This window comes from Eschscholzia californica, unplaced genomic scaffold, assembly GCF_041429995.1.
Source record: "Eschscholzia californica isolate CP2 unplaced genomic scaffold, dmEscCali1.0.p SCAF_5, whole genome shotgun sequence".
Taxonomy (NCBI): Eukaryota; Viridiplantae; Streptophyta; class Magnoliopsida; order Ranunculales; family Papaveraceae; genus Eschscholzia; species Eschscholzia californica.
In genome coordinates, this window is record NW_028238472.1 from 49943930 (window position 1) to 50012657 (window position 68728).

Here is a 68728-nt window from a genome sequence, read left to right on the forward strand (position 1 = left end):
TGGAGCGTAAAGACTTTGATCAACTAGATTTTGGCCTAGGGGATATTCATTTCGAGTCTAAAAATCGACTATTTTGATTTTTGCCACCTAATCTCATCCGTCTCCTTCTCTCTCTAACTCTCTATCTCTCTCATGCTTCTTCCCCTCTCTTATCTCCATCTCTTTTTTTTTTATGATTCTCTCTCTATCTCTTTTTTGTTGCCCATTCCTTCTATCTCTCTCTCTCACTATTTCTCTTTCTCTAACACAGTTCCGGGAAAGGGAACGCTTCTCTTGGTCGGAACTGTGTGTTAGAGAGAGAAAAATAATGCGAGTGAGGGAGGTTGATAGAGCTGGATTCATCGACGAAGAAAGAGATAAGGAACAACAAAGAGTGAGATGAAAATGACATGAGAGGGGACGGAGAGAGAACGAGCAGAAGAGGTAGAGAGAAGAAGAAAGGAAAGAGAACAGGCGGCAATGGTGGTTGGATTGGTGGTAGTAAAAAATATTAGCGGTCAAAAGTTGTTGTGGTGAAGGTGATGAGAAGATGAAGAGGCAAAATTCAACCAAATGAATTTTTCGGCTGAACAGTAAACCTGCCCTTAAGTCAATGTTGATTGACTTATTCTTTATTCTCCGGAGATTTTTCTACCGCGGACTAAAAATAATGCAACCAATCAATATATCCAGAACTTCGAACCAAAGACTTCATTGCGGACTGGTTTAGTTGAGACAATCGATCACCTAAAACTTTCAGATAAAATTCATCCTGTTTTCGTATTTTTCTTTCACCAAAAGAACCCATTGAAAAATAGAAGTCATTTCTTCTTTTACAAAAGTAGTTTAGAAAGAAATAAGAGACCGGACAAATATATTACATTATTACTTTCTCGAATTAGTTTCTCTACTCTTATTGTCATCAATTTTGAACAGCACAATCACATTATATTACACAGCAATAAAGAAAATACCTCGTTGATTTGAGTTTCCTGATTAGTAAACCATGACGACCGTATCAACCAAAATATTTTTGGAAGAGTTGTTTGGCGATGGCGAGGGCATCTCCTTTGGCCTTCACTGGATACAACTCTGTTCCTGTTTGCCATTTGTTTGAAAACTTTATCCACTCTATTCTCCAATCTACTAAATTAAAACTCTGATTCGATCTCAGACTTGTTATTAAATGACGAAAATATGTGGAAGCTCTTGGTAGATAGTACCCTTCTAATAGCCCACTCCAGTACTTGTTTGCTGATCAAGGAAAAAAACATTAGTAAGAAAATTTTGATAACTTGATAGATTAAGGTGGTGTTTGTTATTCTCTATTGTTTGAATCTGACTCGTCTGGGTCTCATTTGTCTGAATCTGACTTGTTTTAGTCAAGGCCTCAAAGGTACCATAGCAATTTCAGGTTATTCCAGAATCTAGATAATGAACTCTCAATTCAGATATATTTTATGTCTAACTCAAAAGACCAAAATTAGTCTGATTCATCCATTCAGACGATTTCGACAAAAAAAAGTATCCTGAAGTCAGCCTGACATCCGGACCATTCAGACGATTCAGATCTGAATTAGAAAAACAAAAACAAACACCACCTAACATCAGCATCATCATTAGTGATAGTAACAAATAATATAATTACCATAGTCATGAAGATTACTCTGCTTTTCTTTCGTGTTATCATACCACATAGTCACTTGAGTTCTAGCATTCCATTCATACTGAAACCAAATTGACTTTTAAGTTTTCGAGATCAAATCAATTTTATGATAGAAAACAAGAGGGACTTGCTTGGTTCTTACCTTTCTTATCTCATTTGAAGTTACTGCAAGCTTTTTGGCACTCTCCAGCCAAGTTCCAAGAAGAAAATTATCGTCAGAAGCTAGAAGGGTGTCAATGTCCTTGATGAGTTGTATGAACTTTTCACTTTGTGATATTAATGCTTTGGTGTCCTTCAGCAGAAAAGCTGTTACTGCATCTAAATACACTTGGTTTGCTAGTTTCCCAAGTACTTGCCGAGTTAGGTCGACCAAATCATATCTGGCCATTACAGAGAATAGACTCGGTAAGTCAAAAAATGAACATGTTAAATCATGCAGGGTCGGCGCAGGCCAAAAGCAACAAAAGCGGATACTTTGGGCCCCAACGCTATTCGGGACCCACAATCTGGGTCATACAGATCAATATGAGCTAGTAAGAAAAGGAATCGACATTAAGCATTTTGAGTTGCCGAAGGTGGTCCCTTTACCTAAATGTGAGTGTTCCTCCAAAATCACTTCCTGCATCAAGGAAGAGTTGTAAAGCACCAATAACCAGATCGGTAGAATACCATAAATGTGGCTTCTGATCCAAGTAAAGGCTTTTTTCTATCAAGGAGAATCTTCGGATTCTGTGTTCGAATATATGTCTTGTGGATAAATTAGAGACAGAACCAAAGTTCCATGATGGTTCCCAATCAGGAAGTTTAACTATGTAATCTCTGTTATGGTTCTGAAACAAACAAAAGTTTGTGTAGTGAGTATCCCTCGGGCTTTTGCTATTTAAAAAAGAAAAATTGAGTAATGAACATACAGCTATTCCATCTGTGCAGTTGTAAATAGTTCGATACAGAATCTCCCAGGCTGCCTCAATTTTTTGAACTGCTTTACCATAACGTCGACGAGAATATGATTTTACCCATTCCTACAAGAGCAATGAGTAGATTAAGCATCAAATGTAAAACTACCGAAATTCGAATTCTATTCTGCTCTTGGTGTAGAGTTGGAGGTCAATGGATGGTGGTATACGATGACATGATTCACATGAAGTAGCCCGACTGCAAGTATCGAAATGATATTGACGTGCCAATGAAGGATATGGAGGCCCATTAAAGCAGCCCAACCAAAAGTATATACCGATCAGATCCAACATATTGATGATCGAGATCAATGTCAATATTCAAGACATTTCAGATAAGGCAATTGAACTGCAAGAGGTTACCTTCATTTCGACCTTATCACTGCGAAATGCCATCTCAGACATCAGCTCAAAGGCAACTGGATTATGTTCTATTCCTTCCATGCACATGCCCACACCCACCTGAGGGAACAAAGAATAGCATGAGATTTGCTGCGACTATAGTTGGAGTCTTGGAGATAATATTATGTTTAGTGCAATAGCTCAATCAAACCTTACATGGTATGAAAGATGAAATGAAATAGATTGAGCTCTCGTTTTATTAATTCTTAATCTTCATATAAGCAAACACTTACTATGGAGATGCATAAATTTGAACCAACAACCTTGTACAAGAAGTATAATTTGCAAAGAAATTACGAATTCAACTTCGTATAAGATCTTATTCAATATGTATATACATAAACCGACGACGCATATGCTGTTTTTGAAAGAAATATTCATTAGATTATACCATGGTTGAGTTTTGGCTGACACGAGCATCAACTGGACCAGAAGAAATTGCATCTAGTATACCGTACATCTCAATATTTCCACCAAAGTTATGTAACATACACCTGAGTAGTTAATGCGTAATGGAATTAGTAAATCTTTTCAATCACGTAGATAGTTGATGTTAGTAAAATAATAAAAAACAAGTACTTAAAATTGAGAATTACCAGACATACGGAGTACCATAAAATTGAGAGGAAACATTCCATATGGGTTTAACATCCGCAAATAAATCGAGAACAATCATCTTTCCGAGTGGAACTGAATGAAGAAGGGCCTGAAGGAAATGAATGCAGAATATTCAACAAAATCAAACTACCCATTCACTTCGAACCAGGAGAACTGAAAAATTCATATCCAACTCTAAAATGAGTTACCCATTCGCATGCCCTTCATGTGGGCAACTGGGCAGTGGGCACATATTGAAACTGAAGTTAAGAGTTTTTATTGATACAAATACGTACTTTCATTTGTGGTGGTTCCCAGAAGGCAGAGTCAGATGAGAATAACCACCCCTGCACATTGATAACTGTTAAAACGAAATCGACACCCTAAATAACAAGATTAAGATAAACTTATGACCGAATGATGAATATAAAACAAGTAAGCTGGGTATTGGGGAACAACTTTAGCCATTAATGAAAACAAGTGTAGCAGAGAGTGTATTTAGACAGTTTCATTTCACCAACTTTAAATGCATTCCTTATTGACACAAAAGTTCATGAGAAAATATTGAGACATACTTGCATTAGCCAAACGGCATCTGGGTCTCCCTTGAACATTGCCTTGTAAACAGCAGCTCCAAGCTGTGAGATATATTTTGGGTCATTTGTAGGTGGCAAGTTTTCATTGAATGTATCACTGGATTGAACATTACGAGCCATAATAAGAAACTACAAATAATCAATACAAAATCAGTCGTGAATCGTGACCGTCATTATTAATATTTTAGGAAGGAAAGATATACATATAGTATCACACTCTCACGTTTACCTTAGCTGAAATGTCAATGATGTCATGTTTACTAGGTACAAAAGTTAAGTCTAGGCAGAAGGAGACTATTAATACCCTAATCATGAAAAAGTGGCCAATTCACATAAAATGTGATTTTCTACATCGTCACTTTCCAGTACTACCAAGTACCAACGTTATACATAAATTTAAAATTGTGGTAATATACTAATATCATATATAATTAGAAGAAATAAGTGTCGAAGTAGAGATAAAATATCAAATTACCAGTTGTAGATGTCAGTTACATCTCCATATTCTGCAATAAAAGAAACAGACTTAACAGAAAATCAAGGAAAGAGGTAGTAGAACTTGTTTGGGATAAATTGTGGATTATAACTTCAGTTCCCCCAAGTATATGTTCGTAAATAAAAACAGTACCAATCTCCAAGATTAAACTGTAGTGTTATCATTCATTAGAGTATGACAAATATACACTTCAGCACCCAGAGAGTGTACTGTAGTCACACTAAATTTACATCTAACACCCCCCCCCCCCCCCCCCCCCCCCTCCTCACCCCCCGACACATCGGCTTTATAGTCCCCATTTCTCTTTATTTCTTATCAATGTACATTAGAATACATAATATACAATATAAGTGTGCGTATATAATGTACACTATATGTATGTTATATAGATCAATTGAATCAAGACCGAATCTGAGCCCAAGTACATAGTGTGGAAGTGGAAATGATAATTTGGACACAGCAGATCTTTTGATGTAGTCAGTGGAAACTAACAGCACTTTTCTATTGTAAACAGGCAACAAACCACAAGGAGACAATGGAAGAAAAAGGAAGAAGTGTTGAAGTCACGAGCATGTTGATGATCAAAGCAACGAAAGGGGTTCACACAATGAAAGGTTAGATACTAGACAAAATAAGGAATTAAAACTCCAGAAATGGTCATGATTTCTATTAGATAAAGGTGTTATGGATAGTGGAATCACCCCTTTATCTGTAGAGCTGAAGGAGATTGGCCTACCTCCCCCACATCTACATACAAGTACTTTCCTTGATTTTGACCAAAGACGACAGAATTAGTAACTACGATAATAAAACAAATTCGAGATTATCAATTAAATTATTTAAAAAAAAAAACTGATGTAATGATGTTAGAATAGTTACAGCTGCAAACCTTTGATTTGTTGCTTAATAAATGCCTCTCCAATATCAAGAAATAGAGGATCCGAAGGATCAAGCAGAAATGTACAACACCATCGAGGATTGCTAGAAATAGTGTTCCTATCAGGAAAAACCATCAATAACCAAAGCTTTAGTGACTAAAATAGAGAAAATTGTATTTAGGCATGAATTTTTGTATTAAGACTAAGAAAGACTTACACACATGACACATCACATAAACCGAACATTGGAAGAAAACAAGAAATCAGCAAATTGATAATGACTTTCCACTTTTCCGTAAATACCACTTCACAACTTCATTCTTTTGGACGATCTAGAGACATCTTTTCTACTGCTTTTAGAATAATAGTTAATTTGTTTTTTTTTTCAGCAGCATGTAACTTAAACCTTGAAATGAGAAGCTCAAACGCCATTTTAATGTCTCTTTTCCTCTAGTGGGTGTGCAACTCAATAGAATAAATTAGACTATGGGATTATATATTACACAATTGGAATAAGACCTCATCATGTGCTTAAGGAAGAACTTCTTGACATGATTTTCTTTTGGCGGATATTAAAACATAACCTAATCATATTGGAATGCATCCTTATCACATTCGGTTTTTATCAAAATTACTTTATTCTCAGACTTCTACGCATTTGTACAAGATTTAAATTTATGAATTGCTCGCAAATGAACCGACTTTGATGGGCTTAGAGGTTTTAAAATGATGTGATCTTTGGCAAGTATAATCTAAACGGTGATTACATCGTCCCATCAAGAAATCAACATTTGTACCATCTCCTACTAGTCCTAATAAAGTTCTTATAAACTAATAGATGTCCCTGAATGTTCCCCTATAAAATGTGCATTGGACATCATGAAAAATGAGAATCTTTAAGCTAAAAACATTTGATGGATTTTAGATCGATATAGAAGTATGGATCACATCATATACCAGTTCCCAAGTCTAGTTATATTGGCTGAAGGAAATATTCTTTTTAGTGCCGCGGGAACATTCCCTGCAAATGATGGCAGTACTGCAGAAATCACAAGAATTTTACGTCAGACAGTATATGATAGAATATGCTTATAAATGTGGATAAACTATATGCATGTAACATCTCCTAACCATTGCTATTTTACAAAATAAAAATAATATCCAGTGCCACATTTATCTCCTTGTATAGACTGATATTCTATTTTCTCTAAATTGTTTAGTTCACTCTGCATATATTTAAACAACTATAATCATGAAATTAGGAGTCAATATATATTATTTTTGGATTTACAAACACAACTTGATGCCGGAAGCAGAAAAGGCGAAGTTCCAGGAAAAAGCGATATGAAACACATACCAGGAGTCATGCCAAGTTCTCCCATCCTCGATAATATACGTTTCTGGAGAGTCAACTGTTGGTCTAACCAACTCTGGGGAAGAGGTCCACCCCACCTGTAATAAGAGAAATGTTGGATTCTTTATAAATGAAAAACAGACGTTGGGATGGTAATACGCCTGATGTGAATCAAGATCTCTTAGGGGAACTCCCCTTAAGGCCCAAAACTTGGGATGAAAAGTTCATTTATTAATTTACTATACAGTCTCTACTTTTAGTTAACATTTTGTCTTTCCACTTCAATATAATTTTCGTAAGTATTGTTGGATGGTAACTAAAAGGACCACAACTTACTATTTTTGGTTAACTTATGTATGAAAGAGCCCTAAGGGTATTAGGTACGTTACTGCTCAGTTAGCAAGTTGTATTAGATTTCAGAGTCATGATGGCGTTATCTATAAAAAAGAACTCGTAGTGTGAATATGTAATTAGCCATTGATCAAAATCTACTTTCTATTCTTTCTTTGAAGGTCATATTTCATTTTCATTATTTGATGGGGAATCCTCGAAGATTTACAAGTGTTGAGCTCCTTTGCCTCCACCTACGAATTTAGTAGAGAAATTTTGTAGAGAGTTTCTAAGAGAATTTTTGAAGTTTACTAGTGAAGTATTAATATTAGTTGGACTACTTCAATTTTAGTTAAAAATGCAGATAATTTATTACACGTAAACATCTGTATAAGCTGTTTCGTACGTTTGCATCAGTGTTACTTACCACTAACCCTTTCTAGTATTAGTTTTTAGATTTCCTTCGCAATATCGTGACTTTCTTAATGGGATCCATCAAATTTGTTGTCGAACTTCATTCACATGTATAACGGTATATGGGAGACTGGGCAAGAAATCCCTCTTTAAGCATAAGTGCGTTGGGTGGAAGGTTATGATGTTGGAGTAGAATGCTTATAAACCGTACACATCAAGATCAATCGAGTTCATGTGTCCAACTCCGTATGAAAGCTCAAGCAAGAAATTTCTCAAATGACTTGGGCAGAAAGGTTATGATGTTGCACTAACTTTATAAGGCAGAGACATCCAAATCTATAAATGAATAGTTTTATGCTTCTGCTGTCTTCCAGAGTTTCAAAAGGATGCGCAAGCAAGGGGTGCAATATTAAATAGCGTAATTTGGTCATTCAGTTTATGGAATTTACCTACCCATGTAAATTAGCCATGCGAGCCCATGCTAGGAAAGCTGGTCCACCGAAAAAGTCATTTAAGTCTTCATTGCTAATGTTAAATTTCTGTAATCAAAATCAGGGAAACTATTCAAACTTCAAATTCGATTGAATTAATAGGTCCTGAGTACGTAATTGGTTTCCTTCTACCTGACTACACCTTTATAGCATGACAATAGAATACAAACATTACATTAGGATTACGAAGCTACAATCAGATATTTTTAGCTCCTTTTCGTCTAATATTAAACGAAAAAGAACTTTATCTGCTGGAGGTACAGTAACTTTTAATGTTTAACGGCTACTTGATGAAAAAACAACTTTTCAGAATGTTCAAGTAACTAGATAAAACAGGATTTCGGGCCTTCCTCATTAAATTATTTTTCATAAATTGCAAAGAAGGGAAGGATGGAAGATTATTCAAAAAAAATCTAGGAAGTGGAAGGCATGTTATCAGGAAAAGCAGAGTGAACGAAACAACACCTTGAAAACTTTTTGCCAGATAGCCTCTTGGCCTGTAAACGCCAAAGGCAGGTTAATTCCTTGAAGAGCCATCCAATCTATCTCTTTCTCCCATCTTTTCCAATCCCACCAAACATAAGAATCTGTGGATGAGTACGACATTAAGTTTGATGCTTATGGTATATTTAATGTTTTTAACCTTTTTCGAGAAAAGGCGATTTTGGACAAAATTCACCCGTAGTGGAAAATGAACCTTAATTTAAAATTTACCATATGAGATAAATTACTACCATCATTATTCTGTACATATGCAAATAACTACCGTTGATAAGTAATGAATATTTGCAAATATTTGGGGCTCAAAGTTATGCTTTGGTATTTTCTATACAGGCACAGTTAAATAACTGCAGTTGCATCAAGTCTAACTGAATTTGGCTCAAGCAAGTGAACATTTGTAGATGTAAAATGACCACAAGTATCACACCTGCTTTAACCAAATTCATGGGGCTAAGAGCATCTCCAATGCAAAACTCGAAAAAGAAAAAAAACTAACTTATGTGTCAAGTTTTGACATAGGATCTATAATTGGTTTTATCATATGTGGCAAAATAGAGATCCTCTAAATACTTTGTTTCTCCAATGCGAATCTCTAAAGTAACTTTATTTACTAATGTAGCATGATTTAAATGTCGGTTTATATATTAAAAATGTTGAGTTGCACAAGTACAGATATCTTAAGAAGAAATTATAGAAATAGTGTCCTCTTGATCTCTAAGATTAACAAACGCCAAATCATTTTAGAGACCCAAATCGAGTTTCGCATTGGATAGAGTTTTAAGAAAAAAAACTCTTAAAAATCTTATGTGGCATTCAGAGGTTCTAATATGGAGTGTTGCACACTTGCACTAGAGATGCTCTAACTACAAAAAAGTTCTCATAGGTGCGCTTAATTAGGGAATGCAAAGGCATAACTTGCCACGTGACTAAATGTATATATTCACATACTCCCATAAGATGCCAAAACGTAGCTATATCAGGTTCCTTTTTACCCGCAAAAATATTTTTAACTAAGGAAAGAATAAGTTCGTTAACAAATGATAGATATAATTTTACCTGCAAGATTTTGGACGGGAGTTGGTTCCATAACTAAAGGCTAAAGACCCTTAACAAGAATATGCAACAAAAGTACAGAACTGATTTTTAAAATGAAAAAAGGAACAAAGACTTACAACTTGAAGTAACAACGTTTTGGTAATAATTCCAAGGAACTGGACGTTTAACCATCACCCCCTCATCTTTTACAGATGGAAGGGACCCTGGTCTAGGAATGGTAGTTAGCTGAGCACCGCCGGTCTTGTCCCACGAAATATGAGCACCACACCAGTACTTTAGATACCAATGAAGACCAGAAGTCATCTCAACAGCGGTGGTTCCTTCTATACTGGGTCGAAAACAAAAATATCAAACATCACACAATAACAAATTAACAAACATTAGAGTGAAGTTTCCATGGCATTTACTTATTCCATTCATCTTTTAACATTGAATTCCATCAAAGAGCAGCAGATAACAGGAAAACCCCATAGTATATGTCGAAACGGCTGACATATTGATTTTATACGCAATTATGGATCTATGTGATTTGATTCATCTGTTTCTTGCTCGAATAGTAGTAGCAATGCAGTAAATTAGCAATTCCTAAATATGATACTTGTAGATTTTTGGTCAAAGAATGGCCAAAAAATATAACTAACGAGATTTGTATTACTGAGGAGTTTCTTTAGTTGTAATGTTGTTGGCCACACTTTGGCTTCTCAGGCCTTGCCTTGAAACCGGCTCTGCTCACTGGTATGGCCACCTTCTTAACCCTTTGCATCCACTCTTCCCATCTAAGACGTCTTCAAGACTTCCACTCTTCATCAATGAATTTGTTTTGTAAGGACAATATCTGACTAATGCATTATTACTATGTAAGAATCAACAGCCCAGCTTGTACTAAGTTTAGAATTTCCACATAGAAAATTCTAGCTTGTTAAAGTATAGAGGCATTGACGTAATCCATGAATAGGACACCAACCCGGTGAAACTGGTCCATTAATTCATTTTGATGTGAGCACCAACACAGAGATGAGATGGAAGCTACCTATTAGCATATAAAGTAAATAAAAGCCTTGTCCATTGTCTGGCTCCTTAAAGGTGACAAATGTATCTCGTTCACAGTCAAACTTGGCAAGTTTTGTTAGGTGATTGTTAGAATACATATGAAGAGCTTACATGGTCATGCAGTTTTAGTACTTATTTAAATTATTACTTTGACTTGAGATAAGTACATACATTATCTCCGCTCCTTTCCCACTATAGACATTGGAATTCCTTATGTAGAAGCAACTATATCCGCCACATACATCCTGAAAATCAAACAAAAAACAATGTAAGCTCGCCACTCTGGTTTCGAAACCAGGTCGTTAACAATGGTATAGTTCTACAATTCACAATAACTTCAAAAATTTTGCAACAAATACTCCTTTGTTTAATTCTTTGACTAAAAATGATTCTTATACCTTAACTGAAAACAGGTTGTATTTGTTTATCTTTTTTGCCTGACTATGATTAATCTAAATCTGAGTTGTCTGAGTCTCACTTGTTTTGGATAGGGACTTAATAGTCACTTCAGATGAATTTAGACAAGTACTTATTAATTCAAACAAGGGCTTTTGATGTTTTAGGACTTATAAGTGCTACCGGTGCAATTACTTGTAAGTGCAATAACGTTTGTTTTCCGTCACTTCTAAGTGCATGGTGTTTGTTTTTATATCATTTCTAAGTGCTATTGAAAATGAGCAATTACCTATTTTGACCGTACGTTAAATGTTGTTAGCATTTCACACTAATTCATTAAGTGAATGATTCTAGTTTAAAAAGAATTAGAATTTACGAATACTTTGTATAGAAAATATACATCATGAAAGATTAAGATTTACGATGGAGAAAGGGATAAAGTTGCATCATAGAGTCAGGGTGATTCCGTGATTACTGAAGTAAGGGAGAAGGGAAGAGCTTAGGAGAAAGGCTTAGGTAGATGAGTGATGAACGAGAAGAGTCTTCGCTAAAGCCATTTGGAATTCGTATTTATCAATGATTTAAGGTTTTAGTTTTTAGTTAGGACCATAGTAGTCATTGTTAAATTAGGTGAAGGACTATTATCTCTTTTCTAGCACTGTTGGAGCTTTTTGTTTTGCACTAACTTTCCCACCCTTAGAAGTGATTTTCACTTATTAAGTGCAAAAACAGAAGTCCTATAATTGTCTGCCCACACTTAATAAAAATCACTTTTTTTTTTTATGAGATAATAAAAATCACTTAATAAGTGCAAACATCAAACTCCTTCATGTCTAGTTTGAATAGACCCACAGTCTAACTCAACTCAGTCATCTAGACCACTACTCAGATAAATAGAAACATTCTGAAATCCAACTCAAGTCAATTCAGATCCTAAGACATATTTCAGATTTGAATTTGAATAGAAAATTACAAAACCCACCTTAGTTTCTTCCAACACAAAGAGTAAATGGAGTGGATCAAAAGACCCCAAATTGAAACAATAAACAATGCAATAACAAATGCTCTCAAAAGAAACTCATAAATGAAAGCCAAAGTACTATTCATCAAATTGTGTACTCTACCAATTCAAATGTATAGAAAATTATAATTGAAACCCACCATAAATTTGACAAAATTGGGTTTTATAGTGAAGTACCTTGTTAATTAACTTGAAATCAAAGCTTGATATATGAAGGGGAAGCAATCTTTGAAGAACACCCTTAGCTGCTGCTTCTTGTACAGAAGAAGATGGTTTCTTAAGTTCTAGCTTTCTTAGTAAAAGCTCAGTTGGTTCTTGAATTTGAGAAGATGAAGTAGTAAAAATGGGTATTGATAAGAAGAGAAAAACAAAAAGTAGGGGTTGGGGAATCCCCATTTTAGAGAGAGATGAAGAAGAAAGTCTTGATTTAGTAGAGGAAGAGAGATCAGTCCTTCAATAATTGTCTTCCTTCTTCTTCTTCTTATATATTTGGGTTAATTCACAGTTAACCCCCATATGTAACCAACTTATACGGTTAGTCCTCCAAATTGTTTGATATGCTACATTGTCTCCTAACCAGTTATCCTCTTAAGAAAACGTTCACTTTAATATTTTATTTTCCAAATTTACCCTTACTCTCTCTCTCTCTCTCCCTCTCTCCCTCTCTCCATCGATCAAGGTACTCAACGAGATAGTATAACGTCCAAGAAAGAGGATTTCTTTTCCGAATCGTTTGGCGGACGACTATTTCTTAGAACAAAAGTGGAACCCTTCAGTTTGGGGATGAAAAAACTCTTTCTAGTACGAGGAAGGGGAAATATAATTACTTCATATGATCAAACCTAAGACTAGTTTGGAATGGTTAATTTTCATTTTTCTTTCTCAAACTTACCATGCCTCTCTCCCTCTCTGTCGCTCCATTGATTAAGGTTTTCTTGAGGTCCTCGTCAAGATAGTGTAATCTCTACTGAAGGTGAAGAAAAGATTGCATAATCTCTAGCGAGAGGGATTTTTTCTCCAGACCCTTTCTCTGACGATTCACTCGTCAAACCAAGCATGGAGCCCCTTCTATTTGGGGGATGAAAAACCCCTTCGCAGTTTGCAAATGGCAATTATAGTCGTTGTATATGATCAAACATAAAGCTCGCCAAAGATTGAATGGAAGTAATAAGTACATAAGATGAATAACACACAAACACATACACAGAGTTTCCCGAAATGATTTTGTTCCGCAAACAAAAACGACAACGACTCCATGCTTAAGCATACTACTAAATATTACATATATGACCGACAAGAGTTACAAGACAACACCATCTCTGGTTAGCAAGATCACAAATATACCACATAAGAACATAATAGGGTCTCACAGGTAGAAACACAAACCACTTGTTTATTACATCAAGCTGGGAACCTAAGCACATTTCCAAAAACTAACTTAATATGCTTCATTGCCAAGAAGATCAAGAAGGAAAGAAAGCTCTATGGTCTCCTTATTTTCTCGATGGTGAGTTTGTCAATCTTTTTCTAATAAATTCGTTAATTCCACTATCATGTGAATTGTTTGTTTAGCTAAAAGGTCCCGCGATCTTGTAACCCACTAACATGTATACGCGATATGAGTTTGATTTAATCAAAATCAATGTTTAAGAATCTAGATTTGACACTGTAACGGCTATTAATTAGTGGTGTTTGATCCAATACTAAAACCATTTAAAACTTTATAAATACATAGGTCCCATCCTCATACAAAATGACAGGTTGAGACGGACCTGCTTTGTTTTGTAGCTAATTTTGTTCAGTTGATTTGTTTGTTGATTGATTCCATTGATATCACTTTCTTATTGAGAGAAAATAGAAGTGTCTTATCGTCCTATGCAAGATGAATAGGAAAAACTAGAAATTAGGTGCCAAGCCAAATTTCTTGATTTTGTTAACCCAAAAGACAAAAAATATTTTATTGCCTTTGGGTACTACAAAATTTTATAAAATAGTTTCTTGTCTTTGTAGTCGGGTTCCTTTTCGTTTTCCTTTTTCCAAACTTACCAATTACCATGTCTCTCTCTCTTCATCGATCAAGGTCATCGTCAAGATAACATAATCTCTACCAAAAGAGAAGAAAATGTAGCTTAATCTCTAGCCAAGGGGATTTTTTTCGCCACTTCCATCTCGGGGGTGAAAACTTCGAACCAGGGATTGAGCCACTTTCTTTTGGGGGATGAAGACCCCCTCCGCAGTTTGCGGAGGGCAAATATTATTGTTGAATATGATCAGACATAAAGGCCGCCAGAGATTGAATAGAAGTAATAAACACATAAGACAATATAACCCACAAACTCATACGCTAGCTTTTCGAAATGATATTGTTCCGCAAACCAAAGCGAAAACCACTCCATGCTTAAGCATACTACTTAACATCACATACATGACCAACAAGACAACATCCTCTCTGAAAGCAAGATCACAAATAAAGCAGATAACACCATAATAGGGTCTCACGGACAGAACACAAACCACTAGACCACCAGAAGCTTATTACATCAAGGGAACCTAAGCACATTTCCAAAAACAAACCTAATATGCTTCATTGCCAAGAAGATGAAGAAGGAAAGCTTCATAGTCTCCTGAAGTTTCCTTTGCCACTGCATTTTCAAGGGTTACATTGTTCCTCAAGTAGTACTTCTCCTTGATCTCCTTCAAATCCTTTTCCGCTCGCCTCACGATTATACGGGTAAGAGTGTCTTCGTCAGTTCCTCGGTTATTAATTGCAGTTCGCAAGGCCTACACCAAAACAAAATCGCCCCAAATAGTCATTTCATGTTCTTTCGAAAAATGGGCTCTTGATACAAATTTAGTTTACTACGTTTGACTCGAATAGATCCAAAATCAATCTGAGTCTACCATTCAAACGACTCGGACATGACAACTAGGCCAAAACAGACATTCTGAAATCTAATTCAAATTTTGAGTCAGATTTAGAATATGAGTTAGAGAGGAAAACAAAGACAGTCTAAATTGTTCATACCTTTTCAAAATAATTAGTAGGTTTAACGATGCAACGGACTGCAGTGCGTAATGCTGCTAAGAACTCATCTGCAGGATCTCCGACTAAACTCTACAAAACCGATGATTAATTTGTTAGGTTCGATAAAATTTAAAATCGTCTCAAGAAGCTGTTTTGAATTTCAATACCTTTGTAACTGAAACTTTGTGTTCATCTTTGTAGCAATTGAAAGTTGCATTAAGCTGTGCTCTGCTCCTTGTAGTTAAAATTCGGATAATTTCATCATGATGGAACTCCTTGCCTTGAATGAGCTCATGAAGAATATCCGCTTCAGTTTTTGCAAGTCGTGTGTTTATCTCACAACCATCGTACTTATATGTACTTACTAGAGCAAACAAGAGCTACAAAATAAAAGACATAACATATGAAGTTCGGTCCACTTAATACAGTTTGAATGAAATCATCGATCATGAAAACTTAGAACTTGCCTTACGAAAATCTCCTGTGGTGTGAAAAGCGATATCTTCTTCCAAAGAACGCTTGTGATGCCATTGATAAGCACGTTTCACGGCCAAAAATTCATCAGGAGAAGGTACACATGCAATTTCTATGATCACACGATAATCGGGTAATGGTCCATTCTTCAATGCAACATTAACTAATACAACATCCCTTTCGACTGGGTCCAACATCCACCGGTATACCACTTTCTAAGCACATTTAGGAAATTAAGTTACAAATTGTATCGAAAATTACAAAAAAAATATATATTAAAACAAGAAAAGGGTAAGTGTTGAACCTCAAGGTTACCGGAGAGTTCATGTTCAAGTCGTTTGATGAGATCTTCTTGATAAAGTTCTTCATAAGCTTGTCTAATTGCTCCTCTTTGAGCCGCATTTCTATGTGCCAGTACTGAGATTAACCTTTTCTCATCCGTTCCCCACCCTAGAACAAAAGTAATAATTTTGTTTTAGATATTTTGCAAAAGGATCATGGAAAAGCTTGCCTAAGGTACAAACATTTTAGTTAAGTCTAAAGTGTCTCGTGATTTTGTGTCAGATACAAATATTTTTGTAAGATACATAACGTTTCAACTAGACCTCTAAAGATATGTTACAGCCGACCTAAATTACTATCTAATATGTAATAAATGTGTTCGAAGTTGTATCATAAAGCTTAACTTGTCAAATGGCTTAGGGTTGGTTTATCTTGTAACTTTTAACGGGTTTGGACAGGCATTAGGCTTTAATTTTTTAGACCAATCGATGAAGAATTTAGACATGGCAATACTTTCTTTGGACAGGCAATGGAGGCCGAGGCTATTGCAGCTTGATTGGCGGTTCAACTAGCGCTTAATTTGCCGGAATATGGTTGTCTATTAGAGGGGGGTGCAGTGACTATTATAAAGGTGTGCTCGAAAGAGAAGGACAACATCCCACGGAGAATCCGACCACTTATCATGGATATTACAGAAGAAGCTTCCAGACTACAAAATAATGACTTCTTTTTTTTGTAATCGTGAAGCTAATAATGTAGTTCACACTCTTGCTAAACGTGCTTATAATAGCTATCTAAATCAGACTACGGGAATCTATCAGATTCCAAGTTATCTTGTAAGTCAGTCGGAGACAGATTTGTCCAACATGAATTCAGGTTCTAATAGCTAGTAAATTGAGGTATTAACCTCCTTTCACCAAAAAAAAAAAGTTTGAGCTAGAGAGCAAATCCGCACTCCAAAATTAAAGGTACAAAATATGTGAATTTTTTCGAAGTGGAAACCAAAAAAAAAGATTTGTTGGATCATTTTGGAGGATATAAGTTTTGACCTAGAGAGCTCTAACCAATTTTTTCATAAAAAAATGACCCATTAGACTTACAAAGGGTTTTAGAAAAGATTAGATATTTGGACATGGCAATCAACTTGATTAATGGGAAAAACCCAAAAATCAAAATCCCCTGATCATAATTAGGAACTAAACAAAAAAATTCAAACACATGCATATATATATAGAGAGTAAAAATAAAATGAAATTAAACCTTTTACAGCTTTTCTAATGAGTTCAGCATCTTCAGCAGGAGATGGAACTTGGTCTGGTACAACAATGGTTGCCATCCTCTCTTTCTTTTTCTCTTTCTAGATTTCTTTCTCTCTCTGGAATTCAAAACTTGAAGATGTTTTTTTCTCTTGTTTTTGTTTCCAAATTTATAATGGGTTTATCAATATTATTGAAATTAACGCCTATTTGTCTTCTTCCGTTTAAAAATTATTAATTGTGCCAAGTGTCCCATTAACTTATTCAAAATTTGGATTATGTTATCACTTGTTTTTCTTCTTTAATTAAATTAATTAAACACATATTTAAAGTCAGTTTTTGACAAAGTTATAGACTAAATTTTCTAGGCTAAATTTTTTGACAAAGTTACCCAAAATATTCCTAGTTTTTTGACAAAGTTTTGGAACATTCTAGCAAGAAAATTGTGAAATTTTCTAGGCTAAATTTTCTTTTAAACAAAATATTTAATTTTTTGGGAGTTCAATTGTTTAAATCTAAGTTACATGGATGCCTCCGATCAAGATTTTGTAAAAAATTCTACATATTTTACATAGAGAGATAAAACTCAAAAAATGTTGACACATTTGTTTGATCTTTATTTGTTTGATCTTTAGCAGTATAAAATTATGTCTTCGATTGACTGCTATCAATATATTTATTCGGGATCATATCTTCCCTTTATTTTCTTGTTTGTGAATTTGTCAATGTTTTCCTAATAAATTCGTTAATTCCCCTCTCATGTGATATTTCTTTTGCTAAAAGGTCCCACAATCACTTAACCCACTAAGTCTAACTTGTGTATTCAATATATTTTTGGATCTTGTTCAGAAAGAGATAATATATTGATTATTGTGTCAACACAATATTTAAAATGTCGATATGTTTTTAGATGAATCACGCAATGTTTAAGAACCGAATCTTGTCATTGTGACAACTATTAATCAAGGCTTTTAGATGTCCAATAGTGAAAATGTTATATATAGGTCTAACACTAATGCAAATAGACAGGTTGAGACTAACCCGCTTTATGTTTGTAGCTATTTTGTTCAATTTACTTGTTTTGTCATTTGATTCTATTGACATTACTTCCTTATGGGGGAAAACAAGAAATGACTTGTTATCTTATGCAAAATCGATAGGCAAAAGTGACAAAAATATATTTCAGTGGATACCATTCTCAATATCTTTTTCAGTAAAGCTATAATTAAAAAATATTTATTTTAATAAAATTTAAAGTACCCTGAGAAGGATTTGAATCTTGAGCTTTTGAGTGTGAATGAAGAAAATGTCATAAAGTTTGTTTAATGTTGCAGACTAAAAGAAGTTATGATGGGGACTTAGAAACTTCTTATATATAGACTAATAGACCTAACTTGTGACCCATCTTTTGTTTTATTAGTGTCAAATAACATGAAAATATCACTAGTTTCTTTTAGTCAGAATTGCTAAAAGTATATGTAGTAGTTCAACAACTTTTTAATTTCTTTTTTATGAAATTGTCAATACCTCAAGTGAATTGAATGAATTTTCTTTTTTTTTTTGCTTTTTTTTTGTTGAGAAATGAATTGAAAGAAATTAAGTTAGGAACATTTCTTCTTTGGTAATCAAAAGTAAGAGGTTCTCACATTTATTCCAACAAAAAAAAAAGAGGTTCTCACATTTCACTAAATAATTTCTTAGTTTGCGTCGTCTTCCTTAAGTGTTTGTAGTAAGTTATGACGGTTGCTAATACCCCTTACCAATTATAAACAGAGATATAACCAAGAGAAATTAAAATCTGAATCTTAAGTGTTTGTGGTAAGTTATGACGGCCGGTGATCCCTACTGGTGAAGACGATGATGTGGTGTGCTGAAATGATGTGGCAGAGAGAGAAAATGAGATGGAGGAACGACACAATATTGTATAGGCCTTAAGTTTGTAACACAACAAACACATTATTTTACTTCGACTGACTATCAACCACAACTTTTCAATTTACCAGAATTCTGAGACCAAAAAAGGAAGCGGGGCACGGACCAAACACAGAAATTTTCCCATCTTTGAATTGTGAGGTTCTTTTAAATTGCCGTCCACGTGTATAATCGAAATAAATCAAACAGTTAACTAATTTACTTTTCTTATCTCGGAATAATATTCATTTTAGAGAGATAGAGAGATTTGGAGAGAGAGAGAGAGAGAGAGAGAGAATGAGCAGCATCATCGGGAGTGGGATGGGTAAGGTAGTCGGAGTAACCGGAGCTTCAGGGTACATAGCTTCATGGCTGGTGAAGCTTTTGCTTGAGAAAGGTTACACCGTCAAGGCTTCCGTTCGCGATCCAAGTATTATGACTCTAATCTCTCATTCCCTTAATCTTCTTTGATTTTACTATCATGATTTCAAGGATGAATTACTTCTTGTTTGATTCAATTGTTGTTCTAATCTTTAATGTAATCCATAATTCCATATATTTAAAAGTTTTTGTAAAATCATGTTTGCTCAATTCAGTAGTTTTCTTAAGAAATCCTAATATTTGATATGAAATGTATAGCGAAAAATTCTTCGAAGTACCCCTAAATGATAATATTAATGGAGCTTGATTGTGGGTTTTTCACGAGAAACCCTAATTTCCTCTGTAATTGGTTTTCACGTTTGTGGAACTAGTAAGTAGCTTTGATGATGTAAACTAAAGGGTATTAAGTCTCCTTCAATCTTGAAAATTACTTGTTTTTTAAACAACTTTAAGACTCAACCATAAAAATCTAATACTATAATAATATCAATTGGACGTTATTTTTTTTTGTTGTGAAGCCAACTTTTGTTTGGTAGTATTAGGAAAATCCAACTGGATCTACTACGCGACCCGGCTAGAAGACCCGACTAGGACTCGGCCACCCGAGATCGCTCACCCCAACCGTGTAGATCTAGAATTCCTTAGGTAAGTTCGATTTTATCTAAGGTATCCTAGATTTACACTGTTGGGTGAGCAACGGATCTAGGGTGTCCGAATCCGAGTTTCGGGTCTTCTAGCTGGGTTGGGTAGATCCAGTTGGGTTTCCCTAATATGTAGTAACATATGCTAGAGAGACCAGAGTTTGAATCTTACTGTTTCTGCAAAGTTGGAGATGTTTTTCGGAAACAACACCTCTAGTCTGAAAGAGAAATAATTTCTTGATGCTCTAACTCTTTTTTTAAGAGTTTTTAATCAATTACTACATTTGAGAAGTCATTTGTCAAGTCAAAGAATTATAGTTATGTTCTTTGAAGCGTGTATATTAGCAAATGCATGAAATGGGAATCCACTCTCCTTTTTGAGGTTGATAAGTTGAAGTATCATATAGTGTTACTTGATGACATTATTAATTTGACGGACTAAAATTGCTATTTTCTTGAAAATTGTAGACGATCCAAAGAAGACCGAACACTTACGTGCACTCCATGGAGCTAAAGAAAGACTTCATTTGTTTAAAGCAAATTTATTAGAAGAAGGATCCTTTGATACAGTTGTTGATGGTTGCGAAGGTGTATTTCATACAGCTTCTCCATTTTATCATGCGGTCACAGACCCACAGGTTAGCCCCTATACTGCTTCGTTGAAGATTTATGTATCTTTGTTGCTTACTTCATCGTACGATTGTACTTCTGTTAAATTCTTAAAGCTTTTTTACCTTTCAAGAATGTTTAAAAATTGAAACGACTACAAGTTGAAAAACTGTCGACTTTCCAGGTTGAATTACTTGATCCCGCGGTGAAAGGAACGCTTAATGTTCTTGCTTCTTGCAAAAAGTACCCTTCTATTAAACGAGTCGTTATAACGTCCTCTATGGCTGCGGTTGCATATACTGGAAAACCACGGACTCCTGAAGTTGTAGTTGATGATACATGGTTTTCTGATCCAGAGTTATGTAGGCAATCAAAGGTATCTTATGACCATCTTATGGTTTTTCTACTCTTATCTGAATGCTTATTAAAATCAACGAACACGGTGATTCGGCCCCGCCCCCGTGGTTGAAATTTTCATATATTTTTGTTTTAGTTTCAGTAATATGCGTACAAGAACGAGCCCTTTTTTTAGTTATGGATTTCAAAGGTACTGTTTCGGCAAACACAAATGACATATTTGTAATGTTAACAAAAGATTTTCTGCTGTAAATTTAAATAATATGTCCTATGTTAAACGGACACTGGGATCAAGTATCTTCACCAACCCAAGTCCAAAGTGTCGTTGCTGTTGCTGGTGGTAGGACGGGCGAAACTAGGTGTGGTCAAAATGCCATCACCTGGGTGATCATCACATAAACTGCTTGTGTTAAGTTTCTGAAGAAAGCACATTTAGTTTATGATTTTGATTCAGAACATAATCATTTTAAAGAATATGCATTTCTAATTTATTAAAAAACATGGATTGTACATTCATATTCACATGCGGAAGTTATAAACAGTGATCATCCTTGTAATTTATTACCGTAGTTTGAATGAACAGGAAGTTCTTATTCATGCCTTTAACGTCTTGTTTGGTTTTTTACCAGCTTTGGTATTTACTTTCGAAAACATTAGCTGAAGAGGTTGCTTGGAAATATGCAAAAGAGAATGGGCTTGATATTGTTACCATAAATCCAGCAATGGTGATCGGTCCTCTGTTACAACCAACACTTAATACAAGTGCTGAGGCTGTTCTTAAGTTAATTAAAGGTACGCTCGGTTCACTCGAAGGTTAACCTATTCAATTTTTTTCTACATGTTTGTCATAATTACTGTTTGTCTGAAATTCTCAAATGCAACTTATTCTCCATAGAGACTTCAATATGTCACCACCAAGAAGTTTCTCGAGTAAGAAATTGAAAATCCACCTTCATTTTTTGAGCGAAAACTTTCACGAGCTTTACCTTCAATAGTTATTAAATAAAATCAGCTATATTTCAAATAAGCTTGTATAATTTCTTAACCAAATTTTGTTGCTAGCCTATCTATAGGCATTACGTAGGAAACGGGAGTCGGTGACACTAATTAAATTGTGCCTTTGCCCCTTAAATATGATAAGAAAAAGAAATACGAGGAGGTGTTTGGTAGCAATGAAATATATTCCACGGGATTGTATTCATTCCTACGAGTTCTACGATTGACTATGTGGGAGAGGAGGCACAAATTCCATGAGATTGCTTCAAACTACATTTTTTTCATGGTTTTGCATTAACGCGCCCACGGAGACATGGAAATTAAATCGCAAAATTGCAACCAAACAATAGAAACTAATTTCTTTAAAACCCACCCATTTCCATGAAACTAAAGGTGCTATCAAACAGAACCTAAGGATATGGACCAGTTTTTGCCTTCTTGTTTGTGCATTTTTGCCTTCTTGCATATGTCGTTTATATATATGATGATGTGCACGAACTTTTATCCTGTGCAGGACCACCAACATACCCTAACGCGTCTTTCGGATGGGTTCACGTTAAAGATGTTGCGAATGCACATATCCTAGCATTTGAAACTCCTTCAGCTAGTGGAAGATACTTGTTAGTTGAACGAGTTGTTCACTTCTCTGTGCTTGTACAGATTTTACGTGAACTTTACCCTGACATTCAGCTTCCTGAGAAGTAAGCTTTTCTAAACTGTTTACGAGTTTTCGCAAACAGAAGTGATGTATAATAGAATTATGACCATGGTTGTTGTTTTTTCGTTATTGGCAGGTGTGCAGACGAGAATCCTTTCGTACCGACGTATCAAGTGAACACGGAGAGGACAAAAGGGTTGGGAATTAACTTCATTTCTCTGGAGGAAAGCATCAAGGAAACTGTTGAAAGCCTCAAACAGAAATCTTTTATCAGTTCACTATAAGTGGCGAGGAGGAGGAGGAGGAGAAGGCTGTCTACTAATAAATATAATAATAAGAGGAGAAACTGTTGAGGCTAAATGATATACAGATTAGGTTTGTTGGTTGCCTTATTTCTCTGAACATTGGAATAACATTTTTAGACCCAAAGTGCAGTCTTTGGATATTCAATTATTTTTTCGATTTTGAAATTTGGTTGTGGATTCTGTGGGTAAAGGGCATTTGTTGCCCAGATAGTGTAAAGTGAAAATAGTCAACCATAAGCTGGCAGGAATTCACAGTCATCACTTGGGATACGGCTTTCTATGTACCATGCTTCAACGTGTCACTGAAGTACCCAAGTGAAGTATCTGCGTGCCCTAATGTCTCCTACTAACAACATGCATAAACTAGTAGCCAAAACACATTTAATAACCAGACAACCGCCTTTTCCCTCCCTCATAGCTAGGGTTTCTTTTAATTTTAATTAATATATATATAAGACACATCAATTATTATCCATACCTTAGACTAAGGAAAGAGAGAAATGGAGGAGGAGAAGAAGAGTAATGGTGTTAGTCCTATTAAAACTAAACCACCAGCACCACCACCACCACAAGAGGGAAAAAGGGAGGATGATAAAGATGAGGTGGAGGTGGCGCCACCACTAATGGCACTGAATCATGTGTCAAGATTGTGTAGATCAGTTGAAAAATCAATAGAATTTTATGTGGGTGTACTTGGGTTTGTTGAGATAAAACGTCCACCTACCCTTAAATTTGAAGGAGCATGGTTATTCAATTATGGAGTTGGGATACATCTTGTTCAATCTAAGAAAGAAGATAGATTACCAGATGCCACTGAGGATTTAGATCCCATGGACAATCACATATCATTTCAGGTACTAGTATACACGCATTTCATATAATAGTATTAGTATATATATGAATGTAATTTCTTCACTTAATTTTTTTGTTGAGATAAGCACGATAACTGCCTTATTTAAACCATGAATAAACGAATGAAAGAGATTTGAAGTCACAAAAAGGAGGTCTAAAGTCCAACAACATGAAAGAGGCGTAAAGGCCGATAAATCTTGATGGTAAGCAGATTCGATCCCACGATCTCATGGACTTTAGAAGGGTGTAGATCCCACGACCTCATGACTTAAGAAGGGTGTCCAAGTGCTGGTGGACTAAACAAACATGTCCTGTAATCTGAATGTTTATTTGGCAGTGTGCAGATATCAAAGCAATGGAGGAGAAGTTAAAGGACATGAACATAAAATACATGAAAAGAACGGTGAAAGGCGATGAAGAGGGTAAGAGTAGCATAGATCAACTATTCTTTAAAGATCCAGACGGGTTCATGATCGAGATATGCAATTGCGAAAATCTCAAACTGCAACCTGCAAATTCTTGCGGGGGTCGTATTCGACTACCTTATGACAGACATAATCCACCATTGAACTTGGATCATGAGGATGATAAAGACAATGCTGTAGATGCAAACCAATAAACAAGAATTAGTAAAGGAAGTTTTTAGAGCGATGGTCCATTTCAAGATTGAGTAGTGAACTTTTGTTGTTGTGGATGTCTCTGATATAAGCCCTATTTAATTTCTAGTTTGATATTTTAGTACTATTGTTAGAAATTCATCTATTTAACTTTAGGGGGGTAGTGGAGCAAGACTTTCGCGGACTCTTGAGAGTCCGCGAAAGTCTGAGGCATTCAAATCTAGACATTTGAGAGTCCACGAAAGTCTGAGGCATTCAAATCCAGACATTTGAGAGTCCACGAAAGTCCGAGGCATTCAAATCCAGACATTTGAGAGTCTATGAAAGTCCGAGGCATTCGATTGTAGACAAAATATGTCCCAGATTTTGGTGGACTTCATAGTTTGATGAATTTGTGAAGGATTTGGGATAAATTTGGAAGCCAAAATGTCTTTCAAAAAACAGGAGACATTTGAAGTCCATCATGTGATCAAACAACAATAATAATATTAAAATAATAAATGTCTACCAAATGTCCATCAATGTCCACAAATATTCACAGATGTTTACGAAAGTCGAAAAATATATTTTTGAAATGTTAGTATAAATATATTATTTCATGTGATTAAACAATAATAATAATATTAAAATAATAAATGTCTACCAAATGTCCATCAATGTCCACAAATATTCACAGATGTCTACGAAAATCGAAAAATATATTTTTGAAATGTTAGTATAAACATATTATTTCATGTGATTAAACAATAATAATAATATTAAAATAGTAAATGTCTACCAAATGTCCATCAATGTCCACAATATTTACAGATGTCTACGAAAGTCGAAAAATATATTTTTGAAATGTTAGTATAAATATATTATTTCATGTAATTAAAAAATAATAATAATATTAAAATAATAAATATGTACCAAATGTCCATCAATGTCCACAAATATTCACAGATGTTTAAGAAAGTCGAAAAATATATTTTTGAAATGTTAGTATTAATATATTATTTCATGTGATTAAATAATAATAATAATATTAAAATAATAAATGTCTACCAAATGTCCATCAATGTCCACAAATATTCACAGACGTCTACAAAAGTCGAAAAATATATTTTTGATTAGCACAAATATAATATGCATTACACATTTTGTCAATAGACTCAAGATCTTAAAATGTCCCCAGGACATTTTGTCTATGGATCAAATGTCTTGAAATGTCTATAAAGACATTTTGTCTCCAAACTCTCAATGTCTTGAAAATGTCTATGAACACATGTTGTCTATAATAACTCATCCGAAATGTCCTTTTTCCATGGTTGTGTCCTTTTTCCAAGTTGAAGTCAAAATTAACATAAAAGAACCACCCTCGTGAAAAAGGTAGATGGTAGATAACTAGATATAGTAGTACAAAAGTTGTATATTTAGTAACCGAATCAGACCAAAAGTTGTACATTTAGTATCCGAATAGACAAAACCAGTTTGACTCAAAAATGATTTGTACATTTAGTATCTGAACCGACTAAACATTTCAAATTTCAAACCAAACCAGTTCGACTTGGCGGCCGAAGTCAGGTTTACCCTGATGATTAGCTGGGATTCTAAAAGTCTATAACTGAAAGAAATCGATCAGATTATGTTTAAGTCAGTACATTCATAAACATTACAATTTCGTATTAAAAAATATCATAAAATAAGAAAAGAAACAAAAAAAAAAGAACCATCTTAAGCAGCACTTCTTTCTTTTCTCCACTTCCTCATTCTTGAATTTGAGGATTTCTCTTTTTTCTCCATATGACTCTTCCTCCAGTCAGTCACTTAGTCCTCATAAGCAAGAAGCCATTCTTGAGCAAAAACTATCTTGCATAAGAAAATGTAAGCAAAACGGGACTCACTTGAATTTCCATAGCCTGATGAAGTTACTATTGTGTGTTGTCACAACCTTCTTCATTCCAACAGCTAAACATGTAATGGGAGGTCGTCGAGAATGTTTTGGTATTCTATCGATATCCGCATCTTCTGAGAGCTTTCTTGCCTTCTTCTTTTCGATGATAATACTTCTGTTTTTTGACGAACTTCTTCCAATTAGACCTTCATCCATTACGTACCTAGAAACAACCTCACCCGTATCTTGATCTAGTATACGCAGCACCCCGTCTATTCCACCAACAACTAACGATGAAGTGTCATTTCTCAGGTGTTGCATAGAATAGATGACATTTGGACTAATTCTCTTTTCCCATAGACGTTTCATCATCCTGAAAAGGAACCGGAAAACATTAGCTCAAATGTCTGTAACGAAGTAGGCTATCAGTGTACATAAAGATCTTATACTTGCTGCAAGCTAGTGGTATACCACTATCCGAACGATCAAATGCGCAAGCACATACATACGCAAATACAACTCCGCAGATGTGTGTTAACGAGACCAATTGTACGCATTTTATCTGGTGGCAATTGCTCGATTTGTAGAGGAGAGCGGAGAGCCTACCCGACTTCGTTCCTTCTCGCAAGTTGTCCAGGCGTCCCAAAAGTGCCTAGCTTTTCTACTCCAATGTAAATAAAAAAAAAAAAAAAAAAGATTTCCCTTCGTGTTTCCCGTTGCATGCCAAAAACGCATTTGAAATCATCTTACTTCGTATTTTATCCGAAGTTCTGGATTCTCTTGGGTAGAGTACGTAGCCAAACTTTTGAAGTAAAAAAAGAGCATAAGGTCGAGGCAATTGCTTGATTATTGATTAAATGACCTAAACTGGACTAATGTTTGAAAAAGCGATCGAAGCGGATGCATCGAGGCGCGCTTCGCTTCGATGTGTAACCCAACCGAATCGAGTCGCACGCTTTGGCCATCAATTTCTTGCTCTTACACTTGTATCTTTATATCATGGTAAATTGGTAGTAAAACTATGCGTAACCCAACCGAATTGAGACTTCGTATCATGGTAAAACTATGTCATGTTAGGTTTTTACACTCTTTGAAATTATTTTTCTATATATATATAAAACTACGTATTTTACGCATCGAGGCACCGCTTCGCTTTTTGAGAGCCCACCGCCTCGAGGCTTAAAGCCGTATTTTCGAACATTGACTGGACTTTCCATTTAAACTAAGCCGAGCAAACACAGACAGAGTTCCAAGATATTCGAACAGTATGTATAACGAAAATTTCATGTGTAAGGCACTAGATTCGACATTGTTTTGTCAGATTCTAAACATGGGTTATGATAACAATACCTTATCTTACATATTGGCTAAGGGCTTTGGCACCTAGATTGTTTAAGCCACTTGATGGTCTACGTACGCCTATGGCACGGAAATTTTTTGTAGTAGGAACTGTGCAAGACGGCCAATGGGTCTAAAACTCGAAGACAAATACGGCTTGTGCTGAGACATGGTGTACCATTGTCACTTACAAAATTGAAAACCACTTTACAAGAAGTGATGATTATCGCTGTTATATGATAATGTCAAATCCGCAAACACAAACTGCACGGCACTCCAAAATTTCAACATATGCAGCGTCTAGTTATAATAAAGCTATAGGGCGCACCTTAAGTCCCAGCAATATGAATATCCTGAAGTTGATCCAGCGAATACTAAATGGGAGCATGAGTTGTAACACAAGCTCTTTATCCCTGACATGAAAAATTATAAAGAAATTCTCATGTTCAGAAAGCAAAATATGTGGCGAAAACTATTACACAGATATTAGTTGTGTACTAGACAAGTAGACATAAGATGATTACCTGTGGAATCAGAAGGCTTCAATGAAGCGACGCGTTGATGAGATGAAAGACTTGCTACTGAGATTGAGCCGAGTGAGGAGCCACTTAAAATAAGTTGATCATCAGTTAAAGCCAAACATGTCAATGGTCCAACATCCATTCTGAAATTACGAAGTAACATTAAAACTCGACAATAAGGTTTGTAACATCCATTTTCTAAAATACCTAATTAAGAAAATACAATACATGAAAGAGTATAAAAACAAATATTAGATTCTTATTTTGAATAGTAATTAGTAACTAAAAGAAAAGGGATTCCATAATTTCCAGCAGAGAGTTGATAACTTGAAGTTGGAAACATGTCATTTGCGACAAATATATTATGGAATATCTATCCATTAATAGTTATGACAAGTTCGAAATTCCAAACTAGGAACAAGATCATATAATAGTGTTGGTGTCGTGGCCACCTGAGCCACCATGAGTAGGGAATATGAAGAATGCAACCGTGATCAACTCCAATAAACTGGTAAATAAATATGTAATAGTATTGGTATCATGGCCACAGAAATGAAACCCTAACTTACATAATTTATTTGAAATGGGCCAGAATTTCGAAATACTAAAAAAAACATACACCTTAGTACAAATGTGAAAGAGATGAGGGGGTTCATGGCTGTTTTAAGAGTCTCCCATAAAAAGAAAGAACGAGGGAAAAAAGATGAGAACTGTGCACAACTAGCAGGAGTCTAGAAACAAATGAAAAATCAGTCCTCTTACGCACTTGATAATAGAAGAACACTTCTTGCTATACATATCAAAGATTCGAGCTGTCCCATCTCCACATCCAACCACAGCCTCAGGATCTATGTAGCTGCAACAAAATGCAGCAAATTCAAGAAAACTGATAACACACTCCTGATCCTTTTCGCTGAAAAAAGGGTACTCTAAAAGATCATCGAGCAGACTTCACCAATCAATAATGAATGAAGGGAATCAGTATCTGCAGGTTCAAGTTTAAAAGTAGCGACAAAAATCAACCCTTGTCATAAAGTGGAATCTTTAGTCATTCCGATGCATAATTCATGGGAAAGCTCATGCCCCGGGAATGATCTGACTTTAAAGTGGGACACTCGAAGTTTCAGCACAAGCGACGATTCTGGACAAACCTATCTTGTAAGTGGGGGCAGCTGATGTAGCTGAAAGCCGCATTTGAGGGCCAACTCTATTAGGTTGTACTTCAGTCAGGCATCATCATACCTCATTGTGTTTTCAGTGATTACTCTGATCCTCTTATCATTCAATTGACCTATCTTGTAAGTGGGGGCAGCTGATGTAGCTGAAAGCCGCATTTGAGGGCCAACTCTATTAGGTTGTACTTCAGTCAGGCATCATCATACCTCATTGTGTTTTCAATGATTACTCTGATCCTCTTATCATTCAATTCACCCATACCATCATATGTATTTTCCAAATTGTTTTGTCTCAGAACACATTATCTGGTCAACATCGAAAGGAGTTGATATTGACAACTACTCCACCTTCAGTACGAAATGTATTTTCCTATATTTTCTTTCACGTGACAAATGTAAGCATTGAGCTTCAATGATCCATACCGCATGCATAAGCCCCTTGAAAATGTCCCTTCACGTGAAGGGAAAATGCTTCTTTGCCCATGACGCTTCCAAATGCAAATACGAGTTCCAACAAGAGCAACAACCTACAAGGAGTTAACAAAGGAATATTAGGAAGTTATGAAGCATATGTATTTTTGTAGTTAAACTAGAATTCATGCACATAAAAAAGAAGTAGATCATCTTATAGTTCACTCCATTTATTCAGTCAACAGAAAAACTATGAGAAGCGAATGATGTCATGTGAGCACATAAGTTGCAGCCCTTTCCTCTTGCTTTCTCACGAAAGGCCTTCTTTCTTGTCTAGTTATCTGTCAACATATAATATTCTTACCTTGTCCAACATCTATTAACTAAGCAGTCGGAAGTGGAAAAGGCTCAAGAACGAACAGAGATCCCAATCGCCACCGATTCGAGCCGAGTAACTCGGCTAAGTTTTCACTAACTCCTTTAGGTGAGTGTTTATATGTATAAAGACTATATATCCATGTATACCAAATTAAATATAAACTACATATCCTGCAAAGTCTAACTCTACTCATTCAGAGAGCTCCCAACAATAGAACAATTATGAAAATACACATAATTGGATGCTCTTTGGAACTAATAAAAGAAAATATAAAACTAAGCTTCAGTACCTTGCTCTCATCAAAATCAAAATCAGCTAAAGCAGCTACATCTGGTACAGAAAATTGTTCCAAGCATTTGTAGCTATCCAACGACCAGATTCGCATAACCTAGCATCCAGTAATTGAATGAGAGGTTAAGTGGTTAACATTCTGAATTAGTTCATTTTCTAATTTCTAAAAGCTTAAAGAACCCAATTAAATGTGAAAATGAATCAGAATTCCTCATATACTAATAATAGAGGACGAGAAAGACGAAGGGACAAACAAAACTGACCGCCTTAGTTTTCTTTCAAACAAATCCTTCTTAGATAAGGAAAAGAAAATTAGTGGTTTCTTTCCTCGACATCAAAATTAGTCAAGTCCTCAAAATAAAATCCAAAACCTCCAAAAGAGTCCATTTGCATACTGGCAGAATGTGGGGAACAAAAATGGAACTTTCTCCCAGATTCAGTTATAACTTTTGACAAATTGTTCAATAATATATTAATGTATTTGTGGAGATAAGATAAAATTCTCTAATAGCTTACCAGTGGAAACTCTTTCGAAAAATAAACTCAACATCGAAACATATGCGTGCAAAGAGTTAGAACAATATAAGGTTATACAAAAGATTACCTTATCTCCCAAACCTGTAAGAACCGTACCCATCCTCATACGGCACTGATCAACCCTAAAGTGAAATCGAGTAAGCAAAAAGGCTAGAAAATAATGATATATAAATATATGTATATATTACATTTCATGTCTGGAAAACCCAATTGAATGAATTTGCAGATTATATATGTAAGCTTGCTATAACTCCGGTTAGATATTAATTAGTTATGCAACCACCATCAAATCGACCACCATCGAATCGTTGACTGCAATGGAATTTGATACATATATTTAAAACGGGAACACGATTAGGAAAAACACAAATTATCATAATAAGTGAACCGTATGAGTAAATTGAGATACATAGTGAAATCCACGACACAATAAATGATCTGAGATTCGAAAATAACTTTTAAGTGGTCGCAACCTTGAATGTCGTGAAACAAACTCCATTAAAGGTGAAACACTAAGTAAAAACCTAATCCAAACAAGTTACGATAAAATAGACAATATAAATATCAAAAACGCAAAACCCGAATTTCTCTTATATGGAAGATAAATTTGATTGTACCAGCAGAGAGCTGTAAATTTAAGTGATCACATTTATACTTTTTGAACATCATCTGTAGAGGCAGCATAACAACACTCAAGAAAATAACCTATGCTACAAGACAACGGAGAACATGAAGCAAGAATAGTAAATAAAAAAGATTGAAGTAATGGCCACGAGGAGAATATCAAGCAACAAGGTAGAAAATGGGTAAGGTAGAAACTAATGTTTGGACAACATTAAACGTTCTTTGACATATAGAGGAAATTATATTTTCTAGAGAAATTGCGAAAGTTGGTCATTTCATTTAGCCATATATACTAGAAAGTGGAACACCGAAACTCCAAATAGTCCATTTCTGCAGGCAAGTTAATAACCTCTTAGGCTAGAGGAATGTGTACCTGACAGGGAAGCAAAAAAAATTACCTTTATGTATTCAAAAGAACAATTAAAACTTTCTGAGTGTGAGAAACAACATCTCACAAATATTTAAGCAACAGAGACCTATGGAAGTTAGATTAAACTAGTAACAAAACAAATAGGTTAGGACGGTATTATGTCGAACAAACTTTTTAGAAGGACATACGAGGAGAGCCACATTCGAATTTAAAGTGAAGAAAGTGAACAGAAGTACCCGGAAGAGTGACCCTTCCATTGATAAATATCTACAGTCTTGTTCTGTAAAGACAATCTATGTTGCTCCATAGCAATCTCCTCTAAATACATATTCAGTGACGACACTGAACTAGTATCTACACTAGAAAGCCTTCGAGTAGCTTGTTGCAGCTTCTGGTATTGCATTCTCAATAAATCTGATGTATGGATGACATTATGCCTGTTAAGAAGGACATGAAAATGTTTAAAAGAAAAAGAATCACTGCTCTTGCTGTTGTTTCCCTATTAAGTGAAGTTCCATTTTAAGTAACAAAATGAAATTCAGTACCACATTCCCCACGTGAAGCCCACTTCAACTGATGTGTTCAGTCTACTGGAAAGATCAAAGTTTGAATCCTACCGTTTCAAAAACAACCACAATATAGTAGGTAAATTTGACCGAAGGAGTTCAGGTTGATTTTGTGAGCAAAACACATACCCCGTGTCACGATTCGTTCATGTTGTCTTGGGGCAACAAGATCGAACTCACTAGTGATAAGTACAGAAATACTGAAAAACGGGGAAACTGACCAAACCTCTTTACGGCCAAATTTTATTTTGCCAAAAAAGATCCATCAATATTTTTTAAGGCTTCAACTCTCAATGTGAGGTTTGCTCGGGCAAGATTTGCACAAATTCACTAACGTAATGTACATAGTCTGCACGGGTTTACATAGGTTTGCACCAGGATCCCAAGCTTACGAAACGACGAGCAATGCTATAAAATGCTACAAGTCAAAACCTACCCTGACCTAAACGAAATCAACTATCCTCAGTTCTGAGTGAACTCTTTCTATCTCATGATGAACTTTTTCACTCTTTTGATGGACAGTTGATTCCTACTTAGCTCTGGAGTAGGTCTACTTTTGTAGTCTCTTCTGTCATTTTTCAAAAACTATTGACATGTCTTTTCAACCAACTAGGTCTTCTGACCAATTTCATGAAAGAAAAAACTCCAGCTTTCTTTCCAATACTTAATTTACCAACAAGCTTCATGAAGACTAACCTCCTAAAGGTAATCTTATCCATGACATTAATGGTAGTGACAATTCTACTTGTTTAATGGGGGGAAAACAATGAGAACGAATTTCAATATCAAAAGTCAGAATCAGTAAAAAAAGAAAAAAAAGAGAATTTCTGTTTTGAATTTAATAAGTTAGGGTTTGTTTCTACTGAAGTAATGGTACCAGGATTTGCAGACGGATGAGGAGCGGATGAGATCGAAATGATCAAGAGAAGAAGAAGAGAATATGATTGAAAGAATGTCAGAATCAAGAGATTTAATTGCTGTCGGAGTTGTTCTTGAGCTCTTCATCTTCTTCTTTCCGTTTCAACAGTGACCGGCAAATGTTGTCTGGTTCTTGTTCAAAGGAGAAGATTGTGGACTGTGTCACCGTCTCCCCCTTGTTTGGTTGACTACCAGTTCGGGACCTTCGGGTTGTGTTTTAATCCAACCCAGTAGTATATTGTTTCTCTTTTCTTTTTTTTTTTCTCTTTTGAGAATCGACTACGATCTACGTTTGTCGTTACAAGACATAGATACATTGAGACAATGTGATGAACACAAATACTGTCGAAATGCTACTAGGTCTAAAGCCCGACGAATAAAAGGCCTATGGGCCGACGAAGTAAATGGTTTAAATGGCCTATAACCTATATAAATTACTTTATTTATATCCAAGTTCAACAATCCTGAATTCGCACTTTCATGGAATCGAACTTGGGACTAGAGTATATGCATCGACCAACTAGGGTACTACTGGTAACCAACTAGTATTGTTGTTATTTGATACAGTATGTTTTAAAAATGTGAAAAAATGTCCTCAACCGCTACCACTCATGTAAGTCTGAAATGCATTTGGTGCATACAAATGCATCAGAACCAAGATACTATTCTTCGAAGAAAATCTCAAATCTAAAAAGTGAGTGGATTTATGATTATATTTTTCAAATAAGCAACATACAAAAGTAATATCTTTTTTTTTTTGTTGAACATACAAAAGTAATATTTGCCAATCATATTCCTGACTAAACCTGTGATTACTAAAAATAACGTTAGTATTTTTTTATAATCACATTATTCTTTTATACAACGGAACTGCAGAAGACGTTTTCGATGTCTTGTGAGTTGGTTTTAACCTTTGATTATCTTAAGATGAAATTTAAAGCCTATCTTTTCACAATAAAGGTCTCATTGAGGAACATAGAGTATAAGAGAAGTTTTTGTTTTTGGCGCCCATCTCTCATCTCTCTTGTCGAAAGACCCTTCAATACTTATAAGAAATAGTCAAGACTCTTTATGGTGTGATAAGATTATAAATATCAACTGATATATTAACTAAATTAAAGATTACGAAATAAGTTGTTTTTGCAGTATTTATAAGTCACTGCTAAAGCACATAGTTGGGGGGCAGTTCTTACAGGGTGGCGTACAAGATTGTGGTGGTCAGAAGTGGTGGTGGTAGTAAAGAGAGATGCAAATAACCAAATAAAACACTTAAAACTTCAAATGGAGAGTTGGAGAATACAACTTAAGTAGCAAATAAGCAAAAACAAGTACTTTAATATTAGGCTAACCACATAACATAATAATACTAATCTATTTCTAAACCCAAAAGCTATCACCATACTAAATTATTATTAACTAAAATCTAAACACTAAAGCCTAGGCCCTAGGATTAAAGACTACTGCTCAAATTTAAACAGCTTGAATTTCACCTTCTTCCATCTCAATTTTCTTCTCGTCCTCTGTTTCATGACTAATGTACTTGTACCACTTAGCACATAGCACATAAGCTATGAAATTTATTGCAGAAAGCACGACGAGTAAGAAGTAAAACCTGTCCACATGCCCTAAGTTGAGATCTTCAGGAATCCAACCAGGCTCACTATTTCGACCCGTAATCCCCATCACTATGTTGATAATGAAGCTGCTAAGGAAGTTCCCTAGAGAGATAGATGCCATACACAATGAGCTTCCAAAACTTTTGATCCCGTCCGGAGCTTGACTATTGAAGAACTCTAGTTGACCGACATACATAAACACCTCAGATGCCCCAACCAATGCATATTGCGGAGATTGCCAAAGTATGCTAAGCGAACTAGACTTGGATGCAGAGGTAACCCATTTTAGTCTTGCAATCTCCGTTAGACCAGCCGCTAACATAGATAGTAACCCAACTATAAGTCCTACTCCCATTCGCTGAAGCTCACTAAGCCCTTTGGGGTTTCCGGTTAATTTTCCAGAAACGGGCACGAGTAAATACCGATATAGAAATGTGCATACTAGAACGCTAATAATATCAACTACAGACATACTTGCTGCAGGAATCTTAAAATCTCCGATCTTTGTGTTCATTACTTCTCCTTGCTCAACGAATAGTGAGGCCATTTGGGTAAAAACAACTGAATAGATAATGGTGCACAACCAAATCGGTAACATCTTAATCACAGCTTTAACCTCTTCTACTTGTGTTACTGTGCAAAGTCTCCATCTGTTTTGCATATCACTTTCCGATGAGTCCTTTCTTGTTATAGTTGCTGCCTTATCGAGGAACCTACCAAATCAACATGAAAAAAAAGTAAAGCATTCAAATCTAGAAGGATTGAAACAACATGAACTTTAAAAACAAATTTATCGTTCTTACATATTTACCTTAACTCGTGACTGTGGGCAATCTTTCTACTACCTTTTATTGCTGACTCTGTACCTTCCACCTCATACAACTCATCACCACGAGAAGGTATGGAAACCTTCCATTTTTTGAATGTCGCAACAATCACTTGAGCGACACGTGTCAGCGGATTACCACATGGCTTATAGTACTTGTACCCACGTGATCCTGCCAAGAAGAGAAGTAAACCTAGAACAGCTGAACCAGTTGATGCCAAGAACCCAAGTGTCCACGAACCTTTATCTTCAAAGTACACAAGGATGGTATTTGAGAAGAAAGAACCCACATTTAGTGCAAAATAAAAGTAAGAGAAAAAGATTGATCTCGAGTGTCTCCCAACAGGATCATTCTCGTCAAATTGGTCAGCTCCAAAAGTAGCTATTGTTGGTTGGTAACCACCATATCCCAAAGCAACCATGTAAATCGATATGTAAAACATTGCAACTCCTACTGAAGATGGAGGGTTACACTTGGTAATCGGATCTCCACAACCTGACGGCTTGATTAAGTACAACCACGAAGCAACTGATAACAATCCAGCACCCTATATAATTTAAACATCAAACCATCAATAAAAAGAAGAATGGCATCGAAGAACCAAATTAAGTGAAGTAGTACTCACCGCTACAAGGATGACTTGAAAAATTGCACATGTCAAATATCGACCCCAGTAAGAATCACTAAGGAAAGCTCCAACAAGTGAGAACATATAAACCGTTCCAGTCCACTTGCTAACACTGTTTGCAGCCGTAGCATTGTCATATTCAAGAACTCTTGTTAAGAACAAAACCAAATTCACTCCGACACCGAAGAACGTAAGTGTTGCTAGACCTTGATTCACTGTCAATTATTTAACACAAACATAGATCGTATATATAAATCACATTGAATTATACACAAGAAAGACTAAAAAAAATTTGGTGTTTATAAAATTACCCAGTAAAAGTATAGCTGACTTCCACCCTTTTGAGTTTGCCTTGTTTTTCTTGCCGCTTGGTTTCTCAGTAATTTCGGCATCATCAGTAGTTGTAAGAGAATTCATCCTTTCAGTTTGTTCATTTTCAGTAGAAGCATGGGTGTTTAAAGAAATTGGCTCTGGTCCATTTGAAACCTGAACAAAAGATATATGTTCTAAACTTCTTCTCTGTGGAGCATGCAAGTCGTTTCTATTTTTTTCGAATGAAGCTTTTGATGATACATTACTCCGTATCAACTATATCAAACATTCGAAGTTTGCGTTTATCTCTTACATAAAGGTATTTGTCATTGTCCCCGTTTGCGTATTTGTATGATTTTTAGTCTAATTCTAGTTCACTAGCAAGAGATATGCATACTAGCTAAAAGTGTACTAGTTAGGTATCAGAGATTAGGACTGTTACAGCCAAAGCTTTGAGTTTGTGTCTATGTTATATGCTAAACAATATCCTGCTCAATTAACAAGATGTCTAAGAGTATACTAGGTTAAAAATGGGCTCTCTCTTGATCGTTGACGAATCTGATTATGTACCATCCTCAAAAAAAACCATATATGGGTCATTTCAATTCTAAATTTAGATTCAAAATTTGATCCACCATTTTACTCAATCATTTAACATTTCACTCGTTCATCTAACTCGTCTGAATGACTAATTCAATTTTTTATTTTGGGCCAGGGCTTTGGGGAAAGCTAAATAGTTTACAATGACACATGGAACGACTATTTTACCATGACACCAAAAAAGAAGAATTTCGATGAAAACCCACCAAGCGACTTAAAAGATACTATAAACAAACATTCAATTTATTAATAAAATAAAGAAAAATAACCTGAGCAAGAGGTGCATTGTCAAGATTCACATCAATCACAGAGGCCATTAATTATTTCTTGTCAATCTGCAATATTTTCAAAATCCAAACATTATTGTATTTTCAGTGACAACTCCATTTAATTCTTTCATAAAAAAAAAAAACCCAAACATTATTAAAAATTTTAGATCATTTCAAATCATCTTAAAATATTAAAATTTCATGCAAACATCACAAACCAACATTACTAAAGTCTGTAGAAATATTTAACCTAATCTGTTTTTAATTTTAAGAAAAAGAAGAAAAACTTACTACTAGTACTTTTTGCGAGATTTGGTAACAGAGAGAGTAACGTGTTCCCAAATTCTTCCAGATTCAGGTGAAGAAGAAGGATCAATATCAATCACAATACTACTTCTTGTTCTTGTCCAACTAGCTCTATTCAAGAAATCACTACTACCCGAACACTTTATTGTCATATATTATTGGAATTTTAACTGATACCCACTAATACAAGAAATATATTTTCCTTTTACTGTGAATGAATGAATGAATGAAGAAAGAAGAGTTTTTGGAAGAGAAAAAAGAATGAAGAAAGTAGAGATAGAGAGAGAGAAAGAAAGGGTTAAGTGTATGATGATGAAGGGAGGATATGAAGAGTTCTGACTGAGTTTATAATATAAATCAGATCACAACTAACTACCCTATTTACATGGCACAGTCAAAGATGTTATTCTTATCCACGTGAACTTAGCTTTTTTTGGGATGACCCCTTCATTCATTAATATCTGTTAAATGCTCATTTTTCTTTTTTTAATGAAATGTGAAATATTATTAAGTCAAAAGAGTGTTATTAAAATAGATATTCACTAAAAAGTAAGGTATATTTTTTCAAGTCTTCGATCTATTCTTCTGTGAGCCCGTTTAGCTAGCTTTTCCGCTCGAATATTGAGAATCTTCTTTGTATGATCAGATTTGACGCTGTCAAGTTTATTACTGATCTCTTTGATTTTCCGGATGTGGATCATCGATTGTTATTGGATCTTGTGTCTCGGGTTTTTCAGGCAATGGATTAGGTTTATATTGTCCTTTCTACTATGATTGCCTTGTCATTATTTTCCTCTGCCCAAGTGAGCCCATGAAGTATAGCAATTGCCTCACTCTCTTCGTTGTTTCGTGTTCGGATCATATTTACTTTCGCTTCCACAAAAGTTGATTTTGCATTCTAAACTGTCAGGCTGGTGCCAATATTAGTATCAATATTAGTAAATGAAGCATCCATATTTATTTTTAAGTAGGGTGACATAGGAGGTTGCCATTTTTCCAAACAAGTAGGATCTGGTTTAGTTAGGACTCTGCTGGTTTTAGGGAAGGCCAAAATCAAGTTTATAACTGAGCTAATTATTTATTCTACGCTGGAAGCAATGGTCGCATCGAGTTTTCCATATGTGCCATAGTATGGTCACAAAATGTATATCGTTCGATGTGTAGCTGATTTAGTTCGGATTCTGCCAAGAAAAAATCCGATATTTTGAAGATTCAATGTTAGTCGATATGATGTTAAAGTGAAACCAGATATTTTACGCTAAAGGACAGTGTAAAAGAGCATGTTCAATGGTTTCTATTTCCGTACAATTCGGGCATGCATAAATGTTTCCTATATACTTACCTATTCGATCCCGGACTGGGAGGGACTCCGTATAAAATTTCCATATAAAAAGATGGATACGAGGGATTGTAGGGATAGCCAAATAAAGTTCCAGTTGATAGAAGGAGGGGCTTGCATATTATTGTTGATACTGAGATGTGGATACATAGATTAAACTGAGAAGTTACCAGATTCGGTGAGAGTCCATTTCATTTGGTCGGTACCTTAGTTTTGGAGATGAATTGCTTTAATAAGATTTTGCGTGGGTGCATCAAAGTTAGCGCTGAGGATAGCATCATTCCACCAATCATTTTTAATCTCTTTTTGTCTCATACATCATACTAGTCTTTTTTCTATTCACTATAGATTTTTCTCCGAACCAATTTTAAGAGATATCAGAAATTAAGATAGGTGAAAAATGATCATTTTGAGAGTTTAATAAACATAAAATATAGGGGAGAAATTTATAACAATATGTAAATTTGGGGAGGAGAATTTTAAAACTTCGGAAGTCAGACATTAGTCCAATTGAAGTTCCTTCATACGAAGATCCGTTCTTAGAATTTTGCGAATCTCTAATTGTTTCACATGGATTGATAAGTAGTTTTATTAGAAGGTCTTCATCGAAGTTCGTAATTTTCAATCACTATAGTCATGATCTATACAAGTTTATTTTTAGAGTGAAAAGGGAGTTTGAATCACATCACAATTATAGTCAGAAAATTTTCTGTGACTTAATAAAGTCTCCCGTCCAATCTGATAGTTTGGTGATTCCCATGCACAATTCACGACAAAGTTTTCTCATGGGTGTACCATTCAAGACAACCTTCCAATCAATCAGTAAACTCGAGGCGAGTTTCTTTGAAGTGGAGGAGACTGATGCAGGGAGATTTTCATGAGATATTCCAAGTATCTTGGATATCTTAAAATCTAGTTATTTTAGTAGTATAATATTTTTGTTCGTAGAGAATTATTATTTTTAGCAGTTTTATATTTTTAGGAAACCTTTTAGGTTTTAGATTCTAGTATTTTATTTATTTAGAAGTTGTTATTAGAATTTGATTAGGTTTAGAAAAGTAGTATTTTATTTATTAGAAATTGTTATTTGAGTTTGATTAGGTTTAGGAATTTTCCGCTGCGTCGCCTAGTTGAGATATGCACATAGGTGTAGGGAGCAGTGGCGCATTGAGGCACAGGTCGTCGAGAGAAGGGGCGACATTACAAAGTTCAAGTGACATACACTCAAGGGTAAAAGCTAGATACTCAGGTACTAGAGTGCACTTGAAGATGACAGTGATCTGAGAGAGTGTCTCAATGAACAATTAACCCCAAGGAGGCAAAACGTGGAGTCCAGAGGTGACGGGTTTGATCCGGTGGGAGTGACATTGGAGACGAGTTGCTTTGCAGTAGCAACATTGCAAGCATATGACAAGACGTACCGTAATAAGGCATGTTGCGTGTCGTAGCGTCGAGATGCTAACTCGGGGTGCAAGTAGTGGATGTTGAGGTACCAGAGTAAATGAGTTATGTCGCGCTACCTGTAACGTGATACACATTGCAAGATTGGTCACGAAAGCAGAGGTGACAATCGAGATGTGATCTTGTGGTGAAGTCGAGGAGGTGAGGTACCAGAGAGGCGAAATAGTAGGAACCAACATTTGAGGCACGATGGAAATAATGAGGGTGGATGAATGGTGGAGAAAAACCATTATCCTAACACGTTAGAGGACGCAGAAGATTGAGTTAATCCTGAGTGACACCTGCACAACGAGACTGTGTAGTTGAGTTTCTACCCGACGAGACGGAATAGTTTGCAAGGAGCTGTTATGATGGGAAGACGAAGTGTTGGAGTAACACTAGAGTTCAGGATGTTTGTCAATAGTGAAATAATGACACTCGACTGAGAAATCGGTTAATGTGCTTAATATGTTGGCATTGTCGAAGAAGAAATAACCTCAAACAAGTTTATGTATTTAATTTTGATATTACGTAGCTAAATTGATGCTTCAATCTCTTCCTTTTGCTCTCTCTCTAGAAAGTAACCGTTTTTTAGAGTAAAGCTTCCTATATTCGTCGCTTCTCCGACGAAGGGTCCTCCCTTCGCCGGATTTCTTTCTTTTCTTGTTCTAATAAATATTTATTATCTTTGTTGGTCTTTTAGGGCATGTTTTTGTTGATCTATAGGATTTTTTTTTGTTGTTTTCGTGTTTCTTCCGGTTCAAGTGTTTGGTCATGGAAAACTTTTTGAAACTTCTTCAACAACTCAAAACTCTCTTCATTTACAGAGGTGTGTTGAATCTCCCATATCCATATAAATTTACAGAGGACGCATATATTCAATTCCTTGCAAATCTAGAAACCTCAGGAAAAGTGGATTTAGTCACATGTAAAGTCCCAGGGATCGTTAGGGAGGATACAATCTTGGCCAAAAGATGTGAAGCAGACAAATCTACGATTGAACATGATTTTGATTCGATATGGTCCTTTGATCATGTTCAAACCCATCATGTTTAAACTCATCATGTTCAAACTCAAACTTCTGGTTTCATGGAGGAAGATGCTGGACTAACAATGGGAGAAGGATCCCGACCGACGGCCGATGGAAGTTTTCCGATCACTCTAGCCCGCGGTGGAGAAACGGTTACAAACTTTGACCCACTCAAAGTTAGTTACTCAACCAAGAGAACCGTATGGTGATAACAGGTCATGAACTCATGATAGTGGTGGAACCACTAAAGTCACATAGAAACTAAAATGCCTCCTCCAAAGGTAGTGGGCATAGGGTTACTTCTTTGTGCTTTGTTCTTTCTTTTAACTTCTTATTGTTCCATCTTGGCAAAATCAATGAAGTTATCAGATTCCAAAAAAAAAAAATCTCTTCATCTCGAGCTTTACGGGCAAAGTCATTCGCTTTTTAAGGGCGTTCAAATATATTTAAGATGTTTTAAAGCTTCAAACACGTAAAATGTTTCGAGAATCTACGCCACCAGTTATCACCTAGTAACCAAATAAAACACTTAAAACTTCAAAGAAGAGTTGGAGAATACAACTCAAGTAGCAAATAAACACAAAACAACTACTTTAATATTAGGCTAACCATATAACATAATAATACTAATCTATTTCTAAACCCAAAAGCTATCACCATACTAAATTATTATTAACTAAAATCTAAACACTAGAAGCCTAAGCCCTAGGATTAAAGACTACTTAGACTACTGCTCAAGTTTAAACAGCTTGGATTTCACCTTCAATCTCAATTTTCTTTTCATCCTCTGCTTCATGACTAATGTACTTGTACCACTTAGCACATAGCACATAAGCTACGAAGTTTATAGCAGAAAGCACGACAAGTAAGAAGTAAAACCTGTCCACATGCCCTAAGTTGAGATCTTCAGGAATCCAACCAGGCTCACAATTTCCACTTGTAATCCCCATCACTATGTTGATAATGAAGCTGCTAAGAAAGTTTCCTAGAGAGATGGATGCCATGCACAATGAGCTTCCAAAACTTTTGATCCCGTCCGGAGCTTGACTATTGAAGAACTCTAGTTGACCGACATACATAAACACCTCAGATGCTCCGAGCAGTGCATATTGTGGCGATTGCCAAAGTATGCTAAGCGAACTAGACTTGGATGCAGTGGTAACCCATTTTAGTCTTGCAATCTCCGTTAGACCAGCAGCTAACATCGATAGTAGTCCGACTATAAGTCCTACTCCCATTCGTTGAAGCTCGCTAAGCCCTTTGGGGTTTCCGGTTAATTTTCCAGAAACGGGCACGAGTAAATACCGATATAGAAATGTGCATATTAGAACACTAATAATATCAACTACAGACATACTTGCTGCAGGAATCTTGAAGTCTCCGATCTTTGTGTTCATCACTTCTCCTTGCTCGACGAATAGTGAGGCCATTTGGGTAAAAACAACTGAATAGATAATGGTGCACAACCAAATCGGTAACATCTTAATCACAGCTTTAACCTCTTCTACTTGTGTTACCGTGCAAAGTCTCCATCTGTTGTGCATATCACTTTCCGATGAGTCCTTTCTTGTTATCGTTGCTGCTTTATCAAGGAACCTACCAAATCAACAGAAAAAAAGGAAAACATTCAAAATGTAGAAGGATCGAAACAACATAAAGTTTAAAATCAAATTTATTGTTCTTATATGTTTACCTTAACTCGTGACTATGGGCAATCTTTCTACTACCTTTAATGGCTGACTCGGTACCTTCCACCTCATACAACTCATCTCCACGAGAAGGTATGGCAACCTTCCATTTTTTGAATGTCGCAACAATCACTTGAGCGACGCGTGTGAGAGGATTACCACATGGCTTGTAGTACTTGTACCCACGTGACCCCGCCACGAAGAGAAGTAAACCTAGAACAGCTGAACCAGTTGATGCCAAGAACCCAAGTGTCCACGAACCTTTATCTTCAAAGTACACAAGGATGGTATTTGAGAAGAAAGAACCCACATTTAGTGCAAAATAAAAGTAAGAGAAAAAGATTGATCTCGAGTGTCTCCCAACAGGATCAGTCTCGTCAAATTGGTCAGCTCCAAAAGTAGCTATTGTTGGTTGGTAACCACCATATCCCAAAGCAACCATGTAAATCGATATGTAAAACATTGCAACACCTACTGAAGATGGAGGGTTACACTTGGTAACCGGATCTCCACAACCAAATGGCTTGATTAAGTACAACCACGAAGAAACCGATAACAATCCAGCACCCTATATAATTTAAACATCAAACCCATCAATAAAGAAGAAGAATGGCATCGAAGAACCAAACTAAGTTAAGTAGCACTCACCGCTACAAGGATGATTTGAAAAATTGCACATGTCAAATATCGGCCCCAGTAAGAATCACTAAGGAAAGCTCCAACAAGTGAGAACATATAAACCGTTCCAGTCCACTTGCTAACACTGTTTGCAGCCGTAGCATTGTCATATTCAAGAATTCTTGTTAAGAACAAAACCAAATTCACTCCGACACCGAAGAACGTAAGTGTTGCTAGACCTTGATTCACTGTCAATTATTTAACACAAACATAGATCATATAAATCACATTGAATTATACATAAGAAAGACTAAAAAAGATTGGTGTTTATAAAATTACCCAGTAAAAGTATAGCTGACTTCCACCCTTTTGAGTTTGCCTTGTTTTTCTTGACGCTTGGTTTCTCAGTAATTTCGGCATCATCAGTAGTTGTAAGAGAATTCATCCTTTCAGTTTGTTCATTTCCAGTAGAAGCATGGGTGTTTACAGAATTCAGTCCATTTGGAACCTGTTTGTTCTGGTTTTTAGTATTGGAACCGTATAACAAAAGATATATATGTTCTCAAACTTCATCTATTTGAATTGTCCTACTTGATTGGGGCCTTGATATAAGTATGGGTATTTCAATTCTAAGATATTAAGGTGGTGTTGTTGGTTTCATTTCAAATTCAGACACGAAATCTGAATAGAGATCATATTTCATAACTTTTGTTTTTTTCGCTGACTTTCATCTAACTAGTCTGAATGACTAATTTAGTTTGTTATTTTGGGTCTATCAAAGCTATATATATATATAAAGGCCAGCGCTTTGGGGAAAGCTAAATAGTTTCCGGGGTGTGAAATTTTAAGGGGAATATGTAAAATTTTAGAAATTTTCCGGAGAAATAAAAAAAAAAAACACTCCACCTCACCTCACTCTTTCTCCACCTCACCTCTCTATCTGTCTTCTTCGACACGGTCGCCGGCCGGAAAATTTTCCGGCCGGCGACCTTCAACGTTAAAAAAAAAAGAAATTTTTTTTTTTTTTTTTTAAATATGTCTCCAGATCTAGAGAGAGAGAGAGGAGAGATTTTTGTTTTTTTTAGAAGGAGAGATAAAAAAAAATATGTTTGAAGGTCGCCGGCAGGAAAATTTTCCGGCCGGCGACCTTCGACGGAGAAGATGATGAGATGGAGAGAGAGAAGTGAGGTGGAGAGAGAGAGGTGAGGTGGAGAAGCTATTTTGCTTTCCCCCTAAATAAAATTGTCAAACAAATTTGACCAATTTTTGACCAAGTCTTCACACCCCGGAAACTATTTAACTTTCCCCAAAGCGCTGGCCATATATAAAACCTCTAGGTTAAGAATATCTATATAATAAAACAGAAGGGAAAACGATGACTGGGACAAACATCCCTTTTTAATAAAGGATATTGTCTAAAAGTCCTTCTCAAAATTTAAAATATAGTCTTTCGTAGAAATAAAGTTACCTATTTAAAAAATAATGTCGTTTCCTTCTTAGAAATAAAATAACTAATTTAAGAAAAAAGAAACAAAATAAATTTCATGGGTTAAAAAACGAAATTAAAATCTCTCTCTCTCTTTCAATAAAATAATAACTAATTTAAGAGAAAAGAAACAAAAAAAAATAATACAAAAAAAGAATAACTAATAAAAATCTCTCTCTGTCAATAAAATATAACAATAAATTTCGTAACATTTAGTTGATACAAGTGTCATACGCTAGTCTAAAATAAACATAAATGATTTTTTTTTTTCGTAAACTAAATGAAGATGGACCTGGACATGAGCTTCATTGTCAATATTCACATAGATCACAGTTGCCATTGTTCCTTGTCAATCTGCAATATTTTCAAACCCCAAACATTATTATATTTTCAATCTCTACATCAAGAATTTTGTCTCATTACTTACTAGTATTTTTTTGCGAGATTTAGTAACAGAGAGAGTAACGTGTTCCCAAATTCTTCCAGATTCAGGTGAAGGAGAATGATCAATATCAATCACAATACTACTTCTTGTTCTTGTCCAACTAGCTCTATTGAAGAAATCACTAGTACACTTTATTGTCATAAATTATTGAAATTTTGATTGATACCCACTACTTATAATCACTAACCTCAAGCTTTCTAATCCCCTATTTTGAAAACTATGAATGAATTATGAATGAAAAGGGAGAAGAAGGAAGAAAGTAGAGAGAGAGAGAGAGAGAGAGAAAATGAGAGAGAGGGTTAAGGGTATGTATGGATGAAGATGAAGAGTTCTGACCAACTTCTCTATATAAATGGCAGTTCAAAAGAGATTATGTGAATCCACATGTACTTACCTCTTTGGGTTGTGACCCCTTCATTAATTAATATTTAATTAAATGTCTAGATGAATATTTCTTACTTTTTAGTCCAAATACAAAGGAGTGAGGTTTGATTTTCCATCTTTACCCTTTTTTTTTCTTTTAATCCCAAGTTTACTTTTTTGTGGAGTATTATTTTTCTTCCAATTTTAACTTTAAGAATTAACTCATAGATTATTATTTAGGTTAGTGATTTGGGATGAACTAAAATCGCCCGATGAATGTAGAACGAGGAATTGGCATATATACAAAGGTTGTTTCATGATTTGAGGTATCCAAATTAAGGTTATATGAAATAAGTAAAAACAAGTCGGTTTAAGAATTTGATAAAAATCAAATATATATGGAAATTTTTTATAGAAATAAGTAATTTTGGGAAGAACAAAAGTTTTTTAGGTCATTCAAATTCACTAGAGAAAAAAGAGGAAGTAATTGCAAACTATGTTATTTCTCTTTTAATTCTGTCTTGACTAATTCTCTATATCCAAATCAAATTTCAATTACTAACTTTCTTGTTTTTCAACAAAAAAACCAACAGGTTGTTCATCTTCTAATATTCAATCAAATGATGATTCATCTCAAAGTACACCACCAAGATAGACAAGGAACTTGAGGGAAATTTATGACTCAATTAATCCTACTGATCCAAATAATGCTATATTTTTTGCTTTCTTTGCAGGTGAAGATCCAATTTCCTATGATGAAGCATCTAAAGAAGAAAAGTGGCAAATAGCCATGGATGAAGAAATAAAATCAATTGAAAAAAATGAAACATGGGAGCTTACTGATTTGCCTCCAAACAAGAATTTAATTGGTGTGAAATGGGTCTATAAAACAAAGATTAATCCAGATGACTCTATTAACAAGTATAAGGCTAGACTTGTAGCAAAAGGTTATAAATAAAAAGAAGGAGAAGATTATACTGAGGTATTTTCTCCTGTCTCTAGACTTGATACGGTTCGTCTGATTATATTTCTTGCAGCTCAAAACAATTGGAGCATCTTCCAAATGGATGTAAAATCTGAATTTTTGAATGGTGTTCTTAATGAAAAGGTCTATGTTGAACAACCTCTTGGTTTTATAAAGAACGGAAAAAAAGAGAAAGTATACAAGTTGAAGAAGGCTCTTTATGGGTTGAAGCAGTCACCAAGAGCTTGGTATCATCGAATTAATTCTTACTTTGAAGATGGGTTTAAAAAATGTCCATTTGAGCACACTCTCTACATCAAGGAGAGTTCACAAAATTTCATCATTGTAAGTCTTTATGTTGACGATCTAATTTTTACTGGAAATAGCTTGAAGATGTTAGATGATTTTAAATTGTCTATGATAAATGAGTTTTAGATGACATATTTGGGGAAAATGCATCACTTTCTTGGTATAAAAGTTCATCAATCTGATAAAGGAATTTTTATTTCACAAGAAAGGTATGCAAAAGAAATATTAAAAAAAATTCAAAATGGAAGACGCGAATCCAGTTTCAAGTCCGTGTATTATAGGTTTGAAGTTAAGTAAAGAGGGGGAAGGAAAAATTGTTGATTCCACCATGTTTCGAAGTTTGATTGGAAATTTAATGTATTTGACTGCTACAAGATCAGATATTATGTTTGCGGTAAGTTTGGTTAGTAGCTAGATTTATGGAAAAACCATATTCTACTCACTGAGAGGCAGCAAAAAGAATTTCACGATATGTGAAAGGTACAATTGACTATGACATTTTTTATGAAGCAAATATTCCTGTTAATCTTGTTGGCTATACAGATAGTGATTTGGCAGGAAGTTTGGATGATAGCAAAAGTACTTCAGGTTATGTTTTTAGTCTTGGTAGCGGCCCAATTTCATGGTGTTCAAAGAAACAACCCGTTGTTTCTCTGTCTACAGTCGAATCTGAATATATAGCTGCAGCTTTGGCGGGATGTCAAATTATCTGGTTACGAGGTCTTTTGGAAAGTCTAAAGCATGAACAAGTTGTTCCAACAACATTGTTTTGTGATAATAGTTCAACTATTACTGTCACTAAGGATCCAGTACTTCATGGAAGAACAAAGCATATTCGTATCAAATATCATTTTCTACGGGAGCTTGTTAATGATAAAATTATTCAGGTCAAGTATTGCATGACGAATGATCAATTGGCAGATGTACTCACAAAGCCTTTGAGTGGAGAAGCTTTCAAGAGAAATATTGCAAATATGGGAGTTATAAGAAAATTTGATTTATGGGAGGAATTGATGGATATTAAACCAAATTAAAATTGTAATCAATTGCTTTTAGTTGAAGATAATGGTGGAAGATGAAACAAGAAAAGTTTTATGTTTTTTATTATGCACTAAATTAAAATATTTAAGTCATAGTATTATTATATTAGTAGTTACTTATGTTATGGTATTTAGAAAGTCAAGAGTTTTTTGCATTCTACTTAAAGCATCTCCAATGCAACACTCAATCTTAGAAACTCCGAGTGACACGTAGGATTTTTAGAGTTTTTTCTTAAAAATCATCTCCAATGCAACACTCTATTTGGATCTCAAAGATGACGTGTCGAGGGGGGAGGGGGGGGGGGGGAGGAATAGAGATATCTCAAGAAGACACTCTATTTCTAGAGTGTCCTCTTGAGATATCTCTAATTGTCCAACTCATCAATATTTGATTTTCAACCAATAGAAATCAAGTCTTCTATATTTTCTAAAATAACTAATTATTTATTTACAAAAATAACTATGTTACATAAGTAAATAAGATAAGTTCAGAGTTTTGCATTGGAGACAAAAAAAATTGAGGATCTCTATTAACGTCACGTATGAGTGGAAATCTCAATTGGAACTTGACACATATGATGAATAGAGATTCTTTTGAGTTTTGCATTGGAGATGCTCTTAGAAGTAATTTGGTATTAACTTGAGCATCTATAAATACCCAAGTTTGTAGTTTGTTTCAAACAAGAAGTGAGAAAGAAAGTTAATAGAGTAAAGAGTTTTAGCTATCTCCTTCTCTTGTTTAGTTTTATTTCCAACATTAGTTATTTGGGATGAACTCAAAATCACCGGATGAATGTAGAACGGGGAATTGGCATATATACAAAGGTTGTTTCATGATTTGAGGTATCCAAATTAAAGTTATATGAAATAAGTAAAAACAAGTGGGTTTAAGAGTTTGATAAAAAATCAAATTTTTATGTAAGATTTTTATAGAAATAAGTAATTTTGGGAAGAACAAAGGTTTTTTATGTCATTCAAATTCACTAGAGAAAAAAGAGGGAAGCAATGGCAAACTATGTTATTTCTCTTTTAAGTCTGTCGTGACTAATTTTCCATATCCAAATCAAATTTCAATTACTAACTTTCTAGTTTTTCAACAAAAAAAGAAAAAATTCTTGTTTTTTTTATATGTATATTTAGTATTTACCATTCCCTCTATACATTTTTTTTATTGTTGAAAGATCCCTATATACATTTTGCTAAACATTCTCTCTTCATTAATCCAGCGAAAAAAAAAGTATTATTGTCTATATATATATACCCCTTCCATACGAACCACATATGAACCACATTATGACATGATTTCTAAGATGTTTAGGAATAGTGAAATAATGATGTTGAGTTTCTTGATTAATTTCAGCTCTATAAGACACGAAAGGGACATCTAACTAATTAGTAGCATTTATAATGTCACCTTAACGTGTTGTAAGTTCTTACTTCGAGCTTGATTATCCCTAAAACATACTCAAATTAGAGACAAAATAAAATCTTATGTCAATTTTCCGCGTATGAATATGTCCTATTTACATCCACAAATAAGAAGGGGGTATCTCTATAGGCGTCTTTTCTTTTTGTTCTTGGGCCATCCCACTCTTGACACTCTCCGTCTAAGGCCCACGACCAAGGCAGTTCGAGGATGCTCAATTGACCTGATTCCTTGTTGTTCAAATCCAGCAGACTAGACCAAGTCTAAGTGTCCTCAAACCGCCCAGTCTGTGGGGGCGCTAAGAGTGAGATGAACCTAGAGTAAAAAAAAAGAGGCGGCTATAGACGCGCCGATAAGAAAGAACTTCCTCATATTACCCTCCATACACTTGTCTCTCTATAAACTCACAAAAACAAAAGCAATAAACATGTTATAAACAAATTTTGACATTATAACCATTAGAACTAATGACTCAAGCAATATGCCTTCTCAATGCTGTCTTTGCCTGTGATCTGATCAGGAACTTAGGGCTCAATTGCACCCTAATCTTCAATGCTCCATCATCCTAATACATTAAAAAAATATCAAGTTAGAAAAAAGTTAAAAAAAAAATAGAAATCAAGGATAATATAATTTTTCTATTTATATGTAATATTTTAATGAAGGGAAACTAATTACTTTTTTTTTTTTTTTTTGGGAATTATTGTTGTACTTTTCATCTACCCTCATTCTTTAACTGAAGAGATCCATCCTTCATCAACTTCAAGCTCAGACTATTGAATCTCTCTCTTGAATATTGCCTTGATGCTTTTCTCCAATCTGTTCCAGCTTTCATCATTGCAGCGAATTCCTCGTAACTTATACGTCCATCCTGCACGTAAGTGACAAACAAAACTCAGAAGGCAAAATTGCGGTGGCAGTCTTTTTTTTTACTTATTTGAGTCCGACCTGTCTGAATCTGAGTCCGTCTTGTTTTGATCAAGGGTAAAATAGTCATTTTAATTTAGATCTCGAGTCAGATATTAGATGAAATTGAAGAAAAAGTATGATTATAATGAGTGAAAAAACACGAACCTTATCGGTGTCGACATCATGAATAATAGCATTGATTACTTCCTCATTGTTGGGATCGACTTCATCAGCCAAAGCTTCTCGTAGCTCTTCGATCTCTATGTACCCACTCTGGTTTTTATCAAAGAATTTGAATGCTTTTCGCAAGTGATCATCATTACCAATCTTTCTAAGATGAACTGCAACTGCAACAAATTCTCCGTAGTCCAAAGTTCCATTTCCATCCACATCAGCCTGATAAATCCATATAACAATACGTACAAATACGCATATCTGTCATGAATAACAATCGACATATTCGAGACCTATATGAAACCCATTGAAAAGTGTTACTCACAGCTTCCATTAGTATATGCAGATCCGCGTCAGCAATCTGATGCCCAATTTTATATAAACCATCTTTCAGCTCCCCAAGGGTGATCTTGCCGTTTTTGTTAATATCCATCATATCAAATGTGTCTTTTATGCCAGCCACTTCCTCTGACGACAAATGCTCAGCTACCACCTGTATAGGTCAAATTCCAGACTAAGTCAGTCTAATCAATTATCAACTAAGGTTGTGTCTTTATAGTGTCTGAATTTGACTTGTCTGAACCTAACACGTCTGAATCTAAATTGGCCGAATCTAACTCGTCTGAATAACTTTTTTTTTCAGTGTTAAAATAGTCATTTAGGATAATGGTCTCTTAATTCAGTCTTATCTCATGTTTGACACAATTACTCGAAATCAGCACGAATCAGCTATTTGGGCCATCAGACGAGTAAGATCTGAATTAAGGAAAACAAGCTCCACAAAACACCTATAACTTAAGAGCACAAGTCAATAGATTCCAGAAGAAGTACTTTCTAATTCTTACCCGTAAAGCTCTCTTTTTGAGCTTGTTCATCACTGAGAATTGTTTGAGCCTTGCCTTCACAGTTTCACCCAAAGAAACATTTGGAGCTTTCTTGGCATTTTGTAACCAAGGATGCTCTAAAAACAAAGTCAAAATGTCAATTTATATGAACGGGAAGATCAAACACAATATATTCAACTAAAACATAAACTGAAAGCTACCTAGTACTGCCTGAGCTGTCAGTCGGAGCTTCGGATCAGGATTAAGCATCCCTCTGACAAGATCTTTCGCACTATCAGAAACTTTAGGCCAAGGGTCTCTCTTAAAATCTATAACCGAGCGGATAATTGCCTGCGCAACTCCTTGTTCAGTTTCTGCATATAAACCAAATAATTTTAAAAAGAAGAAACAACAAATGGTATATCAAATCAGAAAGAATCAACACTTTTAACTTTTAAGTCTGCCTTCCAAACTTGAGCATTGGTGCTCCCTAAACTAGAGCTAGGTAGATAAGATACGAAACCAGAAAAACCCGGACTCGTTTCCGAATAAAATTTGAAATCGGTTCTTACTTCCGTTAACTAGTTAGTAGTTTAAAATTCGGGTGGCCAGTCAAGAAGTATCGGAACTTACCAGCCCAAAAAGGCGGGACACCACAGAGAAGGATATAAAGGATGACTCCAGCACTCCATACATCAACCTCTGGTCCATAATTCCGTTTCAGGACTTCGGGTGCCATGTAGTAAGGACTTCCAACAATCTCGGTGAATTTTTCACCTGCAATATAATGAAAACTTAGCTATTGACTAAAGACCCTAGATTGTACTATTGCTACTGCTAGAATCCTTGATCAAAATTAAATGAATTATTCAGTATATGACATTACCAGGCTTGAAAAACACAGACAGTCCAAAGTCAATTGCCTTAAGAGCTGCTGTCTCTTTCTTGTTTGCGAACAAAAAGTTCTCCGGTTTAAGGTCCCGATGAATAACTCCGTTTTTGTGACACATCTGAAATATAGCACGACAAACTTTCATTGATTATCAACATACCATATGCCAAACCCAGTACTTCAAGGATTGAAGTAAAATGAGTACGAGTGGAAGTTCACAGATTAAATTTCTAATTAGAGGTATCATATAGAAAAATAGAACCAGATAAATAGTATATTAAAAATCATTAAGTAGATTCTGGAGTTGTTAACAGAGTCTCATAGATTAAAAGCTCCGCTAATGTTGCCGGAAACAATATTCTTAGTGTGTACCGCCTACCAAATTGTCTGTTACCGTTTTGGGTATTCAGCCTAATGAACTAGTTCAATAGTGAACTACAGCATTTCCCTGTTACCTAATTAAATGCATAAGAATTACAGAGTCAAAATAGTTTGAATATAAGTACATCTATTACATCATAGCGAAAAATATAAGGCCTAGGTATAACGACCCCAAGTAATGTCGCACACATATCAGTATATGTACGATGCAAATCAAGCTCAACGAGTCAAATAACGGGCAAGTTTGCATGTTAACTGAAGACAAAACAATATGTGTATCAAAACTTCGGCCAGTATAGGAAGGAAAATATCAAATTGTAGCCATAAAACAATTTGTGAAAGAACTAGAGAGGAAAAGAAGAGCGAATCAAAAAAGAAAACTAGGCTCGCTTTTAGAATGTATTTAGTAAGCTACTTGAGAAACAAACTTCGTATGAATATAAACTAACAAATATTATGCGGGATCAACACGAGAATAAGCTAAGACATATAACAAACAATAAATTTCTTTAAGGAAGGTTATCATATAGGACTAAAAACCAACCCGATAATGAATCTTCTTTTCGGAAGTATAAGAGCCAACAATCCTCATAAACACCAAAAGTTTCGAAAATAGTAAACTATGATGTGATATGTCAAAAGAATCAAACTTAATCCTAACAAGGAACAACACATGTAACAAACCATAGAGTTTTACCTGAACAATCTCGACAACTGTCCGAGTAACGAAAGCAGCTGCACGTTCCGTATAATGCCCTCTAGCCACAATTCGATCAAATAATTCACCTCCTTCACAAAGCTCCATTACAATATGTACTGAATTATCATCTTCATATGTATCTTTAAGGGTTACAATATTTGGGTGTTGAGGCAAATGTTTCATAATTTCTACCTCTCTTCTGACATCTTCAATATCCACAGAAGTTCTTAACTTCTTCTTGGAAATTGATTTACAGGCGAAAACTAAACCTGATAATTTATCTGTACATAAATATGTGATTCCAAATTCCCCTCTTCCAAGTTCCTTACCTAATTCATATGTAATTCCTATATCATTACCTGTTGGATCTTTCAAAACAACCAACTTATTTCCACCATTACCACCATTCTTTACAGAGTAATCAATTGAAAATGGGTTTTGTTTCTTCTTCCCTTTTTTCTTACCACCTGATGTTTCTGGTGTTCCACAACAATTACCCATCTTGATCAAACCTTCAAACTTCCAAATCCTCTGTTCATAAAAACAAAACAAACCCAAATTTTGAAACAACAAAATAAAGAAAGAAAACTATATAAAAAAATTTTCAAGAATTCTAGAACCTTAGTATCAGAATTTTCTTCAAGTTGATAAAATTGAAAAGAAAAGTCAAAAACAAAACATGGGTATTAATGAAAATAGGTGAAAAATCAAAGAGAAGATTGAATTTGGGATTAAATGTGTGGTGATTATAAAAGTATAAGGAAAAGGGGAGGTGAGATTAAAGGTGGGAAACGTACCAAACATGGACTTTGAGAAGCTCTTTCTCTCTCTAACCTTCTTCTTCTTGTTTATCTGTTAATAGAGAGAGAGAAAGAAGAAATTAAATGGTTTCTGGTTGTGTTTTCTCTTTCTTCTCGGGTAAAAAGAAACAAAATTTTGCAAAAAATGAGAAGAGAATAACAAATGGATAGACGAAGAGGACAAGACTCTCAAAATAAACAAAACTCCCCCTTCGTTTTCTGTTGAATTATAACTCCAACGGATCTCCCTGTTTGTTATGTATATCATATGCCACCTCAATTTTTAATCAAGGCTAGGTTTAGTTAGATTTGATACAACAAACCCAAATAAGCCGCTTGAATTTTCTTGGGATTTGTGATATAAATCAAGAGAAAGTTGACAAATCAGTCTCACCTATTAAGCTCAGCAGGGATTAAGTCGGATCCGAGTGCTCTCGAACTGCCCCAATCTGTTGGGGCACGAAAAGAGAAGAAGACCCAAGATTAAAAATGAGGGTACCTATAGACACACCTTTTACCAAAATCAGCCGTCGGAATTTTCTCACGATTTGAGATACAAAGGGAGAGAATGTTGACGAATCAATTCCAACCATTGGTTTGGATTTTCCTTCCAAATTTGTCTAAATTTTTTGAGAATTTATCCCTAGTGAATCATTTGGATACCTTAAACACAAAAGTTGTTTCTAGATGGGGTTTATTGGAGGTCCGAATCGTTTGAACTAAATAGATGCAAAATATGATAATTAAAAAAAACATTATGAAATTTAGACTTTGGGTTTCGAATGTGATTGTTAGAGAAAAAAAATAACTGCTACCTTACTAGTGTTAGGGGGCAGGGTGGTCGGCCTAAACCTAGTCAGTGACATGTTCTAGGTCCGACTCAATTAGGCCAAAGTTGTTTATGTTTATCGTTAACTAGCAAAGTAATCACAAATGATCCAAGTCAAAGTTGCTTTGCGAAAAGACAAAAAGATACATTTATCGTTAACTAGCAAAGTAATCACGGATGATCTATGTCAAAGTTGCTTTGCGAAAAGAAAAAAGATACATTGATTGTCATTTCATTATGTAGTTTATACTTCTAAGTTTTCGCTTATATATGTTGATCCACCCTTATATGTTTGCACCTTCGCCCTCCACTTCTAAATCCGACTACAACTATGTGTTAATCTTGATTGATGATCATACCAAGTTTACATGCTTATATTTTCTTAAACAAAAATCAGATTTAAAAACACAATTGTAGAAAATCAGTTTGATCGAAAATAATTATATATCCACTCTCTCTTCATAGGGTTATCGTGTGGTACATTCTTTTATTAATGCTGATAGAGGGACTCCCCTGTGCACTTCCCCTAATATGACAAGGGTATTTTGTCTTTTCACACTTTGAGAAAGACTAAAACACGTCTTGTCTTATTAGCCACCTAAGCAATGAAGTGTATCAGAGAGTGCACGAGGAGGTATCTTTATCACTTTTCATTTTTATTAATAATTAATTAGAAGATTCCATTGTTTGACTAGCTTCTTTGGGCTTTATAAGATTATTTCCAAATGCGCCTAACATGTGTTTTTTGTTGGTTGACATGAAGCACGTTGTAACTTCACTGGACTATCGTATGAGAACAAATCTGATACCACATTAAGTTTGTGAATGTTAATTCAAAATCAACAACATAAACTTATTGGTCGTGACAGTTTCCTTTGTCCACGCATATTGTAGATCATTTTCAGAATATTAAGTAGGTCTCTAGTAGAGATGTGAATCATAGAGAAATATACTAAAAAAAAAAAATCAGAAACTTGTATACTAGATTTATTTAAAATCAAATTACAACAAACATAGAACTTACAATCATGAGACTTAAACTTATGTAATAATCTCAGTGTATGAGTTATTGACCAATGATAATAAACATAAACACACAAAAACCAAACAACAGTAATGACAGTAACAAAAAATGAAATCAAATATAGTAGAAGAAAATAAGTTTAGTTGCTTAGGCACATATGAAATCAGCTGGGAGTTTCTTCCCACAAGTGTTGAGAAGCAAGCTGAGTGAGAGATCAACATTGAGGTGAAGACCAAGAACATTAGCTCTAATGGCTGTACAGAGACAAACAGCGGCTTCGAGGTCGGCCAAGCCATTAAGAAGAGTACAACAAGGGTAATTAGGAGGGTTACCGATCACGACGCTAAGCGGTCCTCCTAACAATGTAGCACAAACACCCAACTTAAGGGTGTCCCTTGGGCAGCTAACCTTTGAATGAGCAGGAGTACTAGTGGGTGAGCTAGGGTTTGGTTTTGGCACTTTAGGAGTTGAGTACTTGGGTTTAGGAGTTGGAGTACTAGGCATGGTACAAGTGCCACAAGCTGATGCAAAAGTAAAGAACATTAAGTTCACAGTGAGAAACAGGGCAACTGATAATGAACTCTTGAAACCCATCTTTCTTTCCCTCTCTTAAACCCTAATTGCTTCTTGCTAGCTTCTACGAGTACAAGTAGTAGTAGTAGTAGAAGAAGAGGAAGTTTTTGTTGTGTGTTGGAAGAAGAAAATTGAGGTTGAATTTATAGATTGAAAGAGAAGTTTGATTGATTGAGTTGATAATATAAGAAATGAAATGAGATAACAAATTGCATGTGAATTAAGCAAACTGGTTAGGGTTTTAGCTGGCAAAGTTTGCTATAAATAGTAGATCTTGGAGGCTTGCGAGGAATATATTTATATACAAATTGATAAGTTGATTGATGATATAAGAAATGAAATAAAACTATCTAAGTTTGCAAGAAATGGTGTATATATATTTTATTTCAAATTGATGTTTCCTTGTGTCTAAATATTAAGCAACTAGTTCAATATAACAATATTGGGACTATAAATGTGACATTTTCTTATCTTGGGACGGTGGAAACACCACCACTTGATAAATTTATCCATGAATCTCAAAGAAAGTAGAATCTTTGGTTATTTGAATTGAGATTATTAGGATATAAATAATGTTGTTGGGCTTCACGCCATTGTCTTGCTGGGCTATAGGCTCGGTCTTGTTAGTGTTTGAGTCGGTGGTTATTGAGCTTATCACATCTATAATGTATCAAATGCCAAATATCACGAGACTTACGTAAATCGTAGTCGTCTTCCAAAAAAAACAAGGGTACGCGATAGAGACGTCGAACTTTTGGGTGTGAAATCCCCTCGGAGTACAGTTGGATTTCAAAATTTCGGTGGCCAAGGCATTTCTTTTCGATATTTTCATTTCTAGTTGGTGTTTCTAGCTCATGGGAGAGGAGAAGAAGAGCTAGGAGCTAATCCTGAGTCGTATAATGCAAAATCAACTTTCATATGATAATTGGAGAACAAAGAATTTGGTATATCTCCACGTAGTAAAAGGAAAAAAAAAAGAAAGAAAAAGTATGTCTCGGAGAAAATGTGTAGTAGTTCTTAGATGGAGAAAGTAGTACTCTGTTAAAATTATATAAAGAATTTGTATCTCAAACGATTTAATTCCATAGTTAATTAGGTCGTAAAGGATTTAATTCAAAACTATAACAAAATTAAATCAACAGAACACAATAATTCTCTCAACAAAAAAAGAAAAAGAAAACAGAACACGAGAATGAAATTGCATAATATGTAAACAACCAAGGCCTTTTTATTTCAAATTATATCTTACAAGCTGATTATGGAAATCCAATACCCTCCTTGTATATTTAAAAGGAGGGTATTTAAAAGGAGGGGCGTGTGAGAATAGTTCCATATGGGAGAAGGGTAACTAGTAACCAAGAATATAATGTATAAGTTCTCTCCACTCATTTCCAATTGGTTTTGAGTTGGATGACCACAAATTTAACAATGTATACTGTCACTGAAAAAAGCTAGACAAAGTGTTAGAGTCCTTAAGGTCAAACGGATTACATCTTACAGTTGAAGAAGTCATTTCTAATTTGTCGGAAAAGTCGAGGATTGAAGTCTGAGTTAGCTAGTTAGTGGCAACCGTGTCTAGTCAAATCAGAATATCAAGATACAACAAGTGAATGGTACTTTTTGTCGGGGGTGGTCATATGTACGTCTCCTTACTACAAAGAGCAATGTTATTCTTTGACTCGAAAATTAGGACCTACGACAAGCTAAAAGCTCATGTGGCTGACTCCCATTGGTCAGATTGATTCAATCTACATCTCCAGACAAATGAGAACCTGCCACATCAACCTTAGGCTTGTGTTCAACCATAATTTTTAGGTCGAATAGCATTTCTCGTTAAAAAACTGAAAATATAGAGATGTGCATCTAACCCTCTTAGGTGTCCCTATCCTAGTAACCTAAAAGATCATGTTGTATTATTTGTTTACACACCCACAATGCGAATTGAAGTTATAAAACCGAGGTTTTTAATGAGAAAGAGAACAAAGAAGAAAAGTAGAAGAAGATGAGAGGGTTATTCAGATAAAAAAAAGATAAGAATTTTTTTTGGCCAGCGCTTTGGGGAAAGCTAAATAGTTTTCGGGGTGTGAAATTTTAAAGGGAATATGTAGAATTTTAGAAATTTTCCGGGGAAATAAAAAAAAAAAAACACTCCACCTCACCTCACCTCACCTCTCTCTCACCACCTCACCTCACCTCTCTCTCACCACCTCACCTCTCTCTCTTCTCCGACAAGGTCGCCGGCCGGAAAATTTTCCGGCCGGCGACCATTAAAAAAAAAAAAAAAAATATTTCACTCTCTTTCCCTCCTCTCTCTCTCTAAATTTTTTTCCCTTCTCTCTAGAGAGAGAGAGAAGATCTGTTGAAGGTCCCGAACAGGACCTTCAATAGATCTGATGAAGGTCCCGAACGGACCTTCAACATATCTGATGAAGGTCCTGTTCGGGACCTTCAACATATCTTCTCTCTCTAGATTTGTTCTAGAGAGAGAGAAGGGAAAAAAAAAGTTTTTTAGAGAGATAGAGAGGAGGGAGAGAGAGTGAAATTCTTGTTTTTTTAATGGTCGCCGACCGGAAAATTTTCCGGCCGGCGACCTGTCGGAGAAGAGAGAGTGGTGGGGAGAGAGAAGATGAGGTGGAGAAAGAGAAGGGAGGTGGAGAGAGAGGGAGCTGAGGTGGAGAAGCTATTTTGCTTTCCCCCTAAATAAAATTGTCAAACAAAATTGACCAATTTTTGACCAAATCTTCACACCCCGGAAACTATTTTGCTTTGCCCAAAGCGCTGACCTTTTTTTTCTTCAAAAGAATGTTGAAGACGGTGATAGATTGTGGGGGGGTGGAAAATAGTTTCAAAAACTCTTTATGACTTAATATACAAAAAAGACAAAGACCCGGTTATTTCAGCTTCTGAATATGTCGGGACCAAGTGAGAAATTAGTCAAAACTAGGGGCCACACAAGAAATAACTCCAAATAAAGTTACCCACACGCTGGACCCAGACCTAATTAAATTTGGATTAGGAAATAACTAGGTTATTTATTGCTTGGAAGTGAAGGTAATAACAGAGTTAAAGGATAACCTTTCTAAATTACTCCCCACACATATTCTAACTCTTCTAAAACTCCTAGTGAAAAATAGAAAGTCTCTTACTATAAATAGGGACTTATCACCACTAATCACTCCATATCTTCTGTTTAACTTTTCAATGGCTTCTACTTCAGTACTGTTGTCTCTCTTGTTGCTCTTGTTGGTTGTGCTTATACCTTCATACTCATCTTCTCCTCTTACTTCCACCACCACCACCACCCCCATCACCGACGAAGACGTTGATTTAAGCAGGTTGGTAAAGGGTTGTCCTTTTAATTCCATCTATAGTTTTGGAGGTTCTTCCAGTGATAATGGAAATCTTTACGAAGAAGAAATATTGTATGCGATGGCTAATAGTGGACATGTTGATGGTGTTAATCCACAATCTCATCATCATCTTCACCGCAACTCCGACGGTTTACTCATCTTAGATTACTTAGCTTCTGCTTTTCATCTGCCATCACCAAATCCGTATTTGAAGAAAGACGTCAAATTCAAGTACGGAGCTAACTTTGCCGTGGATGGAGCAACTGCACTTGAAGCTCACTTGATCAAAGACAGGTTGGGTATTGAGATGCCATGGGCGACTACCAACAGTTCCCTTAGCGTTCAAGTCGACTGGTTCATGACCCACCTTACTTCTATCTGTTCTAACCCTGACGAATGCCGAAAGAAGCTTGCAAAGGCTATGTTCTTGGTGGGAGGCATCGGTAGCAGCGACTACTACTTCGCATTCTCCGAACACAAAACCATAGAGGAAGTCTCGGCTACTTTAATACCTTACGTTGTTCAATCCATAAAAGACGCCTTAACGAGGTTAATCGATGCTGGTGCTGTAACCCTAGTAGTACCTGGTATTCTCCCGGCAGGATGTGAACCAAGCTACCTTAATATGTTTCATAGTGTTGATCCAATGAATTATGGTCACTCATCTTCCAACAAGCACTGTCTAAAACCATTCAATGCCTTCTCTGAGACTCATAACAATCTTCTCAAAAAAGTACTCAGAGAACTACATATTGAATATCCTCATGTTCAAATCGTGTATGCTGATTACTATAAGGCATACATGGCTCTCCTTCGAAATCATCTTCTACTAGGATTCAAACAGGATAAGTTGGGGAAAGCTTGCTGCCACATTACTAAGGAACATTATAGTTGGCATACGGATTGTTGTTCAGAACCAAACAAGTATATTCATTGGGACGGAGTTCATCTAACAAAAGAAGCTAATAAAGCTACCGTTCATGGGATTATTCAAGGGAGCTTCCTCCATCCGAAACTCAATCTTCCAGATATCAGGCAATGCATAATGTAGATGGTGCCTGTATATAGTTGCTGAATTGAAGAAACTAAAGAACATTCGAAGTCAATCAAGTATTTAAGTGGATTCAATCGAACAAGTTATCATGTATAAGAAATGGAACAACTAGTACTTCTACATAATCACCATTGTAAAAACTATATGATTTATTAATGTCAAGTTCTGATTGCTTATAAAATCAATAACTAGCAAAATTATACAAAGAATTTGTATCTCAAATGATTTAATTCCATAGTTAATTAGGTCGTATTGGATTTAATTCAAAACTATAACAAAATTAAATCAACAAAAAACAAGAATGAAATTGCATAATATGTAAACAAACAACCAAGGCCTTTTTATTTCAAAATTATATCTTACAAGGCTAATTATTGAAATCCAATACCCAAACTTTCCTTGTATATTTGAAAATTGTTGTAGCAAAATAATTAAAAGAAATACACCAATTCACTACCAATGCCATCTCTTTTTCTATATATTCTCCTACTAAAGGACCTTGTTGGAATTCCCTTTTCCATTTAAATATGTGTTCTTTCAAATTTGATTAGGCTTTTTTCTTCGATATAGTTAGTTTCGAAATTTGATCTTCCGACTATCCGCAGTATAAATATACTCGTGTTACCACCCAATCAAAGTGAAATTCACTAAATGTGATGAGACTACTGCAAATAGAATGCAACAAATGACAAGACTGATGCACCCAATAACGAAGCGCTAACAGTACTGCAACCACTGCTGGCCCCAGGCGCAGGAGCAGGGGCATGAGCTTCATGATCGGCTGCCATTACAGCGCTCATTGAGGCTGCTGCCACAAGTACAACACAAGCAAACTTCTTCATGTCCATGGCGGTAATACTAGCGAAAATTAACCTCCGGAAAAAGGAAAATTACCACGGAAAACCGCTTTGGAGAAGGTGAAAATCAGAATACGAGATTGATATAAAATTATTTTTCGATTTGCAGGCCTGAATAGAATGTTTGACAATGAGAGGTATTTATAGTTAAGATTTTTGGAGTAGTTTGTTTTATTTTTAGGGTAATTGAAGTTTGTGTGGCAGAGAAAGATTTGCATTTTCAGTACCCATTTAAACGGAGAAAGATGTTTAATTGTTTTGGTCAATTGTCTGACCGGGTTTTGGGCTAAGTGGTTTTGTGTGGTCCTAGAAGTTTAACATGTTTAATTCTTGGTTGGCCCTCCAAATGTGACCATGTGAGAGTTTGATCTCCTTTTTAACTGTTTCGTTAACGAAGTGTTGTTATCAATGTTATGAAACTAGTCGATACCTATATATTTTCGCTTCTTTAACTTTGTGAATTGGTTTTATCGTTCTTAGTTTCTAATTAAATATTTTTCTTCATAATTGACTTCATACCTCATGTTTCCATTCGCTTGCGAGAGAGTCCAGAGTTTGCACTAAAAAGTGTACGATCAAGTTTAGTAAGTCACGATGTCTTTTGATTTAGTTCGTAGAGCCTTAGCCAAGAACAAAACTTCATACTTGCTGGGTTTGGGTTTGAATGTCTAAATTGAAGGACAATATCGATAATTGCTAAGACTTGAAGTCACAAACGCACTCCATCCATAGATGGACTTTCTTCTCAAAAGAAAACCTTTATGGCCTTTTTTTTCTTGTAACTTTCAGGTTACACATTGTAGGAGCTTAATTTAGTGACTTTACCTCTTTAAGTGTAGTAAATCTTTCGAAATGGTTTGGCATGTTTTCTTTTGCACGAGTTAATTAAATGTGAATATTTACATATCATTTATGACGGAGTTTGCAGGTACCTTAGATCTGATTTATAGGTTCCTAATCTGGCATTTAAATCGCTATATATGTCGTTACGGTACGATAGGTTGACAAAAATGTTGAATCAAATCGTCAAACACAGTAAAAAGAGCAATTAGGCCATTTTTATGTTTTATCTTAGATTAATTTTATTGAAAACAAATTACAATTGGATCTCTTGATTCTACTAGTAAAATTTTAACAACAATACTAATTTATTCTCTTGCAGGAAAAAAAAGAACTTCTCGGTTGTTGTTCCAGCTGAGCTGCAATATTCATAAAAGAGGATAATGATGCAAATTAGATCTCTTGTATACAAGGTTGAATATTTCAATACAAAATTATTTACTATTTTATTAAGTTCTGCTTACCTTAATCCATTGTAATACCCGATAAAAATCCGACGCCCATAGGTCCTAGATCCTGTTAAAAAAAATCAATTTTGATAAATGGAAAGAGATCGCTTCAAGAAAAAAGGGTAAAAGTACATCTCGGTACGTAAATTTTATTGGTTTGTACCGTTTGTGCATGTGAATAGACATATAGTCTAAATAATTATTGGCATGTCCTTTTAACCAAGACCAAGAGAAAAATTGATGGATGACCAAGTTTAGTCCTATTAAAGAAAAGTTATTTCACTTCAACGAAAAATTAATGTACAAATTACATATGAAATTTTACCGGAAATGGTGGGATGGTAGATCCAACTTCTTGAAGTTTGTTATCTATCTCCTGCAACAATTCATGTGGTTGATGAAGTTTGTGCAACTCTTGACAACTATTGAATTCTTTTGTGAGTTCCTTCTCCAAACTTTTTCGTCGTTGAAGTAACTGCTGAGTTTTTCTTAAACTTCTCCGAATTGAATCTGCTTCCTTACTTTTAGCTTCGGAAATTATACTCTCAACGACGAAACGTCGTTGATCAAGATGTGTCTCTCCTAATCGCTTCTTAAGATAAGATATGGTATAAACCTTCTTAACACATAACAAATCTCCCCATCTACTAATCGGAAAGTATTCACGTAGAATACAATCTCGCGGGCATTTTCTCTTTTGATACCTACAGGCGGAACAAGAATGTCCGTACCGAATTCTAGCCATTTCAATTAAAATGGGTAGAAAACGAGGAAGATAGATAGTCGATAGATAGAATAGACGGTGAGACTTCGAAGAAGACTTAGGAATATATATACACAGATAGAGAATTAGGTAAGAGTAATAATAGATTAGGAGGATATAGAGCAACTAATTACACATCAAATCTTAGAAAGATGTCCTAAATCCAAGTTTGATTTTGTTCATAATCTTTAAAATAAATGATATTTTCATGTTTAATTACCTATCTAAAAGTAGGCATTGATATATAGATATCAACAAAGATTGTTTGAAGTTATGTAAAAAAATATCTTCCACTTTTTACAACATACTAGGCTATAGCTCTAGGGCACGGACGCTTGTATCAATTAAATGTTACGAAAGATTTTTATTAGTTATTATTTTTTTTGGTTATTTTCTCTTAAATTAGTTATTATTTTATTGAGAGAGAGAGATTATAATTTCTTTTTTTAATCCTTGAAATTTATTTTGTTTTTTTTTTCTTGAATTAGAATTTTTATTTCTACGAAGGAAAGGATTATTGTTTTTTAAATAGGTAACTTTAATTCTACGAAGGAGTATATTTTAAATTTGAGAAGGGCTTCTAGACAATATCTTTTATTAAAAAAGGATGGTTGTCCCAGTCATCGTTTTCCGTTCTGTTTTATTATATAGATATTATAAGATTTATTTTTGTTGGTATTATTTGGGGTGAATTTCGTTCTTAACTAATAGAATATCCCTACATGAAAAAATAAAATTTGACCTAGTTAATTAATAATCAGCAATAGAGTATGTGGATCTGTCCTTTCCCCTTATTGTCAAAGGTTTTAAGTTCGATGACCACAAATTTAATAGAGTATCAGAATTACGCCCAAACACTTCTTAATTGTCACCCGTAAAGAACAAAAGATGGTGTTAGGCTTGGAGAACAATATACGTGAAGGGGCGTGTGAAAATTATCCTACATGAAAAGTCGGTTACGTAGTAAGTATTCGACTCAATACCAATTAATTTTGAGTTAAATGACTATAAATTTAACAATTTTTAAATTGAGTTTGGTCTAGAAGAACTTTGCTAAAAAACTCTCGTAAAAAAAAGTTTCTTCTCAAAAATCTTAAGGTGGGGTTGGACGAAGGAATCATGAATCCACACATTCGTAAGTCCAAATGATATTTTTCTTTTTTGTTGAAATGATATTTTTTGTTTGGTAATTAATAAGAATCCAATGATCTATAATTAGGGTTAATTTCGTTTTTTTTATTAAAGGAACAAAGATTGTTTAAAGTTATGTAAAAAATATTTTTCCACTTTTTACAACATATATTATAAGATTTAGTTTTGTTGGTACCATTTGGGGTGAATTTCGATCTTAACAAATAGAATAGCCCTACATGAAAAAAAAATTGACCTAGTTAATTAATAATCAACAATAGAGTACGTCGATCTGTCCTTTCCACTTATTGTCAATGGTTCGATGACCACAAATTTGATAGAGTATCAGAATTACGCCCAAACACGTCTTAATTGTCACCCGTAAAGAACAAAAAAAAGGTGTTAGGCTTAGAGAACAATACACGTGAAGGGGCGTGTGGAAATTGTCCTACATGAAAAGACGGTAACGTAATAAGTATTCGACTCAATACCTATTAATTTTGAGTTAAATGACTATAAATTTAATGATTTTAATGAGTTTGGTCTAGAAGAACTTTGCTGTAAAAAAAAGTTTCTTCTCAAAAATCTTATGGTGTGTTTGGACGAAGGAATCATGAATCCACAACTTCGTAAGTCCAAATGATATTTTTTGTTTTTTTTTGTTGAAATGATATTTTTCGTTTGGTAATTAATAAGAATCCAATGATCTATAATTAGAGTTAATTCCGTTTTTGGCCCCCAATTGTGACCTACTCACCGCCTTGGTCACTAAGTGTTTGGCAGCTCGATTTGACCCCCAAGGACCAAAATAGTTCCAACTTTTTCCGGAACTATCCTTGGGGACCAAATGGAATTAATTTTCAAAAATTTTGAATACATTAAAGCCACCTCATCTCTCTATATCTCCTCCGTTTCAGTTTCTCCGGTGAAAGTCGTCGGCCAACCAATTTTCCAACGAGCTTCAAAAACATTATTTTTTTTATTTTTCTCTCTTCCTTCTTCTTCCACTTTCTTCTTTCTCTTTCTCTACCCACTGTCTTGCGAAGGGGAGCTTCTTCGCCAGACTTTTGGTTTCCAGACCGTGAAAGTCTATATCTAGAGTTTTAGATCCAGACGAATCTTCGTCGATTCGTCTGGATCTGGAAACCAGTTAATGAAAAAACGTATCTAAACAAAACGATTATTTAAAAGACGGTATCTAAACAAAAATGTTATTTAACAAACGGTTTCTGGAAAATACAGTATTTAAACAAAACATTTCTGAAAAATAATTTCTAAAAAAATTGTATATGTAAAAAACTATTTAAAAAAAATAGTTTCTAAAAAACGGTTATCGAAACAAATAATTTCTGAAAAAAATACAGTTTTTGAAAAAAAATATATTATAAATACTTATATTGTAGACAAAATGTGTTTTTACGCAAATATTAGGAAATAGAGTAGAAGTTTGGTCTAATACAAATTTTAGATTCTAGATCCATTAGGACCCAAGAGTCTTAGGATTTTTGGTAGCCAAACAAATAAAAAAAATCTTGATTTTGGAATAGATTTACTAAGTTTTTCTCATAAACTTTTTTTATAACCATAAATTTTTTTTTTTGGAAACCGAAAAATTTGTATTGATAATTTTAAGCAAATTACGTCCACCACCCCTCTTAAGCCCATGAGGTCGTGGGATCGAGTCTCGGTGGAAGCAGTTTGCCATCAAGATTTAGCCTATGTAATTTAGGTAATATATATATATATATATATATATATATACACAGTAAATAATATAAATAAATCTGCCGGGCTTTAGGTCTCTTTCATGTTGTCGGGCTTGAGGTCTCTTTCATTATGGTTTAAATTAGGTGGTTATCGTGCTCATCACATTTTCATGATGTATCAATGCCTTGTAACGACCAACCTAGATCGTAGTCGATTTCTCAAAAAGAAAAAGGCAAATTACACGAGGAAAAACAACCACTAGAAGAACTTTATTACCTTATGTAAACTACCACAAATACAAGCAAGCAAAGTTGGATCAAATGGCATTTCATCCCCAAATTTATTAGGAACTAGGATTCTTTAATTAGGATTTTAGCCTTGTGTAATTTTATGGGAGATTTTGACATTGATCTCTACTTTTATGTTGATATTAGGATTACACTTCCATTTTTTTTTTAACTCTTGATTTACACCCCCACGTGGCCGGAAAATGTTAACTTCTAGTTAAATGTCAGTTGTGCGAATCACACATGTGAATCAGAACAAAAATGCCCTTATGTATAATTTTGACATTGACCCCCCACTTTTACATCGATATTAGAACTATACTCTCGTTTTTAGAACCTTTTGATTTATACCCCCATGTGGACGGAAAAAGTTAACTTCTAGGTAAATGTCAGCCGTGAGAATCACACATGTGAAACATGACAAAAATGCCCTTATTTACGTTTTAATTTTCATCCCAATACATTTTATTATTCCGTTAATCAACTTCATCAATCACAGACAACTATTCTGTGGTTGTAGCATAGTACTTAATTATATAGCTCACTCAACCACAAATTTTTCCTTGTTATTTCATTAATGAAAATATTCTGCTTCTTCTGAAGGAAAAATACTTCATCTTCTTTCAAGTTCCTATTGATCTTGAGCTATTCCAAAAACCTATTTTAATCGTGTTTATATAGCAACCTGTGTTGCTGTGAATATATTGTTGAATCACTTCATTTAGCCTCAGGATCTTGGGCCGTAGACCTTTGCCCTTTGTATTTGAAACCGAGGAGGGACATCAGAGATCTTTCTTGTCTTTATTTTGTTCTTTGATAGAATTTTTCGATATAGTGTCTAGTTTATTACCGTATTAATAATCTTGGCAACTAATTTGATACCTAGACCACTGAACTTGATAGGCCGATCATTTTCCTCCATGCC

At 35.1% G+C, this 68728-nt stretch overlaps 9 protein-coding genes and 1 pseudogene across 12 annotated transcripts; 3 read left to right on the forward strand and 7 right to left on the reverse strand.

Moving 5' to 3' along the window:
- Positions 1-786: 786 nt before the first annotated feature.
- Positions 787-12954, reverse strand: CYL1 (alpha-N-acetylglucosaminidase family / NAGLU family). Its single transcript, XM_086643515.1, has 19 exons — positions 12361-12954; positions 10938-11011; positions 9833-10044; positions 8625-8746; positions 8122-8207; positions 6928-7022; positions 6528-6609; positions 5582-5688; positions 4672-4702; positions 4176-4293; positions 3897-3947; positions 3600-3709; positions 3395-3497; positions 2965-3063; positions 2557-2667; positions 2234-2475; positions 1788-2025; positions 1628-1706; positions 787-1233 (listed from the first exon to the last, which is right to left on the reverse strand). The coding sequence occupies exons 1-19, from the start codon at positions 12577-12579 to the stop codon at positions 998-1000; spliced, it is 2415 nt and encodes an 804-aa protein (XP_086499641.1). The 5' UTR covers positions 12580-12954; the 3' UTR covers positions 787-997.
- Positions 12955-14508: 1554 nt separating this feature from the next.
- Positions 14509-17474, reverse strand: LOC147540176 (annexin-like protein RJ4). The gene is made up of 6 exons (XM_086641295.1): positions 17225-17474; positions 15987-16132; positions 15676-15897; positions 15376-15588; positions 15209-15298; positions 14509-14964 (listed from the first exon to the last, which is right to left on the reverse strand). Exons 1-6 carry the CDS (start codon positions 17298-17300, stop codon positions 14758-14760), a joined length of 954 nt encoding a protein of 317 aa, XP_086497421.1. The 5' UTR covers positions 17301-17474; the 3' UTR covers positions 14509-14757.
- Positions 17475-19185: 1711 nt separating this feature from the next.
- Positions 19186-23243, forward strand: LOC147540177 (phenylacetaldehyde reductase-like). The gene is made up of 6 exons (XM_086643518.1): positions 19186-19561; positions 20622-20791; positions 20947-21138; positions 21749-21911; positions 22630-22816; positions 22910-23243. Exons 1-6 carry the CDS (start codon positions 19429-19431, stop codon positions 23055-23057), a joined length of 993 nt encoding a protein of 330 aa, XP_086499644.1. The 5' UTR covers positions 19186-19428; the 3' UTR covers positions 23058-23243.
- Positions 23244-23289: 46 nt separating this feature from the next.
- On the forward strand, positions 23290-24702 carry GLYI8 (Lactoylglutathione lyase / glyoxalase I family protein). The gene is made up of 2 exons (XM_086643519.1): positions 23290-23932; positions 24268-24702. Exons 1-2 carry the CDS (start codon positions 23579-23581, stop codon positions 24547-24549), a joined length of 636 nt encoding a protein of 211 aa, XP_086499645.1. The 5' UTR covers positions 23290-23578; the 3' UTR covers positions 24550-24702.
- A 1241-nt stretch (positions 24703-25943) lies between these two features.
- LOC147540179 (F-box family protein with WD40/YVTN repeat doamin) lies at positions 25944-33790 on the reverse strand. Of its 2 annotated transcripts, XR_015226015.1 has the most exons (10): positions 33513-33764; positions 32306-32506; positions 31143-31197; positions 30537-30635; positions 29881-29984; positions 29049-29138; positions 28286-28425; positions 28090-28174; positions 26191-26796; positions 25944-26095 (listed from the first exon to the last, which is right to left on the reverse strand). XR_015226015.1 is itself a non-coding variant. In XM_086643516.1 (9 exons), the coding sequence occupies exons 1-9, from the start codon at positions 33638-33640 to the stop codon at positions 26430-26432; spliced, it is 1269 nt and encodes a 422-aa protein (XP_086499642.1). In that variant the 5' UTR covers positions 33641-33790; the 3' UTR covers positions 25944-26429. The 2 variants fall into 2 exon arrangements, 1 of the variants encoding a protein (XP_086499642.1); XM_086643516.1 differs by having other exon boundaries at positions 25944-26796; positions 33513-33790.
- A 1016-nt stretch (positions 33791-34806) lies between these two features.
- Positions 34807-38570, reverse strand: LOC147540180 (protein NRT1/ PTR FAMILY 7.1-like). The gene is made up of 6 exons (XM_086643254.1): positions 38097-38570; positions 37806-37871; positions 36936-37110; positions 36622-36839; positions 35981-36543; positions 34807-35882 (listed from the first exon to the last, which is right to left on the reverse strand). Exons 2-6 carry the CDS (start codon positions 37851-37853, stop codon positions 35024-35026), a joined length of 1863 nt encoding a protein of 620 aa, XP_086499380.1. The 5' UTR covers positions 37854-37871; positions 38097-38570; the 3' UTR covers positions 34807-35023.
- A 4090-nt stretch (positions 38571-42660) lies between these two features.
- Positions 42661-46052, reverse strand: LOC147540181 (protein NRT1/ PTR FAMILY 7.1-like). Its single transcript, XM_086643206.1, has 5 exons — positions 46005-46052; positions 44566-44743; positions 44257-44474; positions 43614-44176; positions 42661-43516 (listed from the first exon to the last, which is right to left on the reverse strand). The coding sequence occupies exons 1-5, from the start codon at positions 46050-46052 to the stop codon at positions 42661-42663; spliced, it is 1863 nt and encodes a 620-aa protein (XP_086499332.1).
- Positions 46053-50303: 4251 nt separating this feature from the next.
- Positions 50304-55551, reverse strand: LOC147540182 (calcium-dependent protein kinase 20-like). Of its 3 annotated transcripts, none has more exons than XM_086641233.1 (11): positions 55334-55551; positions 54937-54991; positions 54137-54670; positions 53053-53176; positions 52800-52943; positions 52388-52540; positions 52188-52303; positions 51668-51835; positions 51334-51564; positions 50938-51130; positions 50304-50824 (listed from the first exon to the last, which is right to left on the reverse strand). In XM_086641233.1, the coding sequence occupies exons 3-10, from the start codon at positions 54638-54640 to the stop codon at positions 50975-50977; spliced, it is 1596 nt and encodes a 531-aa protein (XP_086497359.1). In that variant the 5' UTR covers positions 54641-54670; positions 54937-54991; positions 55334-55551; the 3' UTR covers positions 50304-50824; positions 50938-50974. The 3 variants fall into 3 exon arrangements, with proteins under 3 accessions (XP_086497359.1, XP_086497358.1, XP_086497360.1); XM_086641232.1 differs by having other exon boundaries at positions 55127-55458; XM_086641234.1 differs by lacking the exon at positions 55334-55551 and having other exon boundaries at positions 50613-50824; positions 50943-51130; positions 54937-55273.
- A 1366-nt stretch (positions 55552-56917) lies between these two features.
- LOC147540183 (14 kDa proline-rich protein DC2.15 pseudogene) lies at positions 56918-57466 on the reverse strand (annotated as a pseudogene).
- A 3044-nt stretch (positions 57467-60510) lies between these two features.
- On the forward strand, positions 60511-62775 carry LOC147540184 (acetylajmalan esterase 1-like). The gene has a single exon (XM_086643520.1). It carries the CDS (start codon positions 60567-60569, stop codon positions 61764-61766), a length of 1200 nt encoding a protein of 399 aa, XP_086499646.1. The 5' UTR covers positions 60511-60566; the 3' UTR covers positions 61767-62775.
- Positions 62776-68728: the final 5953 nt, after the last annotated feature.

What these genes read in the sequence shown, in the direction of transcription:
- CYL1 (XM_086643515.1), bottom strand. Translation starts at nt 12,579, where the DNA reads ATGGGGATTCCCCAACCCCTACTTTTTGTTTTTCTCTTCTTATCAATA. An exon ending in CTTCAAATGAGATAAGAAAG is followed by an intron (nt 1,707 to 1,787) that starts GTAAGAACCAAG and finishes ATTTGGTTTCAG; the next exon opens with TATGAATGGAATGCTAGAAC. An exon ending in GAGTAATCTTCATGACTATG is followed by an intron (nt 1,234 to 1,627) that starts GTAATTATATTA and finishes TTCCTTGATCAG; the next exon opens with CAAACAAGTACTGGAGTGGG.
- LOC147540176 (XM_086641295.1), bottom strand. Translation starts at nt 17,300, where the DNA reads ATGGCAACCATTGTTGTACCAGACCAAGTTCCATCTCCTGCTGAAGAT. An exon ending in ACAAAGTTTCAGTTACAAAG is followed by an intron (nt 15,299 to 15,375) that starts GTATTGAAATTC and finishes TCGGTTTTGTAG; the next exon opens with AGTTTAGTCGGAGATCCTGC. An exon ending in CTACTAATTATTTTGAAAAG is followed by an intron (nt 14,965 to 15,208) that starts GTATGAACAATT and finishes GTTTTGGTGTAG; the next exon opens with GCCTTGCGAACTGCAATTAA.
- LOC147540177 (XM_086643518.1), top strand. Translation starts at nt 19,429, where the DNA reads ATGAGCAGCATCATCGGGAGTGGGATGGGTAAGGTAGTCGGAGTAACC. An exon ending in GGCTTCCGTTCGCGATCCAA is followed by an intron (nt 19,562 to 20,621) that starts GTATTATGACTC and finishes TGAAAATTGTAG; the next exon opens with ACGATCCAAAGAAGACCGAA. An exon ending in ATGCGGTCACAGACCCACAG is followed by an intron (nt 20,792 to 20,946) that starts GTTAGCCCCTAT and finishes TCGACTTTCCAG; the next exon opens with GTTGAATTACTTGATCCCGC.
- GLYI8 (XM_086643519.1), top strand. Translation starts at nt 23,579, where the DNA reads ATGGAGGAGGAGAAGAAGAGTAATGGTGTTAGTCCTATTAAAACTAAA. An exon ending in ACAATCACATATCATTTCAG is followed by an intron (nt 23,933 to 24,267) that starts GTACTAGTATAC and finishes TTTATTTGGCAG; the next exon opens with TGTGCAGATATCAAAGCAAT.
- LOC147540179 (XM_086643516.1), bottom strand. Translation starts at nt 33,640, where the DNA reads ATGAAGAGCTCAAGAACAACTCCGACAGCAATTAAATCTCTTGATTCT. An exon ending in TCATCCGTCTGCAAATCCTG is followed by an intron (nt 32,507 to 33,512) that starts GTACCATTACTT and finishes CCTTCTTAACAG; the next exon opens with GCATAATGTCATCCATACAT. An exon ending in TTACAGGTTTGGGAGATAAG is followed by an intron (nt 30,636 to 31,142) that starts GTAATCTTTTGT and finishes ACTGGATGCTAG; the next exon opens with GTTATGCGAATCTGGTCGTT.
- LOC147540180 (XM_086643254.1), bottom strand. Translation starts at nt 37,853, where the DNA reads ATGGCCTCTGTGATTGATGTGAATCTTGACAATGCACCTCTTGCTCAG. An exon ending in ACAATGCACCTCTTGCTCAG is followed by an intron (nt 37,111 to 37,805) that starts GTTATTTTTCTT and finishes TCTTTTGTTCAG; the next exon opens with GTTTCAAATGGACCAGAGCC. An exon ending in GCCCACAGTCACGAGTTAAG is followed by an intron (nt 35,883 to 35,980) that starts GTAAATATGTAA and finishes TTGATTTGGTAG; the next exon opens with GTTCCTCGATAAGGCAGCAA.
- LOC147540181 (XM_086643206.1), bottom strand. Translation starts at nt 46,052, where the DNA reads ATGGCAACTGTGATCTATGTGAATATTGACAATGAAGCTCATGTCCAG. An exon ending in ACAATGAAGCTCATGTCCAG is followed by an intron (nt 44,744 to 46,004) that starts GTCCATCTTCAT and finishes ACTAAAAACCAG; the next exon opens with AACAAACAGGTTCCAAATGG. An exon ending in TTCAAATCATCCTTGTAGCG is followed by an intron (nt 44,177 to 44,256) that starts GTGAGTGCTACT and finishes TAAATTATATAG; the next exon opens with GGTGCTGGATTGTTATCGGT.
- LOC147540182 (XM_086641233.1), bottom strand. Translation starts at nt 54,640, where the DNA reads ATGGGTAATTGTTGTGGAACACCAGAAACATCAGGTGGTAAGAAAAAA. An exon ending in GTCTGTGTTTTTCAAGCCTG is followed by an intron (nt 52,944 to 53,052) that starts GTAATGTCATAT and finishes ATTATATTGCAG; the next exon opens with GTGAAAAATTCACCGAGATT. An exon ending in ATGATGTCGACACCGATAAG is followed by an intron (nt 51,131 to 51,333) that starts GTTCGTGTTTTT and finishes ACTTACGTGCAG; the next exon opens with GATGGACGTATAAGTTACGA.
- LOC147540184 (XM_086643520.1), top strand. Translation starts at nt 60,567, where the DNA reads ATGGCTTCTACTTCAGTACTGTTGTCTCTCTTGTTGCTCTTGTTGGTT.